General features: G+C 46.3%; 2 protein-coding genes across 2 annotated transcripts; one reads left to right on the top strand and one right to left on the bottom strand.

The window, feature by feature from the left end:
- The first annotated feature begins 29,227 nt into the window (after positions 1–29,227).
- LOC119302274 (solute carrier family 35 member F1-like) lies at positions 29,228–32,729 on the top strand. The gene is made up of 11 exons (XM_037579314.1): positions 29,228–29,430; positions 29,928–30,022; positions 30,411–30,468; positions 30,591–30,788; positions 30,926–31,002; positions 31,088–31,170; positions 31,422–31,473; positions 31,851–31,919; positions 32,005–32,091; positions 32,237–32,301; positions 32,415–32,729. Exons 1-11 carry the CDS (start codon positions 29,310–29,312, stop codon positions 32,572–32,574), a joined length of 1,065 nt encoding a protein of 354 aa, XP_037435211.1. The 5' UTR covers positions 29,228–29,309; the 3' UTR covers positions 32,575–32,729.
- Positions 32,730–32,920: 191 nt separating this feature from the next.
- Positions 32,921–35,092, bottom strand: LOC119302275 (dolichol-phosphate mannose synthase subunit 3-like). The gene is made up of 4 exons (XM_037579315.1): positions 34,811–35,092; positions 33,835–33,955; positions 33,638–33,745; positions 32,921–33,262 (listed from the first exon to the last, which is right to left on the bottom strand). The coding sequence occupies exons 2-4, from the start codon at positions 33,934–33,936 to the stop codon at positions 33,203–33,205; spliced, it is 270 nt and encodes an 89-aa protein (XP_037435212.1). The 5' UTR covers positions 33,937–33,955; positions 34,811–35,092; the 3' UTR covers positions 32,921–33,202.
- Between the last annotated feature and the right edge of the window lie 36,997 nt (positions 35,093–72,089).

Genomic DNA, 72,089 nt, shown 5'->3' with positions numbered 1-72,089 from the left:
AGTTCAAGGAATTTCAGAATGAGGTAGAGAATCAACGTGACCGAAAGATAAAATTCTTACGATCAGATCATGGGGGAGAATATTTAAGTCACGAATTTGGTACACACTTAAGGAAATGTGGAATCGTTTCACAACTCATGCCGCCTGGAACACCTCAGTGTAATGGTGTATCCGAACGTCGTAATCGCACTCTATTGGATATGGTGCGATCTATGATGTCACTCACTGATTTACCGCTATCTTTTTGGGGATACACTCTAGAGACAGCTACATTCACTTTAAATAGGGCACCGTCTAAATTCGTTGAGACGACACCGTATGAATTATGGTTTGGGAAGAAACCTAAGCCGTCGTTTCTAAAAGTTTGGGGATGCGATGCTTATGTCAAGAAACTTCAACCTGAAAAGCTTGAACCCAAGTTGGAAAAACGCGTCTTCATAGGATACCCTAAGGAAACCATTGGGTATACCTTCTACCTCAGATCTGAAGGCAAGATCTTTGTTGCCAAGAACGGGTCCTTTCTGGAGAAAGAGTTTCTCTCGAGAGAAGTAAGTGGGAGGAAAGTAGAACTCGATGAAGTACTGCCTCTTGAACCGGAAAGTAGCGCAGCTCAGGAAGATGTTCCTGTGGTGCCTGCACCGACTAGAGAGGAAGTTAATGATGATGATCAAGGTACTTCGGATCAAGTTGCTACTGAACTTCGAAGGTCCACAAGGACACGTTCCACACCAGAATGGTATGGCAACCCTGTCCTGGAAATCATGTTGTTAGACAATGGTGAACCTTCGAGCTATGAAGAAGCAATGGCGGGCCCAGATTCCAACAAATGGCTTGAAGCCATGCAATCCGAGATAGAATCCATGTATGAAAACAAAGTATGGACTTTGACAGACTTGCCCGATGATCGGCGAGCGATAGAGAATAAATGGATCTTTAAGAAGAAGACGGACGCGGATGGTAATGTTACCATCTATAAGGCTCGACTTGTCGCTAAGGGTTATCGACAAGTTCAAGGGGGTGACTACAATGAGACTTTCTCACCCGTAGCGAAGCTGAAGTCCGTTCGAATCATGTTAGCAATTGCCGCATACTATGATTATGAGATATGGAAAATGGTCGTCAAAACGGCATTCCTTAACGGCTTTCTTAAGGAAGAATTGTATATGATGCAGCCGGAAGGTTTTGTCGATCCTAAGAATGCTAACAAGGTATGCAAGCTCCAGTGCTCCATCTATGGGCTGGTGCAAGCATCTCGGAGTTGGAACATTCGCTTTAATGAAATGATTAAAGTGTTTGGGTTTATGCAGACTTATGGAGAAGCCTGCGTTTACGAGAAAGTGAGTGGAGCTCTGTAGCATTTCTCATATTATATGTGGATGACATACTTTTGATGGGAAATGATATAAAACTTTTGGACAGTATTAAGGCCTACTTGAATAAGTGTTTTTCAATGAAGGACCTTGGAGAAGCTGCTTACATATTAGGCATCAAGATCTATAGAGATAGATCGAGACGCCTCATAGGTCTTTCACAAAGCACATACCTTGATAAGATATTGAAGAAGTTCAATATGGATCAGTCCAAGAAGGGGTTCTTGCCTGTATTGCAAGGTGTGAAGCTCGAGCTCAGCTCAATGTCCGACCACGGCAGAAGATAGAGAAAAGATGAGTGTCGTCCCCTATGCCTCAGCCATAGGGTCTATCATGTATGTCATGCTGTGTACCAGACCTGATGTAAACCTTGCCGTAAGTTTGGTAGGAAGGTACCAAAGTAATCCCGGCATGGAACACTGGACAGTGGTCAAGAACATCCTAAAGTACCTGAAAAGGACTAAGGATATGTTTCTCGTATATGGAGGTGATGAGGAGCTCGTCGTAAAGGGTTACGTCGACGCTAGCTTCGACACAGATCTGGATGACTCAAAGTCACAAACCGGATACGTGTATATTTTGAATGGTGGGGCAGTAAGCTGGTGCAGTTGCAAGCAAAGCGTCGTGGCGGGATCTACATGTGAAGCGGAGTACATGGCAGCCTCGGAGGCAGCGCATGAAGCAATCTGGATGAAGGAGTTCATCACCGACCTAGGAGTCATACCCAATGCGTCGGGGCCGATCACTCTCTTCTGTGACAACACTAGAGCTATTGCCCTTGCCAAGGAGCCCAGGTTTCACAAGAAGACCAGGCACATCAAGCGTCGCTTCAACTCCATTCGTGAAAATGTTCAAGATGGAGACATAGATATTTGCAAAGTACATATGGATCTGAATGTCGCAGATCCGTTGACTAAACCTCTTCCGCGAGCAAAACATGATCAACACCAGAACTCTATGGGTGTTCGATTCATCACAATGTAACTAGATTATTGACTCTAGTGCAAGTGGGAGACTATTGGAAATATGCCCTAGAGGCAATAATAAAATGATTATTATTATATTTCCTTGTTCATGATAATTTTCTATTGTTCATGCTATAATTGTGTTATCCGGAAATCTTAATACATGTGTGAATACATAGACCATAACATGTCCCTAGTGAGCCTCTAGTTAACTAGCTCGTTGATCAATAGATAGTCACAGTTTCCTGACTATGGACATTGGATGTCATTGATAACGGGATCACATCATTAGGAGAATGATGTGATGGACAAGACCCAATCCTAAGCATAGCACAAGATCGTGTAGTTCATTTGCTAGAGCTTTTCCAATGTCAAGTATCATTTCCTTAGACCATGAGATCGTGTAACTCCCGGATGCCGTAGGAGTGCTTTGGGTGTACCAAACGTCACAACGTAACTGGGTGACTATAAAGGTATACTACAGGTATCCCTGAAAGTATCTGTTGGGTTGACACAGATAGAGATTGGGATTTGTCACTCCGTATGACGGAGAGGTATCTTTGGGCCCACTCGGTAATGCATCATCATAATGAGCTCAATGTGACCAAGTGTTTGGTCACGGGATCATGCATTATGGTACGAGTAAAGTGACTTGCCGGTAACGAGATTGAACGAGGTATTGGGATACCGACGATCGAATCTCGGGCAAGTAACGTACTGATTGACAAAGGGAATTGAATACGGGATTGATTGAATCCTCGACATCGTGGATCATCCGATGAGATCATCGAGGAACATGTGGGAGCCAACATGGGTATCCAGATCCCGCTGTTGGTTATTAACCGGAGAGTCGTCTTGGTCATGTCTGTGTGTCTCCCGAACCCGTAGGGTCTACACACGTAAGGTTCGGTGACGCTAGGGTTGTAGAGATATTAGTATGCGGTAACCCAAAAGTTGTTCAGAGTCTCGGATGAGATCCCGGACGTCACGAGGAGTTCCGGAATGGTCCGGAGGTGAAGATTTATATATAGGAAGTCCAGTTTTGGCCATCAGGAAAGTTTCGGGGGTAACAGGTATTGTACCGAGACCACCGAAAGGGTCCCGGGGGTCCACCGGGTGGGGCCTGAAGGAAATATGCCCTAGAGGCAATAATAATTTTATTATTTTATTTCCTTATATCATGAATAATGTTTATTATTCATGCTAGAATTGTATTATCCGGAAACATAACACTTGTGTGAATACATAGACAAACCAAACGTCACTAGTATGCCTCTACTTGACTAGCTCATTAATCAAAGATGGTTATGTTTCCTAACCATAGACATGTGTCGTAATTTGATTAACAGGATCACATTATTAGGAGAATGATGTGATTGACATGACCCATTCCATTAGCTTAGCACCCGATCGTTTAGTATGTTGCTATTGCTTTCTTCATGACTTATACATGTTCCTATGACTATGAGATTATGCAACTCCCGTTTGCCGGAGGAACACTTTGTGTGCTACCAAACGTCACAACGTAACTGGGTGATTATAAAGGAGCTCTACAGGTGTCTCCAAAGGTACATGTTGGGTTGGCGTATTTCGAGATTAGGATTTGTCTCTCCGATTGTCGGAGAGGTATCTCTGGGCCCTCTCGGTAATGCACATCACATAAGCCTTGCAAGCATTTCAACTAATGAGTTAGTTGCGAGATGATGTATTACGAAACGAGTAAAGAGACTTGCCGGTAACGAGATTGAACTAGGTATTGAGATACCGACGATCGAATCTCGGGCAAGTAAAATACCGATGACAAAGGGAACAACGTATGTTGTTATGCGGTCTGACCGATAAAGATCTTCGTAGAATATGTAGGAGCCAATATGAGCATCCAGGTTCCGCTATTTGTTATTGACCGGAGACGTGTCTCGGTCATGTCTACATTGTTCTCGAACCCGTAGGGTCCGCACGCTTAAGGTTTTGATGACAGTTATATTATGAGTTTATGAGTTTTGATGTACCGAAGTTAGTTCGGAGTCCCGGATGTGATCACGGACATAACGAGGAGTCTCGAAATGGTCGAGACATAAAGATTGATATATTAGACGGCTATATTCGGACACCGGAAGTGTTCCGGGTGATTTCGGAGAAAACCAGAGAGCCGGAGGGTTACCGGAACCCTACCGGGAGAAGTAATGGGCCATATGGGCCTTAGTGGAGAGAGAGAGGGGCAGCCAGGGTGGGCCGCGCGCCTCCTCCCCCCTGGTCCGAATTGGACTAGGAGAGGGGGGGCGGCGCCCCCCTTTCCTTCTCCCTCCCCACTTCCTTCCCCCTCCTAGTAGGAGTCCTACTCCTACTAGGAGGAGGACTCCTCCTGGCGCGCCAATAGGGGCCGACCGGCCTCCTCCCCTTGCTCCTTTATATACAGGGGCAGGGGGCGCCCCTAGACAGACAAGTTGATCCACGTGATCATATTCTTAGCCGTGTGCGGTGCCCCCTTCCACCATAATCCTCGATAAGCCGGAGGAACACTTTGTGTGCTACCAAACATCACAACGTAACTGGGTGATTATAAAGGAGCTCTACAGGTGTCTCCAAAGGTACATGTTGGGTTGGCGTATTTCGAGATTAGGATTTGTCACTCTGATTGTCGAAGAGGTATCTCTGGGCCCTCTCGGTAATGCACATCACTTAAGCCTTGCAAGCATTGCAACTAATGAGTTAGTTGCGGGATGATGTATTGCAGAACGAGTAAAGAGACTTGCCGGCAACGAGATTGAACTAGGTATGGGATACCGACGATCGAATCTCGGGCAAGTAACATACCGATGACAAAGGGAACAACGTATGTTGTTATGCGGTCTGATCGATAAAAGATCTTCGTAGAATATGTAGGAGCCAATATGAGCATCCAGGTTCCGCTATTGGTTATTGACCGGAGACGTGTCTCGGTCATGTCTACATTGTTCTCGAACCCTTAGGGTCCGCACGCTTAAGGTTACGATGACAGTTATATTATGATTTTATGCATTTTGATGTACCGAAGGTTGTTCGGAGTCCCGGATGTGATCACGGACATGACGAGGAGTCTTGAAATGGTCGAGACATAAAGATCGATATATTGGAAGCCTATGTTTGTGTTGGGTTACGTAGTAATTTCAAAAAATTTCCTACGCTCACGCAAGATCATGGTGATGCATAGCAACGAGAGGGGAGAGTATGATCTACGTACCCTTGTAGATCGACAACGGAAGCGTTTGGTTGATGTAGTCGTACATCTCCACGGCCCGACCGATCAAGCACCGAAACTACGGCACCTCCGAGTTCTAGCACACGTTCAGCTCGATGATGATCCCTGGACTCCGATCCAGCAAAGTGTCGGGGAAGAGTTCCGTCAGCACGACGGCGTGGTGACGATCTTGATGTACTACCGTCGCAGGGCTTCGCCTAAGCACCGCTGCAATATTATCAAGGACTATGGTGGAAGGGGGCACCGCACACAGCTAAGAATATGATCACGTGGATCAACTTGTGTTCATGGGGTGCCCCTTGCCTCAGTATATAAATGATGGAGGAGGAGGAGGCCGGCCAAGGCAATTGGTGCGGCCAGGATGTGGAGTCCTACTAGGACTCCAAGTCCTAGTAGAAATCCACCAAGAGGGGAGGAAGGGAGAAGGAAGTAGAGGAGAAGGAAAGGTGGCCGGCCCCCTTTTCCCTAGTCCAATTCGGACTAGAGGGGAGGGGGGCGCAGCAGCCCCTTGGCCCTTTTTCCTCTTCCCACTAAAGCCCATCAAGGCCCATTGCTTCTCCCGGTACTCCGAAAAATACCCGAATCACTCGGAACCTTTTCGATGTCCGAATATAGTCGTCCAATATATCTATCTTTACGTCTCGACCATTTCGAGACTCCTCGTCATTTCCCCGATCTCATCCGGGACTCCGAACTCCTTCGGTACATCAAAACTCATAAACTCATAATATAACTGTCATCGAAACCTTAAGCGTGCGGACCCTACGGGTTCGAGAACAATGTAGACATGACCGAGACACGTCTCCGGTCAATAACCAATAGCGGGACCTGGATGCCCATATTGGCTCCTACATATTCTACGAAGATCTTTATCGGTCAGACCACATAACAACATACGTTGTTCCCTTTGTCATCGGTATGTTACTTGCCCGAGATTCGATCGTCGGTATCTCAATACCTAGTTCAATCTCGTTACCGGCAAGTCTCTTTACTCGTTCCGTAATACATCATCCCGCAACTAACTCATTAGTTGCAATGCTTGCAAGGCTTCAGTGATGTGTATTACCGAGAGGGCCCAGAGATACCTCTCCGACAATCGGAGTGACAAATCCTAATCTCGAAATACGCCAACCCAACATGTACCTTTGGAGACACCTGTAGAGCACCTTTATAATCACCCAGTTACATTGTGACGTTTGGTAGCACACAAAGTGTTCCTCCGGCAAACGGGAGTTGCATAATCTCATAGTCATAGGAACATGTATAAGTCATGAAGAAAGCAATAGCAACATACTAAACGATCGGGTGCTAAGCTAATTGAATGGGTCATGTCAATCAGATCATTCAACTAATGATGTGATCCCGTTAATCAAATAACAACTCTTTGTCCATGGTTAGGAAACATAACCATCTTCGATTAACGAGCTAGTCAAGTAGAGGCATACTAGTGACACTCTATTTGTCTATGTATTCACACATGTATTATGTTTCCGGTTAATACAATTCTAGCATGAATAATAAACATTTATCATGATATAAGGAAATAAATAATAACTTTATTATTGCCTCTAGGGCATATTTCCTTCAGTCTCCCACTTGCACTAGAGTCAATAATCTAGATCACATCGTCATGTGATTTAACATCAATAGTTCACATCTTTATGTGATTGGTTCACATCTCCATGTGACTAACACCCAAAGGGTTTACTAGATTCAATAATCTAGTTCACATCGCTATGTGATTAAGACCCAAAAAGTGATCATGTTTTGCTTGTGAGAGAAGTTTAGTCAACGGGTCTGCCACATTCAGATCCGCATGTATTTTGCAAATTTCTATGTCAACAATGCTCTGCATGGAGCTACTTCTAGCTAATTTCTCCCACTTTCAATATGTATCCAGGTTGAGACTTAGAGTCATCTGGATCAGTGTCAAAACTTGCATCGACGTAACCCTTTACGACGAACCTTTTGTCACCTCCGTAATCGAGAAACATATCCTTATTCCAGTAAGGATAATTTTGACCGCTGTCCATTGATCTACTCCTAGATCACTATTGTACTCCCTTTCTTAACTCGGTGTATGGTATACAATAGATCTGGCACACAGCATGGCATACTTTATAGAACCTATGACTGAGGCATAGGGAATGACTTTCATTCTCTTTCGATCTTCTGCCGTGGTCGGGCTTTGAGTCTTACTCAACTTCACACCTTGTAACACAGGCAAGAACTCTTTCTTTGACTGCTCCATTTTGAACTACTTCAAAATCTTATCAAGGTTTGTACTTATTGAAAAAAACTTATCAAGCGTCTTGATCTATCTCTATAGATCTTGATGCTCAATATGTAAGCAGCTTCACCGAGGTCTTTCTTTGAAAAACTCCTTTCAAACACTCCTTTATGCTTTGCAGAATAATTCTACATTGTCTCTGATCAACAATATGTCATTCACATATACTTATCAGAAATGCTGTAGTGCTCCCACTCACTTTCTAGTAAATACAGGCTTCACCGCAAGTCTGTATAAAACTATATGCTTTGATCAACTTATCAAAGCGTATATTCCAACTCCAAGATGCTTACACCAGTCCATAGATGGATTGCTGGAGTTTGCATATTTTGTTAACACCTTTAGGATTGACAAAAACTTCTGGTTGCATCATATACAACTCTTCTTTAAGAAATCCATTAAGGATTGCAGTTTTGTTATCCATTTGCCAGATTTCATAAAATGCGGCAATTGCTAACATGATTCGGACAGATTTAAGCATAGATACGAGTGAGAAACTCTCATCGTAGTCAACACCTTGAACTTGTCGAAAACCTTTTGCGACAATTCTAGCTTTGTAGATAGTAACACTACTATCAGCGTCCGTATTCCTCTTGAAGATCCATTTATTCTCAATTGCTTGCCGATCATCAGGCAAGTCAACCAAAGTCCATACTTTGTTCTCATACATGGATCCCATCTCAGATTTCATGGCCTCAAGCCATTTTGCGGAATCTAGGCTCATCATCACTTCCTCATAGTTCGCAAGTTCGTCATGGTCTAGTAACATGACTTTCAGAACAGGATTACAGTATCACTCTGGTGCGGATCTCACTCTGGTTTACCTGCGAGATTCGGTAGTAACTTGATCTGAAGTTACATGATCATCATCATTAGCTTCCTCACTAATTGGTGTAGTAGTCACCGGAACAGATTTCTGTGATGAACTACTTTCCAATAAGGGAGAAGGTACAATTACCTTATCAACTTTTTTACTTTCCTCCCACTCACTTCTTTCGAGAGAAACTCCTTCTCTAGTAAGTTTCCGAATTTAGCAACAAAAGTCTTGCCTTCGGATCTGTGATAGAAGGTGTATCCAATAGTTTCCTTTGGATATCCTATGAAGATTTACTTCTCCGATTTGGGTTCGAGCTTATCATGTTGAAACTTTTTCACATAAGCATCGCAGTCCCAAACTTTAAGAAACGACAGCTTAGGTTTCTTGCCAAACCATAGTTCATATGGTGTCGTCTCAACGGATTTAGATGGTGCCCTATTTAACGTGAATGCAGCTGTCTCTAATGCATAACCCCAAAACGATAGTGGTAGATCGGTAAGAGACATCATAGATTGCACTATATCCAATAAAGTACGGTTATGACGTTCGGACACACCATTATGCTGTGGTGTTCCATGTGGCATGAGTTTGTGAAACTATTCCACATTGTTTTAATTGAAGACCAAACTCGTAACTCAAATATTTGTCTCCGCGATCAGATCGTAGAAACTTTATTTTCTTTGTCACGATGATTTTCCACTTCACTCTGAAATTCTTTGAACTTTTCAAATGTTTCAGACTTATGTTTCATCAAGTAGATATACCCATATCTGCTCAAATCATCTGTGAAGTTCAGAAAATAATGATACTTGCCGTGAGCCTTAACACTCATCGGACCGCATACATCAGTATGTATTATTTCCAGTAAGTCAGTTGCTCGCTCCGGAGAATGGAGTCTTAGTCATCTTGCCCATGAGGCATGGTTCGCAAGCATCAAGTGATTCCAAAATCCCATCAGCATGGAGTTTCTTCATGCGCTTTACACCAATATGACCTAAACGGCAGTGCTACAAATAAGTTGCACTATCATTATTAACTTTGCATCTTTTGGTTTCAATATTATGATTATGTGTATCACTACGATGGAGATCCAACGAACTATTTTCATTGGATGTGTAACCATATAAGGTTTTATTCATGTAAACAGAACAACAATTTATTCTCTTACTTAAATGAATAACCGTATTACAATAAACATGATCAAATCATATTCATGCTTAACGCAAACACCAAATAACACTTATTCAGGTTCAACACTAATCCCGAAAGTATAGGGAGTGTGCGATGATGATCATATCAATCTTGGAACCACTTCCAACACACATCGTCACTTCACCCTTAACTAGTCTCTGTTTATTCTGCAACTCCTGTTTCGAGTTACTAATCTTAGCAACTGAACTAGTATCAAATACTGAGGGGTTGCTATAAACACTAGTAAAGTACACATCAATAACATGTATATCAAATATACTTATGTTCACTTTGCCATCCTTCTTATCTGCCAATCACTTGGGGTAGTTCCGCTTCCAGTGACCAGTCCCTTTGCAGTAGAAACACTTAGTCTCAGGCTTAGGACCAGACTTGGACTTCTTCACTTGAGCAGCAACTTGCTTGTTGTTCTTCTTGAAGTTCCCCTTCTTCCCTCTGCCCTTTTCTTGAAACTAGTGGTCTTGTCTACCATCAACACTTGATGTTTTTCTCGATTTCTACCTTCGTCAATTTCCGCATTACGAAGAGCTTGGGAATCATTTCCGTTATCCCTTGCATATCATAGTTCATCACAAAGTTCTACTAACTTGGTGATGGTGACTAGAGAATTCTGTCAATCACTATCTTATCTGGAAGATTAACTCCCACTTGATTCAAGCGATTGTTGTACTCAGACAATCTGGGCACATGCTCACTAGTTGAGCGATTCTCCTCCATCTTTTAGCTATAGAACTTGTTGGAGACTACATATCTCTCAACTCGGGTATTTGCTTGAAATATTAACTTCAACTCCTGGAACATCTCATATGTTCCATGACGTTCAAAACGTCTTTGAAGTCCCGATTCTAAGCCATTAAGCATGGTGCACTAAACTATCAAGTAGTCATCATATTGAGCTAGCCAAACGTTCATAACGTCTGCATCTGCTCCTGCAATAGGTCCGTCACCTAGAGGTGCATCAAGGACATAATTCTTCTGTGCAGCAATGAGGATAAACCTCAGATCACAGATCCAATCCGCATCATTGCTACTAACATCTTTCAACACAATTTTCTCTAGGAACATATCAAAATAAACACAGGGAAGCAACAACGCGAGCTATTGATCTACAACATAATTTGCAAAATACTACCAGGACTAAGTTCATGATAAATTTAAGTTCAATTAATCATATTACTTAAGAACTCCCACTTAGATAGACATCCCTCTAATCCTCTAAGTGATTACGTGATCCAAATCAACTAAACCATGTCCGATCATCACGTGAGATGGAGTAGTTTCATTGGTGAACATCACTATGTTGATCATATCTACTATATGATTCACGCTCGACCTTTCAGTCTCCGTGTTCCGAGGCCATATCTGTATATGCTTGGCTCATCAATTATAACCTGAGTATTCCGCGTGTGCAACTATTTTGCACCCGTTGTATTTGAACGTAGAGCCTATCACACCCGATCATCACGTGGTGTCTCAGCACGAAGAACTTTCGCAACGGTGCATACTCAAGGAGAACACTTCTTGATAATTTAGTGAGAGATCATCTTATAATGCTACCATCAATCAAAGCAAGATAAGATGCATAAAAGATAAACATCACATGCAATCAATATAAGTGATATGATATGGCCATCATCATCTTGTGCTTGTGATCTCCATCTCCGAAGCACCGTCATGATCACCATCGTCACCGTCGCGACACTTTGATTTCCATCGTAGCATCATTGTCGTCTCGCCAATCTTATGCTTCCAAGACTATCGCTACCGCTTAGTGATAAAGTAAAGCATTACAGCGTGATTGCATTGCATACAATAAAGCGACAACCATATGGCTCCTGCCAGTTGCCGATAACTCGGTTACAAAACATGATCATCTCATACAATAAAATTTAGCATCATGTCTTGACCATATCACATCACAACATGCCCTGCAAAAACAAGTTAGATGTCCTCTACTTTGTTGTTGCATGTTTTACGTGGCTGCTACGGGCTTAAGCAAGAACCAATCTTACCTACGCATCAAAACCACAATGATAGTTTGTCAAGTTGGTGATGTTTTAACCTTTACAAGAACCGGGCGTAGCCACACTCGGTTCAACTAAAGTTGGAGAAACTGTCACCCGCAAGCCACCTATGTGCAAAGCACGTCGGGAGAACCGGTCTCGCGTAAGCGTACGTGTAATGTCGGTCCGGGCCGCTTCGTCCAACAATACCGCCGAACCAAAGTATGACATGCTGGTAAGCAGTATGACTTATATCACCCACAACTCACTTGTGTTCTACTCGTGCATATAACATCAACATATAAAACCTAGGCTCGGATGCCACTGTTGGGTTACGTAGTAATTTCAAAAAAATTCCTACACTCACGCAAGATCATGGTGATGCATAGCAACGAGAGGGGTGAGTATGATCTACGTACCCTTGTAGATCGACAACGGAAGCGTTTGGTTGATGTAGTCGTACGTCTCCACGGCCCGACCGATCAAGCACCGAAACTACGGCACCTCCGAGTTCTAGCACACGTTCAGCTCGATGACGATCCCCGGACTCCGATCCCGCAAAGTGTCGGGGAAGAGTTCCATTAGCATGATGGCGTGGTGACGATCTTGATGTACTACCGTCGCAGGGCTTCGCCTAAGCACCGCTACAATATTATCGAGGACTATGGTGGAAGGGGGCACCGCACACGGCTAAGAATATGATCACGTGGATCAACTTGTGTTCATGGAGTGCCCCTTGCCTCAGTATATAAAGGATGGAGGAGGAGGAGGCCGGCCAAGGCAATTGGTGCGGCCAGGATGTGGAGTCCTACTAGGACTCCAAGTCCTAGTAGGAGTCCACCAAGAGGGGAGGAAGGGAGAAGGAAGTAGAGGAGAAGGAAAGGGGCCGGCCCCCTTTTCCCTAGTCCAATTCGGACTAGGGGGGAGGGGGGCGCAGCAGCCCGTTGGCCCTTTTTCCTCTTCCCACTAAAGCCCATCAAGGCCCATTGCTTCTCCCGTAACTACCCGGTACTCCGAAAAATACCCGAATCACTCGGAACCTTTCCGATGTCCGAATATAGTCGTCCAATATATCGATCTTTACATCTCGACCATTTCAAGACTCCTCGTCATGTCCCCGATCTCATCCGGGACCCCAAACTCCTTCGGCACATCAAAACTCATAAACTCATAATATAACTGTCATTGAAACCTTAAGCGTGCGGACCCTACGGGTTCGAGAACAATGTAGACATGACCGAGACACGTCTCCGGTTAATAACCAATAGCGGGACCTGGATGCCCATATTGGCTCCTACATATTCTATGAAGATCTTTATCGGTCAGACCGCATAATAACATATGTTGTTCCCTTTGTCATCGGTATGTTACTTGCCCGAGATTCGATCGTCGGTATCTCAATACCTAGTTCAATCTCGTTACCGGCAAGTCTCTTTACTCGTTCCGTAATACATCATCCCGCAACTAACTCATTAGTTGCAATGCTTGCAAGGCTTCAGTGATGTGTATTACCAAGAGGGCCCAGAGATACCTCTCCGACAATCGGAGTGACAAATCCTAATCTTGAAATACGCCAACCCAACATGTACCTTTGGAGACACCTGTAGAGCACCTTTATAATCACCCAGTTATGTTGTGACGTTTGGTAGCACACAAAGTGTTCCTCCGGCAAACAGGAGTTGCATAATCTCATAGTCATAGGAACATGTATAAGTCATGAGGAAACCAATAGCAACATACTAAACGATCGGGTGCTAAGCTAATTGAATGGGTCATGTCAATCAGATCATTCAACTAATGATGTGATCCCGTTAATCAAATAACAACTCTTTGTCCATGGTTAGGAAACATAACCATCTTTGATTAACGAGCTAGTCAAGTAGAGGCATACTAGTGACACTCTGTTTGTCTATGTATTCACACATGTATTATGTTTCTCGTTAATACAATTCTAGCATGAATAATAAACATTTATCATGATATAAGGAAATAAATAATAACTTTATTATTGCCTCTAGGGCATATTTCCTTCAGTTTGGATATCGGAAGTGTTCCGGGTGAAATCGGGATTTTACCGGAGTACCGGGAGGTTACCAGACCCCCCCAGGAGGTATATGGGCCTTAGTGGGCCTTAGTGGAAGAAGAGAAGAGGCCGGCGCCCCCCTCCTTCTCTCTCTCTTTTCCCACCTCACAAATCCTATGCCAACTAGGAAAAGGGGGGAGTCCTACTCCGAAGTAGGACTCCTCCTGGCGTGCCTCTCCTGGCCGGCCGGCCCCCTCCCTTGAACCTTTATATACGGAGGCAGGGGCACCCCTAGAGACACAAGTTGATCCACGTGATCATATTCTTAGCCGTGTGCAGTGCCCCCTTCCACCATAGTCCTCGATAATATTGTAGCGGTGCTTAGGCGAAGCCCTGCGACGGTAGTACATCAAGATCGTCACCACACCGTCGTGCTGACGGAACTCTTCCCCGACACTTTGCTGGATCGGAGTCCGGGGATCGTCATCGTGCTGAACGTGTGCTAGAACTCGGAGGTGTCGTAGTTTCGGTGCTTGATCGGTCGGGCCGTGGAGACGTACGACTACATCAACCAAACGCTTCCGTTGTCAATCTACAAGGGTACGTAGATCACACTCTCCCCCTCTCGTTGCTATGCATCACCATGATCTTGCGTGTGCGTAGGAATTTTTTTGAAATTACTACGAAACCCAACAGTGGCATCCGAGCCTAGGTTTTATATGTTGATGTTATATGCACGAGTAGAACACAAGTGAGTTGTGGGCGATATAAGTCATACTGCTTACCAGTATGTCATACTTTGGTTCGGCAGTATTGTTGGACGAAGCGGCCCGGACCGACATTACGCGTACGCTTATGCGAGACCGGTTCTCCCGACGTGCTTTGCACATAGGTGGCTTGCGGGTGACAGTTTCTCCAACTTTAGTTGAACCGAGTGTGGCTACGCCCGGTCCTTGCGAAGGTTAAAACAACACCAACTTGACAAACTATCATTGTGGTTTTGATGCGTAGGTAAGATTGGTTCTTGCTTAAGCCCGTAGCAGCCACGTAAAACATGCAACAACAAAGTAGAGGACGTCTAACTTGTTTTTGCAGGGCATGTTGTGATGTGATATGGTCAAGACATGATGCTAAATTTTATTGTATGAGATGATCATGTTTTGTAACCGAGTTATCGGCAACTGGCAGGAGCCATATGGTTGTCGCTTTATTGTATGCAATGCAATCGCGCTGTAATGCTTTACTTTATCACTAAGTGGTAGAGATAGTCGTGGAAGCATAAGATTGGCGAGACGACAACGATGCTACAATGGAGATCAAGGTGTCGCGCCGGTGACGATGGTGATCATGACGGTGCTTCGGAGATGGAGATCACAAGCACAAGATGATGATGGCCATATCATATCACTTATATTGATTGCATGTGATGTTTATCTTTTATGCATCTTATCTTGCTTTGATTGACGGTAGCATTATAAGATGATCTCTCACTAAATTATCAAGAAGTGTTCTCCCTGAGTATGCACCGTTGTGAAAGTTCTTCGTGCTGAGACACCACGTGATGATCGGGTGTGATAGGCTCTACGTTCAAATACAACGGGTGCAAAACAGTTGCACACGCGGAATACTCAGGTTATACTTGACGAGCCAAGCATATACAGATATGGCCTCGGAACACGGAGACCGAAAGGTCGAGCGTGAATCATATAGTAGAGATGATCAACATAGTGATGTTCACCAATGAAACTACTCCATCTCACGTGATGATCGGACATGGTTTAGTTGATATGGATCACGTAATCACTTAGAGGATTAGAGGGATGTCTATCTAAGTGGGAGTTCTTTAAAGTAATATGGTTAATTGAACTTAAAATTATCATGAACTTAGTACCTGATAATATCTTGCTTGTTTATGTATGATTGTAGATAAATGGCCCGTGTTGTTGTTCCGTTGAATTTTAATGCGTTCCTTGAGAAAGCAAAGTTGAAAGATGATGGTAGCAATTACACGCACTGGGTCCGTAACTTGAGGATTATCCTCATTGCTGCACAGAAGAATTACGTCCTGGAAGCACCGCTGGGTGCCAGGCCTGCTGCTGGAGCAACACCAGATGTTGTGAACGTCTGGCAGAGCAAAGCTGATGACTACTCGATAGTTCAGTGTGCCATGCTTTACGGCTTAGAACTGGGACTTCAACGACGTTTTGAACGTCATGGAGCATATGAGATGTTCTAGGAGTTGAAGTTAATATTTCAAGCAAATGCCCGGATTGAGAGATATGAAGTCTCCAATAAGTTCTATAGCTGCAAGATGGAGGAGAACAGTTCTGTCAGTGAGCATATACTCAAAATGTCTGGGTATAATAATCACTTGATTCAAATGGGAGTTAATCTTCCAGATGATTGCGTCATTGACAGAATTCTCCAATCACTACCACCAAGCTACAAGAGCTTCGTGATGAACTATAATATGCAAGGGATGAATAAGACTATTCCCGAGCTCTTCGCAATGCTGAAAGCTGCGGAGGTAGAAATCAAAAAGGAGCATCAAGTGTTGATGGTCAACAAGACCACTAGTTTCAAGAAAAAGGGCAAAGGGAAGAAGAAGGGGAACTTCAAGAAGAACAGCAAGCAAGTTGCTGCTCAAGAGAAGAAACCCAAGTCTGGACCTAAGCCTGAAACTGAGTGCTTCTACTGCAAGCAGACTGGTCACTGGAAGCGGAACTGCCCCAAGTATTTGGCGGATAAGAAGGATGGCAAGGTGAACAAAGGTATATGTGATATACATGTTATTGATGTGTACCTTACTAATGCTCGCAGTAGCACCTGGGTATTTGATACTGGTTCTGTTGCTAATATTTGCAACTCGAAACAGGGACTACGGATTAAGCGAAGATTGGCTAAGGACGAGGTGACGATGCTCGTGGAAAACGGTTCCAAAGTCGATGTGATCGCAGTCGGCACGCTACCTCTACATCTACCTTCGGGATTAATATTAGACCTAAATAATTGTTATTTGGTGCCAGCGTTAAGCATGAACATTATATCTGGATCTTGTTTGATGCGAGACGGTTATTCATTTAAATCAGAGAATAATGGTTGTTCTATTTATATGAGTAATATCTTTTATGGTCATGCACCCTTGAAGAGTGGTCTATTCTTATTGAATCTCGATAGTAGTAACACGCATATTCATAATGTTGAACCCAAAAGATGCAGAGTTGATAATGATAGTGCAACTTATTTGTGGCACTGCCGTTTAGGTCATATCGGTGTAAAGCGCATGAAGAAACTCCATACTGATGGACTTTTGGAACCACTTGATTATGAATCACTTGGTACTTGCGAACCGTGCCTCATGGGCAAGATGACTAAAACATCGTTCTCCGGTACTATGGAGAGAGCAACAGATTTGTTGGAAATCATACATACAGATGTATGTGGTCCGATGAATGTTGAGGCTCGTGGCGGATATCGTTATTTTCTCACCTTCACAGATGACTTAAGCAGATATGGGTATATCTACTTAATGAAACATAAGTCTGAGACATTTGGAAAGTTCAAAGAATTTCAGAGTGAAGTTGAAAATCATCGTAACAAGAAAACTAAGTTTCTACGATCTTATCGTGGAGGAGAATATTTGAGTTACGAGTTTGGTGTACATTTGAAACAATGAGGAATAGTTTCGCAACTCACGCCACCCGGAACACCACAGCGTAATGGTGTGTCCGAACGTCGTAATCGTACTTTACTAGATATGGTGCGATCTATGATGTCTCTTACTGATTTACCACTATTGTTTTGGGGTTATGCTTTGGAGATGGCCGCATTCACGTTAAATAGGGCACCATCAAAATCCGTTGAGACGACGCCTTATGAACTATGGTTTGGCAAGAAACCAAAGTTGTCGTTTCTGAAAGTTTGGGGCTGCGATGCTTATGTGAAAAAGCTTCAATCTGATAAGCTCGAACCCAAATCGGAGAAATGTGTCTTCATAGGATATCCAAAGGAGACTATTGGATACACCTTCTATCATAGATCCGAAGGCAAGACTTTTGTTGCTAAGTTCGGAAACTTTCTAGAGAAGGAGTTTCTCTCGAAACAAGTGAGTGGGAGGAAAGAAGAACTTGACGAGGTAACTGTACCTGCTCCCTTATTGGAAAGTAGTGCATCACAGAAAATTGTTTCTGTGACACCTACACCAATTAGTGAGGAAGCTAATGATAATGATCATGAAACTTCAGAACAAGATACTACTGTACCTCGTAGATCAACCAGAGTAAGATCCGCACCAGAGTGGAACGGTAATCCTATTCTGGAAGTCATGCTACTAGATCATGATGAACCTACGAATTATGAAGAAGCGATGCTGAGCCCAGATTCCGCAAAATGGCTTGAAGCCATGAAATCTGAGATGGGATCCATGTATGAGAAGAAAGTATGGACTTTGGTTGACTTGCCCAATGATCGGCAAGCAATTGAGAATAAATGGATCTTCAAGAAGAAGACTGACACCGACGGTAATATTACTGTCTACAAAGCTCGACTTGTCACACAAAAGGGTTTCGGCAAGTTCAAGGGATTGACTACGATGAGACCTTCTCACCCATAGCGATGCTTAAGTCTGTCCGAATCATGTTAGCAATTGCCGCATTTTATGATTATGAAATTTGGCAGATGGATGTCAAAACTGCATTCCTGAATGGATTTTTGGAAAAAGAGTTGTATATGATGCAACCAGAAGGTTTTGTCGATCCAAAGGGAGCTAACAAAGTGTGCAAGCTCCAGCGATCCATTTATGGACTGGTGCAAGCCTCTCGGAGTTGGAATAAATGCTTTGATAGTATGATCAAAGCATTTGGTTTTATACAGACTTTTGGAGAAGCCTGTATTTACAAGAAAGTGAGTGGGAGCTCTGTACCATTTCTGATATTATATGTGGATGACATATTACTGATCGGAAATGATATAGAATTTCTGGATAGCATAAAGGGATACTTGAATAAGAGTTTTTCAATGAAAGACCTCGGTGAAGCTGCTTACATATTAGGCATAAAGATCTATAGAGATAGATCAAGACGTTTAATTGGACTTCCACAAAGCACATACCTTGACAAGATTTTGAAGAAGTTCAAAATGGATCAAGCAAAGAAAGGGTTCTTGCCTGTGTTACAAGGTGTGAAGTTGAGTCAGACTCAATGCCCGACCACTGTAGAAGATAGAGAGAAAATGAAAGATGTTCCCTATGGTTCGGCCATAGGCTCTATCATGTATGCAATGATGTGTACCAGACTTGATGTGTGCCTTGCTATAAGTCTAGCAGGGAGGTACCAAAGTAATCCAGGAGTGGATCACTGGACAGCGGTCAAGAACATCCTGAAGTACCTGAAAAGGACTAAGGATATGTTTCTCGTATATGGAGGTGACAAAGAGCTCATCGTAAACAGTTACGTTGATGCAAGCCTTGACACTGATCCGGACGATTCTAAATCGCAAACCGGATACGTGTTTACATTAAATGGTGGAGCTGTCAGTTGGTGCAGTTCTAAACAAAGCGTCGTGGCGGGATCTACGTGTGAAGCGGAATACATAGCTGCTTCGGAAGCAGCAAATGAAGGAGTCTGGATGAAGGAGTTCATATCCGATCTAGGTGTCATACCTAGTGCATCGGGTCCAATGAAAATCTTTTGTGACAATATTGGTGCAATTGCCTTGGCGAAGGAATCCAGATTTCACAAGAGAACCAAGCACATCAAGAGACGCTTCAATTCCATCTGGGATCTAGTCCAGGTGGGAGACATAGAGATTTGCAAGATACATACGGATCTGAATGTTGCAGACCTGTTGACTAAGCCTCTTCCACGAGCAAAACATGATCAGCGCCAAGGCTCCATGGGTGTTAGAATCATTACTGTGTAATCTAGATTATTGACTCTAGTGCAAGTGGGAGACTGAAGGAAATATGCCCTAGAGGCAATAATAAAGTTATTATTTATTTCCTTATATATCATGATAAAAGTTTATTATTCATGCTAGAATTGTATTAACCGGAAACATGATACATGTGTGAATACATAGACAAATAGAGTGTCACTAGTATGCCTCTACTAGACTAGCTTGTTAAACAAAGATGGTTATGTTTCCTAACCATGGACAAAGAGTTGTCATTTGATTAACAGGATCACATCATTAGTTGAATGATCTGATTGACATGACCCATTCCATTAGCTTAGCACCCGATCGTTTAGTATGTTGCTATTGCTTTCTTCAGGACTTATACATGTTCCTATGACTATGAGATTATGCAACTCCCGTTTGCCAGAGGAACACTTTGTGTGCTACCAAACGTCACAACGTAACTGGGTGATTATAAAGGAGCTCTACAGGTGTCTCCAAAGGTACATGTTGGGTTGGCGTATTTCGAGATTAGGATTTGTCACTCCGATTGTCGGAGAGGTATCTCTGGGCCCTCTCGGTAATGCACATCACATAAGCCTTGCAAGCATTGCAACTAATGAGTTAGTTGCGGGATGATGTATTACAGAACGAGTAAAGAGACTTGCCGGCAATGAGATTGAACTAGGTATGGGATACCGACGATCGAATCTCGGGCAAGTAACATACCGATGACAAAGGGAACAACGTATGTTGTTATGCGGTCTGACCGATAAAAGATCTTCGTAGAATATGTAGGAGCCAATATGAGCATCCAGGTTCCGCTATTGGTTATTGACCGGAGACGTGTCTCGGTCATGTCTACATTGTTCTCGAACCCGTAGGGTCCGCACGCTTAAGGTTACGATGACAGTTATATTATGAGTTTATGCATTTTGATGTACCGAAGGTTGTTAGGAGTCCCGGATGTGATCACGGACATGACGAGGAGTCTCTAAATGGTCGAGACATAAAGATCGATATATTGGAAGCCTATGTTTGGATATCGGAAGTGTTCCGGGTGAAATCGGGATTTTACCGGAGTACCGGGAGGTTACCGGAACCCCCCTGGGAGGTATATGGGCCTTAGTGGGCCTTAGTGGAAGAAGAGAAGAGGCAGCCAGGGCTGGGCCGCGCGCCCCTCCACCCCTAGTCCGAATAGGACAAGGAGAGAGGGGGCCGATGCCCCCCTCCTTCTCTCTCTCTTTTCCCACCTCACGAATCCTATTCCAACTAGGAAAAGGGGGGAGTCCTACTCCCAGAGTAGGACTCCTCCTGGCGCACCTCTCCTGGCCGGCCGGCCCCCCTCCCTTGAACCTTTATATACGGAGGCAGGGGCACCCCTAGAGACACAAGTTGATCCACGTGATCATATTCTTAGCCGTGTGCGGTGCTCCCTTCCACCATAGTCCTCGATAATATTGTAGCGGTGCTTAGGCGAAGCCCTGCGACGGTAGTACATCAAGATCGTCACCACACCGTCGTGCTGACGGAACTCTTCCCCGACACTTTGCTGGATCGAGTACGGGGATCGTCATCGAGCTGAACGTGTGCTAGAACTCAGAGGTGCCGTAGTTTCGGTGCTTGATCGGTCGGGCCGTGGAGACGTACGACTACATCAACCAAATGCTTCTGTTGTCAATCTACAAGGGTACGTAGATCACACTCTCCCCCTCTCGTTGCTATGCATCACCATGATCTTGCGTGTGCATAGGAAATTTTTTGAAATTACTACGAAACCCAACACGTTAAGCATGAACATTATATCTGGATCTTGTTTGATGCGAGACGGTTATTCATTTAAATCAAAGAATAATGGTTGTTCTATTTATATGAGTAATATCTTTTATGGTCATGCACCCTTCAAGAGTGTGTCTATTCTTATTAAATCTCGATAGTAGTGACACACATATTCATAATGTTGAAACCAAAAGATGCAGAGTTGATAATGATAGTGCAACTTATTTGTGGCACTACCGTTTGGGTCATATCGGTGTAAAGCGCATGAAGAAACTCCATACTAATGGGCTTTTGGAACCACTTGATTATGAATCACTTGGTACTTGCGAACCGTGCCTTATGGGTAAGATGACAAAAACACCGTTCTCCGGTACTATGGAGAGAGCAACAGATTTCTTGGAAATCATACATACAGATGTATGTGGTCCGATGAATGTTGAGGCTCGTGGTGGATATCGTTATTTTCTCACCTTCACAGATGACTTAAGCAGATATGGGTATATCTACTTAATGAAACATAACTCTGAAACATTTGAAAAGTTCAAAGAATTTTAGAGTGAAGTTGAAAATCATCGTAACAAGAAAATAAAATTCCTGCGATCTGATCGTGGAGGAGAATATTTGAGTTACGAGTTTGGTGTACATTTGAAACAATGCGGAATAGTTTCTCAACTCACACCACCCGGAACACCACAGCGTAATGGTGTGTCCGAACGTCGTAATCGTACTTTACTAGATATGGTGCGATCTATGATGTCTCTTACTGATTTACCGCTATCGTTTTGGGGTTATGCTCTAGAGACGGCCGCATTCACGTTAAATAGGGCACCATCAAAATCCGTTGAGACGACGCCTTATGAACTATGGTTTGGCAAGAAACCAAAGTTGTCGTTTCTGAAAGTTTGGGGTTGCGATGCTTATGTGAAAAAGCTTCAACCTGATAAGCTCGAACCCAAATCGGAGAAATGTGTCTTCATAGGATATCCAAAGGAAACTATTGGATACACCTTCTATCACAGATCCGAAGGCAAAACTTTTGTTGCTAAATTCGGAAACTTTCTAGAGAAGGAGTTTCTCTCGAAACAAGTGAGTGGGAGGAAAGTAGAACTTGATGAGGTAATTGTACCTGCTCCATTATTGGAAAGTAGTACATCACAAAAACCAGTTTCTGTGACACCTACACCAATTAGTGAGGAAGCTAATGATGATGATCATGAAGCTTCAGAACAAGATACTACTGAACCTCGTAGATCAACCAGAGTAAGATCCGCACCAGAGTGGTACGGTAATCCTGTTCTAGAAGTCATGCTACTAGATCATGATGAACCTACAAACTATGGAGAAGCGATGGTGAGCCCAGATTCCGCAAAATGGCTTGAAGCCATGAAATCTGAGATGGGATCCATGTATGAGAAGAAAGTATGGACTTTGGTTGACTTGCCCAATGATCGACAAGCAATTGAGAATAAATGGATCTTTAATAAGAAGACTGACGCTGACGGTAATGTTACTGTCTACAAAGCTCGACTTGTCGCAAAAGGTTTTCGACAAGTTCAAGGGATTGACTACGATGAGACCTTCTCACCCGTAGCGATGCTTAAGTCTGTCTGAATCATGTTAGCAATTGCCGCATTTTATGATTATGAAATTTGGCAGATGGATGTCAAAACTGCATTCCTGAATGGATTTCTACAAGAAGAGTTATATATGATGCAACCGGAAGGTTTTCTCGATCCAAAGGGAGCTAACAAAGTGTGCAAGCTCCAGCGATCCATTTATGGACTGGTGCAAGCCTCTCGGAGTTGGAATAAACGCTTTGATAGTGTGATCAAAGCATTTGATTTTGTACAGACTTTTGGAGAAGCCTGTACTTACAAGAAAGTGAGTGGGAGCTCTGTAGCATTTCTGATATTATATGTAGATGACATATTACTAATCGGAAATGATATAGAATTTCTGGATAGCATAAAGGGATACTTGAATAAGAGTTTTTCAATGAAAGACCTCAGTGAAGCTTCTTACATATTGGGCATTAAGATCTATAGACACAGATCAAGATGCTTAATTGGACTTTCACAAAGCACATATCTTGACAAAGTTTTGGAAAAGTTCAAAATGGATCAAGCAAAGAAAGGATTCTTGCCTGTGTTACAAGGTGTGAAATTGAGTAAGACTCAATGCCCGACCAATGCAGAAGATAGAGAGAAAATGAAAGATGTTCCCTATGCTTCAGCCATAGGCTCTATCATGTATGCAATGCTGTGTACCAGACCTGATGTGTGTCTTGCTATAAGTCTAGTAGGCAGGTACCAAAGTAATCCAGGAGTGGATCACTGGATAGCGGTCAAGAACATCCTGAAATACCTGAAGAGGACTAAGGATATGTTTCTCATATATGGAGGTGACAAAGAGCTCATCGTAAATAGTTACGTTGATGCAAGCTTTGACACTGATCCGGACGATTCTAAATCGCAAACCGGATACGTGTTTACATTAAACGGTGGAGCTGTCAGTTGGTGCAGTTCTAAACAAAGCGTTGTGGCAGGATCTACATGTGAAGCGGAGTACATAGCTGCTTCGGAAGCAGCAAACGAAGGAGTCTGGATGAAGGAGTTCATATCCGATCTAGGAGTCATACCTAGTGCATCGGGTCTAATGAAAATCTTTTGTGACAATACTGGTGCAATTGCCTTGGCAAAGGAATCCAGATTTCACAAGAGAACCAAGCACATCAAGAGACACTTCAATTCCATCCGGGATCTAGTCCAGGTGGGAGACATAGAGATTTTCAAGATACATACGGATCTGAATGTAGCAGACCCGTTGACTAAGCCTCTTCCACGAGCAAAACATGATCAGCACCAAAGCTCCATGGGTGTTAGAATCATTACTGTGTAATCCAGATTATTGACTCTAGTGCAAGTGGGAGACTGAAGGAACAATGCCCTAGAGGCAATAATAATGTTATTATTTTATTTCCTTATATCATGATAAATGTTTATTATTCATGCTAGAATTGTATTATCCAGAAACATAATACTTGTGTGAATACATAGACAAACCAAACGTCACTAGTATGCCTCTACTTGACTAGCTCATTAATCAAAGATGGTTATGTTTCCTAACCATAGACATGTGTTGTCATTTGATTAACGGGATCACATTATTAGGAGAATGATGTGATTGACATGACCCATTCCATTAGCTTAGCACCCGATCGTTTAGTATGTTGCTATTGCTTTCTTCATGACTTATACATGTTCCTATGACTATGAGATTATGCAACTCCCGTTTACCGGAGGAACACTTTGTGTGCTACCAAACGTCACAACGTAACTGGGTGATTATAAAGAAGCTCTACAGGTGTCTCCAAAGGTACATGTTGGGTTGGCGTATTTCGAGATTAGGATTTGTCACTCCGATTGTCGGAGAGGTATCTCTGGGCCCTCTCGGTAATGCACATCACATAAGCCTTGCAAGCATTTTAACTAATGAGTTAGTTGCGAGATGATGTATTACGAAACGAGTAAAGAGATTTGCTGGTAATGAGATTGAACTAGGTATTGAGATACCGACGATCGAATCTCGGGCAAGTAAAATACCGATGACAAAGGGAACAACGTATGTTGTTATGCGGTCTGACCGATAAAGATCTTCATAGAATATGTAGGAGCCAATATGAGCATCCAGGTTCCGCTATTGGTTATTGATCGGAGACGTGTCTCGGTCATGTCTACATTGTTCTCGAACCCGTAGGGTCCGCACACTTAAGGTTTCGATGACAGTTATATTATGAGTTTATGAGTTTTGATGTACCGAAGTTAGTTCGGAGTCCCGGATGTGAACACGGACATAACAAGGAGTCTCGAAATGGTCGAGACATAAAGATTGATATATTAGACGGCTATATTCGGACACCGGAAGTGTTCCGGGTGATTTCGAAGAAAACCGGAGAGCCGAAGGGTTACCGGAACCCTACCGGGAGAAGTAATGGGCCATATGGGCCTTAGTGGAGAGAGAGAGGGGCAGCCAGGGTGGGCCGCGCACCTCCTCCCCCCTGGTCCGAATTGGACTAGGAGAGGGGGGCGGCGCCCCCCTTTCCTTCTCCCTCCCCACTTCCTTCCCCCTCCTAGTAGGAGTCCTACTCCTACTAGGAGGATGACTCCTCCTGGCGCGCCAATAGGGGCCGGCCGGCCTCCTCCCCTTGCTCCTTTATATATGGGGGCAGGGGCACCCCTAGACAGACAAGTTGATCCACGTGATCATATTCTTAGCCGTGTGCGGTGCCCCCTTCCATCATAATCCTCGATAATATTGTAGCGGTGCTTAGGCGAAGCCCTGCGACGGTAGTACATCAAGATCGTCACCACGCCGTCGTGCTGACGGAACTCTACCCCGACACTTTGCTGGATCGGAGTCCGGGGATCGTCATCGAGCTGAACATGTGCTAAAACTCGAAGGTGTCGTAGTTTCGGTGCTTGATCGGTCGGGCCGTGAAGACGTACGACTACATCAACCGCGTTGTGCTAACGCTTCCGCTGTCGGTCTACAAGGGTACGTAGATCACACTCTCCTCTCTCGTTGCTATGCATCACCATGATCTTGCGTGTGCGTAGGAAAATTTTGAAATTACTACGTTCCCCAACAGGGCCACCTATCCCGGAGGGCCCCATGGGCTAAAGTGGGAGGGGAACCAGCCCCTGGTGGGCTGGTGCGCCCCCCATGGGCCTCCCCCTGCGCCTAGGGTTGGAAACCCTAGGGGTGGGGAGCGCTCCACTTGGCTTGGGGGGCAAGTCCCCCTTGCCCCCCCCTTGGAGATCCCATCTCCTAGGGCCGGCACCCCCCTAGGGGTCCTATATATAGTGGGGGGAGGGAGGGCAGCCGCACCAAGTCTCTGGCGTCTCCCTCTCCCCACGTAACACCTCTCTCTCTCTCGTTGGAGCTTGGCGAAGCCCTGCCGAGATCACCGCTGCTTCCACCACCACGCCGTCGTGCTGCTGGATCTCCATCAACCTCTCCTTCCCCTTGCTGGATCAAGAAGGAGGAGACGTCTTCCCTAACCGTACGTGTGTTGAACGCGGAGGTGTCGTCCGTTCGGCGCTCGGTCATCGGTGACGAGTACGACTCCATCAACCTCGTTCTCTTGAACGCTTCCGCTCGCGATCTACAAGGGTATGTAGATACACTCCCCTCTCCCTCGTTGCTAGATGACTCCATAGATTGATCTTGGTGATGCGTAGAAAATTTTAAAATTCTGCTACGTTCCCCAACAAGTAGTTGTATGGAGAGTACTGCACGCCGGCGAAGGTGGGCGAGGGCGTGCGCTGGGCCGGGTGATCATGGGGGAAGGTGATGTTGGGTTGAACCCACCGTGTGCGTCCCCGTCGGCGTAGCCCAGCGACGGCGTGCATCCCCAGGGTTGCGACGACGACGAGAAGCCGACCGAAAAACCGACGCTTTGCTGGCTCCAGGGCGCGTACTGGGCATGCCCCCCGGGAGGATTCATCATCCCCACGCGAGCCGCCTCGGCTTGTTCGACCGCAGCCGCAGCCGCGAGCGTCGTGTTGTCCCTGGCCTTCTTGGCGTTGGCCCTGTTCCGCCGGTCGGTGGTGACGGCCTCCCGACGCTGGACTTCCGCCCTCCAGTCGGCGTTGGACATGCCCGACGGCTTGGACGGCGGCGCCCTCAGCTTCCTTTGTTTCGGCTGGGCGGCGGCGGTCGCAACCGTCACGGCGTGGGGGATCACGTATTTCTTCGGCGGCATGGTTGCCGGCGAGGGGAGAAGGAGGAAGATTGGCGGGAGGAATGGAGAAAATGAGAGGGAAGCCGGGGAGGAAGCGGGAAGAAACGGCGGGAAAAGGCTCTCCTCTCGCCGACAGAGAGGCCCCACGCCCCTTTTCGCTTGTGCCGGCGCCCCCAAGCGCCCTAGCGCGCCGGGTTCGGCTCGGATGCGCCGGCTGTTATTTCGGCCCAACCCAGCAAAAAACTAAGTCCTGTAGACGCGACTGGGCCGATTTTCGCCTGTCAGCGCTAAAAATTTGTCTGAGGATGGTTTGTTGGGAGCGCGGCTGGAGATGCTCTTAGCTAGCACAAGCAGCTTTGTTGTTTAGCCATCAGAGAGTGAATTTTGTGCTCCTGGGCTAGCTTGCACTCTTTAGTTAGATTAGGAAATTTGGAAAAACATATTTTTCAAGTTCCAAAAAATCCTGAAACAAAGCGTGACGACATGCACCTGCAAGTTTTTGTGAGAAAATATAATTTACTTCGTGTATTCTTCTATGCCCTCCTCAACTATATCACTTTTTGTGACCGCAAGATGATCTGCAAAAAAAATGTTGTACTACTGAAATTTAGTCGTATGAAATATATATATATATATATCATAAAATTACCTCGGATGAAGAAAACTTATTCTGCACCCTGGGTGATGAATAGTAACACTAAGATCGCGCTATTCGTCATCCTGGGTGAGGAATTATTATTCTTCACCCCCTTTATTTTACCATCAATGCACCGTACTTTTACATTCCGTAAAAGAACCATAAAAAAATATATAATCGCCGTTAAAATATATTTTGTGTTATGTAAAATTACAAGCGTAAAAATATAGTCTAAAATACACATAAACTGCAAATTTTCTTGTTTTATGACCTATATTTTTATTTTCTTATGTCAAATTTTACGTAGTGAATCAATAAGAATATAATTATTTGAATTCCACACGTAATTTAATTATGAAATGATCGTAAGATAACTCGGGTGAAGAAAACTTATTCTGCATCCTGGGTGATGAATCGCGCTATTCGTCACCCTGGGTGAGAAATTGTTATTCTTCACCCATTTTATTTTACCATCAATGCACCGTAATTTTACGTTCCGTAAGTTTTGTCTTATTTCCGACGCAAAAAAGGACCGTAAGAAAATATATAATCGCCGTTAAAAAATATTTTATGTTATGTAAAATTACAAACGTAAAAACATAGTTTAAAATACACATAAACTGCAAATTTTCTTGTTTTATGACCTATATTTTTATTTTCTTATGTCAAATTTTACGTAGTGAATCAATAAGAATGTAACTATTTGAATTCCACACATAATTTAATTATGAAATGATCGTAAGATTACCTCGGGTGAAGAAAACTTATTCTCCACCCTGGATGATGAATAGCACTATATATATACTACTCTTTTCAAGAGAATTTAAAATATATGCAAATTTTCAAGAGAATTACTACTACATACTACTCCTTCGTCTCATAATATAAAAGCCTTTTTTACACTAACTAGTACTTCCTCTGTTTCTAAATATTTATCTTTTCAAATATTTCAAATAAACTGCCACATACAGATGTATATAGACATATTTTAAAATGTAGATTCACTCATTTTACTTCATATCTACTAGTTATTTATTGAAATCTCTAGAAATACAAATATTTAGGAGCGGAGGGAGTAGATGATTTTGCACGAACTCTGCTAGAAAGAGCTGCATTTCCGTGGGAACAAAACCAAAAAAACCGGCGGCTTTGTGCCACAGGCAGCGCATAGGGCCCACGAGACAGAGACGCTAACCAAGTCGCCCGTGTTGTTTAACATTAGCAAGCAGCTTTGTTGTTTAAGCCATCAGCCTGCTATACGACACGAGTGGGCGGACGGCGACGTTGGCGAAGAAGACGAGAGCAGGGCAGGCACCCAGCAACCAGCTAGCTAGCCGGCAATGGCGCTGCCGGCGCCGAGGTGGCTCCGGCGGGAGGTGCTCGTGGGGCTCGCGCTCGGGCAGTTCGTCTCGCTGCTTATCACCTCCACCGGCTTCTCCTCCTCCGAGCTCGCCCGCCGAGGTACGTGCGCGTTGCCGGACGGCTACTCCGCCGTCTACTCCGCAATGCCATTTTGCCTGGTCTACTTATGGATTATCTTGGTATTTGACATTAGTTAGGACCTAGCTTGACAGGGAATTGCCTCTGTCACCATTCATAATTTCGTGACAACATCTACTCCCTTTGTTCACTTTTGTAAGACGTTTAAGACAGCTGAAATTGAACTGTTTTAGGTGTTGTCTTAAAAGCATAAAACGTTTTACAAAAGTGAACGGAGGGAGTACTGAATTCTAGCACACCACTCTGAAAGAAACTCTGAACAAAAGGAAAAATTATTGGTTCCAGTTCTCATGTGTTTAGGCCAAAAAGGAAAAATTGTAGTGCAACACGAGCATTTATTTGGCTTATCGCTTATTCTCGTTTGCTTCTGTTCTCTGCTACCCTCTGTGAGCAAAAATGGAAGATGGTTAAACTGCGAGTGGAGGCTTGCAGTGTTATGATCATGCCTGCTTTTTCAGGCGTCAATGCGCCGACGTCGCAGTCCCTGCTGAACTACATCCTCCTCGCGCTTGTCTACGGAGGAATTATGATTTACAAACGGCAACTTCTGACGGTACGTATGGTGCCGCCTTTTACTGTCCAAAAGAGATGCTTCGATGCTAACTTGGTTCAGATTTTAATCCTGACAAGTGAATAACAGCCATAATTTGCTATACCCAGTTCTTATGCTCTAGTAAAATGAAATCTCCAAAAACCCAACTGGATTTTTCCTGATTTTCTGCGTGTGCGATGCGCGTTTAGTGCATCTTATCCCCCCTGTTGCCCAGGACAGGGATAGCTATGCATATTCTGATTCTGCTGCTCTTCACAAGTTGTTCATGCTGTTCCTTCATCACCAAGTTGTCCATGCGGCGAGACGCAACGACGCAAAAAATCGTGAATGTTCCTATCAGCAAAATCCCTGAAAACGAACGTTTTCTTCCACATTCTGTTTTCTGCAGGTGAAATGGTACTACTACTTGATCCTCAGCATCGTCGACGTGGAGGCTAACTACATCGGTACGACCAACGCAGCTACCGTTACTGAAATCAATGATATCTCAGTTCATCTAGTTTTTCATCACAATGGGTAATCAAGGCGCTGAAATTGGCTTTGCTTTTTAACTGTTCATTCATAAAAGTCGTGAAGGCTTACCAGTACACGTCCCTGACGAGCGTGATGCTCCTGGACTGCTGGGCGATCCCCTGCGTCCTCTTCCTCACCTGGATCTTCCTCAAGACGAAGTACGGGCTGAGGAAGCTGTTCGGCGTCGGGATCTGTGTGGCTGGCGTCGTGCTGGTGGTCTTCTCCGATGTGCACGCCTCTGAACGAAAATCAAGTAAGAACAATAATATCATATGGGAGTCTTCAGTCCTCACACAACTATCACAATTGAGGGGATTACGCCGCTGGTAGCTTACAGCTCCAACTCATGTAAATAGTTCTAACATTACATGATCTTGGAATGTCCTGCAGAAGGACCCAGCCCCTTGAAAGGTGATATGCTTGTCATCGCCGGGGCCACGCTTTACGCCGTCAGCAATGTCACCGAGGTATCAACAAAACGTCATCTGTCAGCCCAAGTGTATGTACATGGGTGGAAAATACATTGAAGGTTTGGTTTCTACAACATTTCAGGAGTATATTGTCAAGAAAAGCAGCAGGATTGAGGTGATGGCGATGCTAGGTGTTTTTGGAGCAATTATAAGTGGCATACAGATGTATCCTTTGGCTTATTGCAATCATGAACTGTACTTTCTTCGGTGGCGCTTCAACTTAATTTGACAGATAAGAGAAGAAACTGTATTTTGTTGGCAGTCAAGACACATCGAACTACATATATTGATGTGAGGACCAAGGAAGTAGTGAAACCGGAAAGTTTTAGGCTATAAACCTTACCGTTTTGTTGAACTTTCTGTTACCTAATATGCATTTTGGAAATTGGAATGCTACACCCTTGACATTACAACAGAAGCATACTTGAGCGGGAAGAACTTAGATCGACGGAATGGAATGCCAGCGCAGTGAGTCTCCTGAGCTTTAGTCATTCCAATTTGGGGTCATCAAACTGAACCAACCACAGTCATAGACAATTACAGGATTTCTTTTTTAGGGACAATTATTGTTTCTTTGTCTGAACTTTAGATTCTAACTAATAGTAGAGCACAGAGAAAATGAAGTATGAACTTGTTGGAATGTTGTTGGGCCATACAAAACCTTCCAAATCTTATCAGAGGTTGAATGTTAAGCATCTGTCATCCAACTGAAAACTTTGCTATATCCAAACTTCCAGTGATGCCAGCAAATTTCAAGGCATTGCAGCATGCTATTAGAGATTCACCACGCCGATAATATGTAATCAAAATTATAGTTGTGACACTGACCTTCTGTATCCTTTCAGGTGCTCCCTTTTATTGGATTTGCACTAGCAATGTTCCTGTTCTACTCCACAGTGCCTATTATCCTGAAGGTAGATCACTATTCTCTTGTGGTCAAATTCATGACTGTCCTGAAATATTTTTGCTAGAGTTCAGTTCATATTTGATTTGTTTCAGATATGTGGCGCAACCATGCTGAACCTATCACTTCTGACCTCCGACATGTGGGCCGTTCTAATCCGTATCTTTGCTTACCATGAGAAGGTTTGTGCACACCCAATTCTATCTTGGGACAGGGGATTTTTTTTTCAGATTCCTTCTTAAAATTGATTTGTTTACTGTGGAATTCACGCGTTTCAAACAAGGCCCTAACTGAACTGATGGGAGCAAAAAATTTGGGCATCTGCAGGTCGATTGGATGTACTTTGTTGCTTTTGCTGGCACTGCAATTGGTCTCATCATCTACTCATACAAGTACTGTTTTCTTCAGCTGATGCCCCCCCGTAAACATTCATGATAGCTACTACCTGCATCTACCCTGACAGTGTCACAAGCTCACAACTGACCACTAGAACTATTGCAAGCAGGGGCTCCAGGGAGGCTGCCGAGGACACTGCACAGGTCGCAGGCGCAACTGACGAGGAGGCAGCGACAGAGAACCGCACGGCAGAGCGAGTTCCTGGTGCTGGAGAAGATGATGGACCAGACTCAAACAAGTCCCCGTCGGAAGCAGCTACCTCAAGGTAGCAGGTGACGGTCTGCTGCCAACTTGGCATGTGACTGAACATGTATAAAATAGGATTATGAGTTTTCACAGGTTCACTGCACAGGGTGTATACTGGTTCATTCTACAATTGTTATGTAAACATGGAGCAATAATGGTATTGGTAAAGGTTTTGTGATCTTTTGCTAATCATGAGTTGAGAACTTTGTCAAATTTGAAAAACTCAAGAAGTCATTCCAGATTTAGCAAATGAAGGATATCTGAACTGGACAGCAAATTCCGCATGCTGGGACTGAACCATCAAACTAGCTCGCAATTCGAAGCATCACCAAAGATGATACTGCACAGAAAAAATTGATACACATCCAGTGATGAAAACCAGATTGTTAAATAGCAAACATGTCTGAACATTGATGGATTTGTTAACAAACCATTAATTAGCTATTTAGCTATTCTCACACTGTTTTCCTGACATAACTAATATCCTGACAAACCATCCACTGAACTAACAAAATGTAGAACTGTAACACGCCACTCACAAAGACTGCATTAGTAACAAATATCTAGACACAGTGAAATGTCATAATTTTTTCTATACGGTATCCAGGAAGCTTCAAACTGGTCACGAAACATAAATCATTGGTATTGACCTCAATCAGAGCTCACATCAACACCTCTTTTTGATAGGAAATCCTTTGCCTCCATGATATCCTGCATAGTTGGTCGAGCTCAAAGAATTATAAATGGGAAGAAAAAACATGTGATGTACAGAAAACTTCAAAGTTTCAAGATCAGGTGGCTTGGTTTTCTTTGTAGTGACCATTATGAAAATTCATACAATGATACACATAAGGTACAAATAAACTTATGAAGTTTTCAGAGTTTGCCTTGTTTCCTTTCTGCATAATACCTTGAATCTCGTTATGCCAGCAGAAAACCAAGAGAAAAGATAATAGACAATGCACAGGTGTGGAACTAAAACAGGAAATAACAAAGGATGCAAGTTCTAGAGACTACTAGCTTTCAAAATGGAAATAAGACTGCAGACAAAAAGGAAAATTAGGCTGCTAGGACTACGTCAGCTACCTGCTGTAGTAATACCGCTTCTTGAGGGCAGGTTGGGAAGAACATGAGCCCATATCCAACCATAAAAAGGCCATAACATCCAAGCGCCACTACCAAGTAGATGGGAAGCTACAACAACAAAAGCCACAAGCAAACATCATAATTAAAAGGAGCATGTCTTCATGACATTAGGAGTGAAAAATTTTAATGTCACTCACCAACCAAGTAAAACTGCGAGGGACTGTCGAGGTTTCAAGGAGCGCAACCCAGACGGCGGAGATTGCCGCCAGCACCGCGATGATCTTGAATATGTGCTTCATCTAAAAATATAGCGCTCGTCTGCCATTAATCAAAAGAGCGAATGAGAACTAGCACGGCCAGTTTACGTCCTGATTTCCTAGAGCAGGCAGTAGGCCGTCAGGTAAACTGTAGCAGCATCTATTATATCTTCATATTTTGCCTACTGGCTGAACAGAGACTCTGACTTGTGTTACTGGAACATGTACAATACAGTTTCTAGGAAATATTTTTGATTAAGTTCCGAGCTAATTAATTAGATATATACCACCCGTACAGTACATAATTACATTGGATTATACATAAAGAAACTATACGCTGTAGCTATCTAGCAGAAATTCAATACATGTCTTGGGGCCTCTTTGATTCGTAGGATTTTAAAAATGTAGGAATAGGAAAAGTATAGGGTTGGAGTGGCATGCCCACTTGAATCCTATAGGATTAGCAATGAGTGTTTGATGTCACAGAAAAAACAAAGGAATTGTAAAAAGAGGTTGAAGTGGATGTTAGGTTTCCTATGAAATGTAGTACAAAATATTCCATAGGAAAAATTCCTATGGAATCTAATCCTATGAATCAAAGGACCAACATAGGAAAAAATCCTAAGGATTTCAATCCTCTAGAAATCCTATAAAATTCCTTTGAATCAAAGAAGCCCCAAGATTGTAAATCTAACACAGAAACAATTTTATGTGCTGCCCACTAGAACAGGATCATGAATCCAGCAACAATTGAGCACCAATGTTACTCCCTCTAGCTACAACCAGATCGAGAAATCGTACAGAAGCACTAATTCCATCAGAGGCAAAAGTACAGACGCTAGTACACCAGACGGATCCATCCAACCCAAGTTAACCAAGAATCAAGAGGAGACGGGGAAGGAGGGAGATCGCTTACGGGGCTGACGCCTGTGGACTGTGGCGGTGCTGACGGCGAGGAGCGAGATCTCGTCGACCTTGGCGTGGAAGACGGCGAGCTGCGACGAGGAGCCGAGGTTGAGGCGTCGGAGCTGGTTCGCGGGCGGAGGCGAGGGCGACTCCGAACCCGCGCTGGATCCGCGTGTGGCTGCCCGGCTCGTACAGCGCTGGCGTCTCCCCGCGGCCGGCGACCGATGTGCAGAGGTGGTTGTCCGGGACGGGGCGACGGCGGCGAGGCCTTCTGGGCTCTGCTCGCTGCTGGGCCGGGCCTGCGTGAGACGGATGCTATCTGAGCCCACGGGCTCAGACCGCTGCGGAGTCGTCCGGATTGAGCCCCTATTCTCTGTATTGTAGAAACACAGATTGAAAGAGGTAGGGTAGAAGCACTTGCTGTAACTTTGGGTTATAACAATAGTTTCGCTATAGATAGCCAAGGGAGGAGTGGAGGCATTGGTATTTTTTGAAACAACCCAATAAAAATGGAGATTTTGGGTTACTCTGTTTACCATATTGATTGCTCGATCCAAGAACCCGGAAAAGATCCGTGGCGTCTTACTTGTGTGTACGGGGAAGCGCAAACTCATATGAGACACCAAACGTGGACAGTGCTGAAAAATATTAGTAGCCTAAGCGCCCTGCCATGGCTTTGCATCGGTGATTTTAATGAGGTCCTACATCCGGATGAACACGAAGGGGTGGGACAACGCAGCAACGCCCAGATTCAGGGTTTTCGAGACACTATTGACGTGTGCATGTTGATGGATTTGGGGTATAGAGGCCGCTTCTGGACTTTCGAGAAGAGAGTGGCCGGCGGCACTTTTACCCGTGTCAGATTGGATAGGGCCCTGGGGTCGGCGGAGTGGAGTGCTCAGTTTCCACTAGCAAGCTTGTCCCATCTAATAGCTGCAACATCGGACCATTGCCCTATTTTCTTGGAGATAAACGACAGTAATACGCCTCCGGGACGAAAAGATTTTCGGTATGAGACCATGTGGGAAACTCACGAGAATTGGCAGGAAACCATCATGGAAAAATGGAGCTCCAAACATTCGGGACACACCGTCGCGGAGATTAGACGCAAACTGGCTGACCTAGCTACAGATCTGTCAAGATGGAACCGGGATACTTTTCGCAGCGTGCGGAAGGAAATACGAGCACTAAAGGTAGAGTTGGACCGCTTGCGTGGAGACCCATCGCGGACTGGACCTTCACATGTGGAAATAAAAATTAATGACAAACTGGTGGAGCTATACCACCGGGAGGAGTTGATGTGGCGACAAAGGTCCAGGATCGAGTGGCTTGCTGCGGGAGATAAGAACACACGGTTTTTTCATCTTCGAGCCAGTATCCGACGCAAAAATAATATGGTTAAGGCTTTGGCATGTTCATTGGGAGTGCTCATCGATGATCCAGGAGAGCTAAGAGAGATGGTTAAGGACTTTTACCAAACTTTGTACACATCAGAAGGAGTCACTGGGCTACAGGAAGTTATGGCGCATGTCCCTGTTAAGGTGACGGCAGGTATGAATGAGACTCTTTGTGCTCCGTACACGAACGAAGAGGTAAAGATGGCTCTTTTCCAAATGTTTCCAACGAAGTCACCAGGACCGGATGGGTTCCCGACTCATTTTTACCAGAGACACTGGCCCATATGCAGAGAGGAGATCACGAGAGCGGTCCTCAGAATTGTTAGAGGGGAGGAAAGTGCGGAGAGTATTAATGATACTATTTTGGTGCTAATACCAAAGGTAATGAACCCAACTCTGCTATCTCAGTTTCGTCCAATAAGCTTGTGCAATGTCCTATACAAGATTGCTTCAAAGGTGGTGGCGAACAGACTAAAGCAAATACTCCCTGACATCATCTCTGAGGAACAATCAGCGTTCGTCCCGGGAAGGCTAATTACAGACAATATCATATGTGCATATGAGTGTCTACATTTTATGAAGCGGTCTAGAGCAAAGACTAATAGCACATGTGCTCTCAAGCTGGATATGATGAAAGCATATGATCGTTTGGAATGGCCATATTTGAGGGCTATTATGGCCAAGCTGGGAATTGCACAGACATGGATTGACATAGTGATGAATATGGTATCTTCTGTTTCTTTCTCAGTTCTTTTCAATGGAGAGAAATTAGAGCAGTTCAAGCCTACAAGAGGCATTCGACAGGGAGACCCTATCTCCCCTTACCTGTTTTTGATTGCAGCGGAGGGCCTTTCGTGCCTTTTAAAATCTTGCTCTCAGTCATCAGTGCTTGGAGGAATCAAGGTGGCACCAACGGCCCCGGCCGTAAACCACCTCTTGTTTGCAGATGACAGCCTGCTGTTTTTTAAAGCAAGTGTTGAGGGTGCGGAAGCGGTGTCAAACCTATTGAATTCTTATTGTGGAGCCTCGGGTCAGCGAATAAACAATGATAAGTTCACAATCTTCTTTAGTAGAGGATGTCCGCAGACTACTCGTGACAGTGTGAAACTAGCTGTCCAAGTCCATAAAGAATCGTTAAGTGACAAATATTTGGGGATGCCAACAGATGTGGGTCACTTAAAGAATGGCACTTTCAAATATCTTCGAGACCGTGTATGGGAGAAGGTCAAGGGGTGGATGGAGAAGCTCCTTTCTGCAGCGGGGAAGGAAGTTTTAATCAAATCTGTTGCTCAGGCAATCCCGGTTTACTCTATGGCCTGCTTCAGGTTACCAAGGGGGCTTTGTGAAAACATTACATCCACCATAAGGCAGTTCTGGTGGGGCAGTAAGCAAGGCAAGAGAAAACCAGCGTGGGTATCATGGGAGATCATGACAAGACCTAAATACATGGGAGGCTTGGGGTTCCGCGATCTCGAGATCTTTAATCTTGCTTTACTGGCGAGGCAAGCATGGAGAGTGATAAACAATCCGAACACACTTAGCTCTTTAATCCTGAAGGCCGCATATTTTCCTAACACAGGGCTGCTTGAGGCCGAGCTGGGTGCGCACCCTTCACAGATTTGGCGTGCTATTATTGATGGAAGAGATATAATGAAGCAAGGAGTCATAAGGAGGATCGGGACGGGAGAGAGCACGATGATCTGGGAACACAATTGGATCCCGCGGCAGGAATTTCTGAGGCCTATAACCTCGTTGGTTGGCAATCCTCCCACCCGAGTGCATGAGCTGATCGACCAAACAACGTCTACATGGAGAGTGGATCTGGTTGGCACGGTGTTTATTCCCATTGATGCGGAAGCCATACTCAAGATTCCCTTATGTACAAGGTGTTGGGGAACGTTGCAGAAAACAAAAAATTTCCTACGGTTTCACCAAGATCCATCTATGAGTTCATCTAGCAACGAGTGATTGGATTGCATCTACATACCTTTGTAGATCACGCGTGGAAGCGTTCAAAGAACGGGGATGAGGAAGTCGTACTCGACGTGATCCAAATCACCGGAGATCCTAGCGTCGAACGGACGGCACCTCCGTGTTCAACACACGTACGGTCAGCATGATGTCTCCTCCTTCTCGATCCAGCAAGGGGGAGGAGAGGTTGATGAAGATCCAGCAGCACGACGGCGTGGTGGTGGATGCAGGGCGTCACCGCAGCAGGGCTTCGCCGTTATACTGCGAGAGGGAGAGGTGTAGCAGGGGAGAGGGAGGCGCCAAGACACAAGGGTGCGACTGCCCCTCCCTCCCCCCCTTTATATAGGCCCCCTAGGGGGGCGCCGGCCCTAGAAGATGGGAACTCCTAGGGGGGCGGCGGCCAAGGGGTGGAGTGCCCCCCAAGCCAGGTGGGGCGCCCCCCCACCCTAGGGTTCCCAACCCTAGGCGCATGGGGTGGGCCAAGGGGGGCGCACCAGCCCACTATGGGCTGGTTCCCCTCCCCACTTTGGCCCATAGGGCCCTCCGAGATGGGTGGCCCCACCCGGTGGACCCTCGGGACCCTTCCGGTGGTCCCGGTACAATACCGGTGACCCCAAAACTCTCCCGATGGCCGAAACTGCACTTCCTATATATAATTCTTCACCTCCGGACCATTCCGGAACTCCTCGTGACGTCCAGGATCTCATCCGGGACTCCGAACAACTTTCGGGTTACTGCATATTCATATCTCTACAACCCTAGCGTCACCGAACCTTAAGTGTGTAGACCCTACGGGTTCGGGAGACATGTAGACATGACCGAGACGGCTCTCTGGTCAATAACCAACAGCAGGATCTAGATACCCATGTTGGCTCCCACATGCTCCTCTATGATCTCATCGGATGAACCACGATGTCGAGGATTCAAGCAACCCCGTATACAATTCCCTTTGTCAATCGGTATGTTACTTGCCCGAGATTCGATCGTCGGTATCCCAATACCTCGTTCAATCTCGTTACCGGCAAGTCACTTTACTCGTACCGTAATGCATGATCCCGTGACCAGACACTTGGTCACTTTGAGCTCATTATGATGATGCATTACCGAGTGGGCCCAGAGATACCTCTCCGTCATACGGAGTGACAAATCCCAGTCTTGATCCGTGTCAACCCAACAGACACTTTCGGAGATACCCATAGTATACCTTTATAGTCACCCAGTTACGTGGTGACGTTTGGTACACCCAGAGCACTCCTACGGTATCCGGGAGTTACACGATCTCATGGTCTAAGGAAAAGATACTTGACATTGGAAAAACTCTAGCAAACGAACTATACAATCTTGTGCTATGTTTAGGATTGGGTCTTGTCCATCACATCATTCTCCTAATGATGTGACCCCGTTATCAATGACATCCCCATGTCCATAGCCAGGAAACCATGACTATCTGTTGATCAACGAGCTAGTCAACTAGAGGCTCACTAGGGACACATTGTGGTCTATGTATTCACACATGTATTATGATTTCCGGATAATACAATTAAAGCATGAACAATAGACAATTATCATGAACAAGGAAATATAATAATCATTTTATTATTGCCTCTAGGGCATATTTCCAACAGTCTCCCACTTGCATTAGAGTCAATCATCTAGTTACATTGTGATGAATCGAACACCCATGGAATTCTGGTGTTGATCATGTTTTGCTCTAGGGAGAGGTTTAGTCAATGGATCTGCTACATTCAGGTCCGTATGTACTTTACAAATCTCTATGTCTGCATTTTGAACACTTTCATGAATGGAGTTGAAGCGACGCTTGATATGCCTGGTCTTCCTGTGAAACCTGGGCTCCTTGGCAAGGGCAATAGCTACAGTGTTGTCATAGAAGAGAGTCATCGGGCCCGACGCATTGGGTATGACTCCTAGGTCGGTAATGAACTCCTTCACCCAGACTGCTTCGTGTGCTGCCTCCGAGGCTGCCATGTACTCCGCTTCACATGTAGATCCCGCCACAACGCTTTGCTTGCAACTGCACCAGCTTACTGCCCCACCATTCAAAATATACACGTATGTGGTTTGTGACTTAGAGTCATCCAGATCTGTGTCAAAGCTAGCGTCGATGTAACCCTTTACGACGAGCTCTTCGTCACCTCCATAAACGAGAAACATTTCCTTAGTCCTTTTCAGGTACTTCAGGATATTCTTGACCGTTGTCCAGTGTTCCTTGCCGGGATTACTTTGGTACCTACCTACCAAACTTACGGCAAGGTTTACATCAGGTCTGGTACACAGGATGGCATACATAATAGAACCTATGGCTGAGGCATAGGGGATGACACTCATCTCTTCTATTTCTTCTGCCGTGGTCGGACATTGAGCCGAGCTCAATTTCACACCTTGCAACACAGGCAAGAACCCCTTCTTAGACTGATCCATATTGAACTTCTTCAATATCTTATCTAGGTATGTGCTTTGTGAAAGACCTATGAGGCGTCTTGATCTATCTCTATAGATCTTGATGCCTAATATATAAGCAGCTTCTCCAAGGTCCTTCATTGAAAAACTCTTATTCAAGTAGGCCTTAATGCTGTCCAAAAGCTCTATATCATTTCCCATCAAAAGTATGTCATCTACATATAATATGAGAAATGCTACAGAGTGTTGGAAATATGCCCTAGAGGCAATAATAAATTGGTTATTATTATATTTCCTTGTTCATGATAATCGTTTATTATCCATGCTAGAATTGTATTGATAGGAAACTCAGATACATGTGTGGATACATAGACAACACCATGTCCCTAGTAAGCCTCTAGTTGACTAGCTTGTTGATCAATAGATGGTTACGGTTTCCTGACCATGGACATTGGATGTCGTTGATAACGGGATCACATCATTGGGAGAATGATGTGATGGACAAGACCCAATCCTAAGCCTAGCACAAAGATCGTGTAGTTTGTATGCTAAAGCTTTTCTAATGTCAAGTATCATTTCCTTAGACCATGAGATTGTGCAACTCCCGGATACCGTAGGAATACTTTGGGTGTGCCAAACTTCACAACGTAACTGGGTGGCTATAAAGGTACACTACAGGTATCTCCGAAAGTGTCTGTTGGGTTGGCACGAATCGAGACTGGGATTTGTCACTCCGTGTGATGGAGAGGTATCTCTGGGCCCACTCGGTAGGACATCATCATAATGTGCACAATGTGATCAAGGAGTTGATCACGGGATGATGTGTTACGGAACGAGTAAAGAGGCTTGCCGGTAACGAGATTGAACAAGGTATCGGGATACCAACGATCGAATCTCAGGCAAGTACAATACCGCTAGACAAAGGGAATTGAATACGGGATTGATCGAATCCTTGACATCATGGTTCATCCGATGAGATCATCATGGAACATGTGGGAGCCAGCATGGGTATCCAGATCCTGCTGCTGGTTATTGACCGGAGAGTCATCTCGGTCATGTCTGCATGTCTCCCGAACCCGTAGGGTATACACACTTAAGGTTCGATGACGCTAGGGTTATAGGGAATAGATATACGTGGTTACTGAATGTTGTTCGGAGTCCCGGATGAGATCCCGGACGTCACGAGGAGTTCCGGAATGGTCTGGAGGTAAAGATTTATATATGGGAAGTCCTGTTTTTGTCACCGGAAAAGTTTCGGGTTTTATCGGTAACGTACCGGGACCACCTGGAGGGTCCCGGGGGTCCACCAAGTGGGGCCACCAGCCCCGGAGGCTTGCATGGGCCAAGAGTGAGAAGGGATCAGCCCCTGAGTGGGCTGGTGCGCCTCCCACAAGGCCCAAGGCGCATCTAGGAGGAGAAGGGGGAAACCCTAGGCACAGATGGGCCTAAGGCCCACCCTAGGGCGCGCCCCCTCTCCCCCTCTTGGCCGCCCCCCTCCATCCCATCTAGGCTGCCGCCCCCTAGGGGTGGGAACCCTAGAGGGGGCGCACCCTCCTCCCCTTCTCCTATAAATAGTGGGGGTTTTGGGCTACCCAAGACACACGATTTGATCTCTCCCTGGCGCAGCCCTACCTCTCTCCTCCTCGTCTCTTGCGGTGCTTGGCGAAGCCTTGCTGGAGTACCACGCTCCTCCACCACCACCACGCCGTTGTGCTGCTACTGGATGGAGTCTTCCTCAACCTCTCCCTCTCTCCTTGCTGGATCAAGGCATGGGAGACGTCACCGGGCTGTACGTGTGTTGAACGCGGAGGTGCCGTCCGTTCGGCACTAGGATCTCCGGTGATTTGGATCATGACGAGTACGACTCCTTCAACCCGTTCTCTTGAACGCTTCCGCATAGCGATCTACAAGGGTATGTAGATGCACTCTCCTTCCCCTCGTTGCTGGTTTCTCCATAGATAGATCTTGGTGACACGTAGGAAAATTTTGAATTTCTGCTACGTTCCCCAATAGTGGCATCATGAGCTAGGTCTATGCGTAGTTTCTATGCACGAGTAGAACACAAAGCAGTTGTGGGCGTTGATTTTGTCAATTTACTTGCCGTTACTAGTCTTATCTTGATTCGGCGGCATCGTGGGATGAAGCGGCCCGGACCGACCTTACACGTACTCTTACGTGAGACTGGTTCCACCGACTGACATGCACTAGTTGCATAAGGTGGCTAGCGGGTGACTGTCTCTCCCACTTTAGTCGGATTGGATTCGATGAAAAGGGTCCTTATGAAGGGTAAATAGAAATTGGCATATCACGTTGTGGTTTTAGCGTAGGTAAGAAACGTTCTTGCTAGAAACCTATAGCAGCCACATAAAAACTTGCAACAACAATTAGAGGGCGTCTAACTTGTTTTTGCAGCAAGTGTTTTGTGATGTGATATGGCCAAAGGATGTGATGAATGATATATATGTGATGTATGAGATCATGTTCTTGTAATAGGAATCACGACTTGCATGTCGATGAGTATGACAACCGGCAGGAGCCATAGGAGTTGTCTTTATTTTTTGTATGACCTGCGTGTCATTGAGAAACGCCATGTAAATTACTTTACTTTATTGCTAAACGTGTTAGCCATAGTAGTAGAAGTAATAGTTGGCGAGCAACTTCATGGAGACACGATGATGGAGATCATGGTGTCATGCCGGTGACAACGATGATCATGGAGCCCCGAAGATGGAGAGCAAAAGGAGCAAAAATGATATTGGCCATATCATGTCACTTTTTGATTGCATGTGATGTTTATCTTGTTTATACATCTTATTTGCTTAGAACGACGGTAGTAAATAAGATGATCCCTCATTAAAATTTCAAGAAAGTGTTCCCCCTAACTGTGCACCGTTGCAAAAGTTCGTCGTTTCGAAGCAGCACGTGATGATCGGGTGTGATAGATTCTTACATTCACATACAACGGGTGTAAGCCAGATTTACACACGCGAAACACTTAGGTTGACTTGACGAGCCTAGCATGTACAGACATGGCCTCGTAACACAAGAGACCGAAAGGTCGAGCATGAGTCGTATGGTAGATACGATCAACATGAAGATGTTCACCGATGATGACTAGTCCGTCTCACGTGATGATCGGACATGGCCTAGTTGACTCGGACCATGTAATCACTTAGATGACTAGAGGGATGTCTATCTGAGTGGGAGTTCATAAGATGAACTTAATTATCCTGAACATAGTCAAAAGGTCTTCGCAAATTATGTCGTAGCTCGCGCTTCAGTTCTACTATTTAGATATGTTCTTAGAGAAAATTTAGTTGAAAGATGATAGTAGCAATTATGCGGACTAGGTCCGTAAACTGAGGATTGTCCTCATTGCTTCATAGAAGGCTTATGTCCTTAATGCACCGCTCAGTGTGCTGAACCTCGAACGTCGTCTGTGGATGTTGCGAACATCTGACATACACATTTTGAGAACTACGTGATAGTTCAGTTAAACGATTTAGAGTTGAGGCACCAAAGACGTTTTGAAACATCGCGAAACATATGAGATGTTTCGAGGGCTGAAATTGGGATTTCAGGCTCGTGCCCACGTCAAGAGGTATAAGACCTCCGAAGATTTCTTAGCCTGCAAACTAAGGGAGAAAAGCTCAATTGTTGAGCTTGTGCTCAGATTGTCTGAGTACAACAATCATTTGAATCGAGTGGGAGTTGATCTTCCAGATGGGATAGTGATATTTCTCCGAAGTCATTACCACCAAGCTGCTAGAGCTTCGTGATGAACTATAATATATCAGGGACATATATGATGATCCTTGAGATATTCGCGATGTTTGACACCACAAAAGTAGAAATCAAGAAGGAGCATCAATTGTTGATGGTTAGTGAAACCACTAGTTTCAAGAAGGGCAAGGGCAAGAAGGGATACTTCATGAAACGGCAATTCAGCTGCTGCTCTAGTGGAGAAACCCAAGGTTGAACCCAAACCCGAGACTGAGTGCTTCTGTAATAAGGGGAACAGCCACTGGAGCAGAATTACCCTAGATACTTGGTAAATGAGAAGGCTGGCAAGGTCGATAGAAGTATATTGGATGTACATTGTGTTAATGTGTACTTTACTAGTACTCCTAGTAGCACCATGGTATTAGATACCGGTTCGGTTGCTAAATGTTAGTAAACTCGAAATAAAAGGCTGCGGAGTAAACGGAGACTAGCTAAAGGTGAGCTGGCAATATGTGTTGGAAGTTTTTCCAAGCTTGATGTGATCAAGCATCGCACGCTCCCTCTACCATCGAGATTGGTGTTTGCGTTGAGCATATACATGATTGGATTATGTCTATCGCAATACGTTTATTCATTTAAGGAGAGTAATGGTTACTCTGTTTATTTGAATAATACCTTCAATGGTCTTGCACCTAAAATGAATGGTTTGTTGAATCTCGATCGTAGTGATACACATGTTCATGCCAAAAGATATAAGATAGTAATGATAGTACCACCTACTTGTGGCACTGCCACATAAGTCATATCGGTATAAAACGCATGAAGAAGCTCCATGTTGATGGATCTTTGGGCTCACTCATTTTGAAGAGTTTGAGACATGCGAACCATGTCTATTGGTGTATATGCATGAAGAAACTCCATGCAAATGGACCGTTTGGACTCACTTGGTTTTGAATCACTTGAGACATGCAAATCATACCACATGGGCAAGATGACTAAAAGCCTCATTTTCGGTAAAATGGAACTAGAAAGCAACTTGCTGGAAGTAATACATTTTGATGTGTGCAGTCCAATGAGTGCTGAGGCGTGCAGTGGATATCGTTATGTTCTTACTTCATACATGATTTGAGTAGATGTTGAGTATATTTACTTGATGAATCACGAGTCTAAATTATTGAAAGGTTCAAGTAATTTCAGGGTAAAGTTGAAAGATCGTCGTGACAAGAGGATAAAAGATCTATGATATGATCATAGAGATGAATATCTGAATTACGAGTTTGGCACAGAATTAAGACATTGTGGAAATTGTTTCACAACTAATATAGCCTGGAACACCATAGTGTGATGGTGTGTCCGAACATCATAACTGCACCCTATTGGATATGATGCATACCATGATGTCTCTTATCAAATTACCACGATAGTTTATGGGTTAGGCATTAGAGACAACCACATTCACTTTAAATAGGGCACCACGTAATTCCAATGAGATGACACCGTATGAACTATGGTTTAGAGAAACCTAAGCTGTCATTTCTTAAAAGTTTGGGGCTGCGACGCTTATGTGAAAAAGTTTCAGGCTGATAAGCTTGAACCCAAAGCGGATAAATGCATCTTCATAGGACACCCAAAACAGTTGGGTATACCTCCTATCTCAGATCCAAAAGCAATAAGGGATTGTTTCTAGAATCGGGTCCTTTCTCGAGGAAAAGTTTCTCTCAAAAGAATTGAGTGGGAGGATGGTGGAGACTTGACGAGGTTATTGAACCATCTCTTCAACTAGTGTGTGGCAGGGCACATGGAGTTGTATCTATGGCACCTACATCAATTGAAGTAGAAGCTTATGATAGTGATCATGAAACTTCAGATCAAGTCACTACCAAACCTTGTGGGATGACAAGGATGCGTACTACTTCAGAGTGATACGTGATCCTGTCTTGGAAGTCATGTTGCTAGACAACAATGAACCTACGAGCTATGGAGAAGCGATGGTGGGCCCGGATTCCGATAAATGGCTCGAGGCCATAAAATCCGAGAGAGGATCCATGTATGAAAAACAAAGTGTAGACTTGGCAGAACGGCTCGATGGTCGTAAGGCTGTTGAGTACAGATGGATTTTAAAAGGAAGATGGACAATGATGGTAAGTATCACCATTAAGAAAGCTTGACTTCTCGTTAAGATTTTTTCCGACAAGTTCAAGGAGTTGACTATGATGAGACTTTCTCACTCATAGCGATGCTAAGAGTCTGTTGGAATTATATTAGTGATTACTGCATTATTTATGAAATCTTGCAGATAGGATGTCAAAACATTGTTTCCTCGACGACTTTCTTGAGGAAAGGTTGTATGTGATACAACCGGAAGGTTTTGTCAATCCTGAAAGATGCTAATAAGTATGCAAAGCTCCAGCAATCCTTCTAAGGACTGGAGTAAGCATCTCGGAGTTGGAATGTATGCTTTGATGAGATTATCAAAGTTTTTGGGTGTATACAAAGTTTATGAGAAACTTGTATTTCCAAAGAAGTGAGTGGGGGCACTATAGAATTTCTGATGAGTATATGTTGTTGACACATTGTGGATCAGAAATGACGTAGAATTTCTGGAAAGCATATAGGGTTATTTGGAAAGTGTTTTTCAATGGAAAGCCTGGATTTAGCTACTTGAACATTGAGCATCAAGATCTATAAGGATAGATCAAAACACTTAATGGTACTTTCAAATGAGCACATACCTTGACATGATCTTGAAGGTGTTCAAGATGGATCAGTCAAAGAAGGAGTTCTTGCCTGAGTTGTAAGGTATGAAGTTAAGACTTAAAGCTCGACCACGGCAGAAGAAAGAGAAAGGACGAATGTCGTCCCCTATGCTTTTGTCATAGGCTCTATACAGTATGCCATGCTGAGTACCGCACTTGTGCCTTGCCACATGTCTGGCAAGAGGGTACAAAGGTGATCCAGGAGTGGATCACTAGATGGCGGTCAAAATTGTCCTTGGAGTAATAAGGACATGTTTCTTGATTATGGAGGTGATAAAGAGTTCGGTGTAAAGGGTTACATCTATGTAAGCTTTAACACCTATCCGAATGACTCTGAGTAGCAAACCGGATACGTATAGTGGAGCAACCATTTGGAATAGCTCCAAGTGGAGCGTGGAAGCAGCATTTATAATATGACCTAGAGATTTGCGAAGTACATACGGATCTGAATGCCGCAGACCCGTTGACTGAAACCTCTCTCACAAGCATAACATGATCAAACCCAGAACTCTTGGGTCTTAGTCACATGGGGATGTGACCTTGAGTGTTAATCACATATCGATGTGAACTAGATTATTGACTCTAGTGCAAGTGGGAGACTGTTGGAAATATGCCCTAGAGGCAATAATAAATTGGTTATTATTATATTTCCTTGTTCATGATAATCGTTTATTATCCATGCTAGAATTGTATTGATAGGAAACTCAGATACATGTGTGGATACATAGACAACACCATGTCCCTAGTAAGCCTCTAGTTGACTAGCTCGTTGATCAATAGATGGTTACGGTTTCCTGACCATGGACATTGGATGTCGTTGATAACGGGATCACATCATTGGGAGAATGATGTGATGGACAAGACCCAATCCTAAGCCTAGCACAAAGATCGTGTAGTTCGTATGCTAAAGCTTTTCTAATGTCAACTATCATTTCCTTAGACCATGAGATTGTGCAACTCCCAGATACCGTAGGAATACTTTGGGTGTGCCAAACTTCACAACGTAACTGGGTGGCTATAAAGGTACACTACAGGTATCTCCGAAAGTGTCTGTTGGGTTGGCACGAATCGAGAATGGGATTTGTCACTCCGTGTGACGGAGGGGTATCTCTGGGCCCACTCGGTAGGACATCATCATAATGTGCACAATGTGATCAAGGAGTTGATCACGGGATGATGTGTTACGGAACGAGTAAAGAGACTTGCCGGTAGCGAGATTGAACAAGGTATCGGGATACCAACGATCGAATCTCAGGCAAGTACAATACCGCTAGACAAAGGGAATTGAATACGGGATTGATTGAATCCTTGACATCGTGGTTCATCCGATGATATCATCATGGAACATGTGGGAGCCAACATGGGTATCCAGATCCCGCTGTTGGTTATTGACCGGAGAGTCATCTCGGTCATGTCTGCATGTCTCCTGAACCCGTAGGGTCTACACACTTAAGGTTCGATGACGCTAGGGTTATAGGGAATAGATATACGTGGTTACTGAATGTTGTTCGGAGTCCCAGATGAGATCCAGGACGTCACGAGGAGTTCCGGAATGGTCCGGAGGTAAAGATTTTTATATGGGAAGTCCTGTTTTTGTCACCGGAAAAGTTTTGGGTTTTATCGGTAACGTACCGGGACCACCGGGAGGGTCCCGGGGGTCCACCAAGTGGGGCCACTAGCCCCGGAGGCTTGCATGAGCCAAGAGTGGGAAGGGACCGGCCCCTGAGTGGGCTGGTGCGCCTCCCACAAGGCCCAAGGCGCAGCTAGGAGGAGAAGGGGGAAACCCTAGGCGCAGATGGGCCTAAGGCCCACCCTAGGGCGCGCCCCCCTCTCCCCCTCTTAGCCGCCCCCCTCCATCCCATCTAGGGCTGCCGCCCCCCTAGGGGTGGGAACCCTAGAGGGGGCGCACCCTCCTCCCCTTCTCCTATAAATAGTGGGGGTTTTGGGCTGCCCAAGGCACACGATTTGATCTCTCCCTGGCGCAGCCCTACCTCTCTCCTCCTCGTCTCTTGCGGTGCTTGGCGAAGCCCTGCTGGAGTACCACGCTCCTCCACCACCACCACGCCGTTGTGCTGCTACTAGATGGAGTCTTCCTCAACCTCTCCCTCTCTCCTTGCTGGATCAAGGCATGGGAGACGTCACCGGGTTGTACGTGTGTTGAACGCGGAGGTGCCATCCGTTCGGCACTAGGATCTCCGGTGATTTGGATCACGACGAGTACGACTCCTTCAACCCGTTCTCTTGAACGCTTCCGCATAGCGATCTACAAGGATATGTAGATGCACTCTCCTTCCCCTCGTTGCTGGTTTCTCCATAGATAGATCTTGGTGACACGTAGGAAAATTTTGAATTTCTGCTACGTTCCCCAACACAGAGCTCCCACTCACTTTTTTGTAAACGCAGGCTTCTCCATAAGTCTGCATAAACCCAAACGCTTTGATCATCTCATCAAAGCGAATGTTCCAACTCCGAGATGCTTGCACCAGCCCATAAATCGAGCGTTGGAGCTTGCACACCTTGTCAGCATTCTTAGGACCGACAAAACCTTCCGGCTGCATCATATACAATTCTTCCTTGAGGAAACCATTAAGGAATGCCGTTTTGACGTCCATTTGCCATATCTCATAATCATAGAATGCGACAATTGCTAACATGATTCAGACGGACTTCAGCTTCGCTACGGGTGAGAAAGTCTCATCGTAGTCAACCCCTTGAACTTGTCGATAACCCTTAGCGACAAGCCGAGCCTTATAGATGGTCACATTACCATCCGCGTCTGTCTTCTTCTTAAAGATCCATTTATTTTCTATGGCTCGCCGATCATCGGGCAAGTCAGTCAAAGTCCATACTTCATTTTCATACATGGATCCTATCTCGGATTTCATGGCTTCCAGCCATTTGTCGGAATCCGGGCCCGCCATCGCTTCTTCATAGTTTTAAGGTTCACCGTTGTCTAACAACATGATTTCCAAGACAGGGTTACCGTACCACTCTGGTGCGGAACGTGTCCTTGTGGACCTTCGAAGTTCAGTAGGAGCTTGATCAGAAGTATCTTGATCATCATCATTAACTTCCTCTCTAATTGGTGCAGGCACCACAGGAACATTTTCCTGAGTTGCGCCACTTTCCGGTTCAAGAGGTAATACTTCATCAAGTTCTACTTTCCTCCCACTTACTTCTTTCGAGAGAAACTCCTTCTCTAGAAAGGATCCATTCTTGGCAACAAGGATCTTGCCTTCGGATCTGAGGTAGAAGGTATACCCAATAGTTTCTTTAGGGTATCCTATGAAGACGCATTTTTCCGACTTGGGTTCGAGCTTTTCAGGTTGAAGTTTCTTGACATAAGCATCGCATCCCCAAACTTTTAGAAAAGACAGCTTAGGCTTCTTCCCAAACCATAATTCATACGGTGTCGTCTCAACGGATTTCGACGGAGCCCTATTTAAAGTGAATGCGGCAGTCTCTAAAGCATAGCCCCAAAATGACAGCGGTAAATCGGTAAGAGACATCATAGATCACACCATATCCAATAGAGTGCGATTACGACGTTCGGACACACCATTACGCTGAGGTGTTCCAGGCGGCATGAGTTGTGAAACTATTCCACATTTTCTTAAGTGTGTACCAAATTCGTGACTCAAGTATTCTCCTCCACGATCTGATCGCAAAAACTTGATTTTTCTGTCACATTGATTCTCAACCTCACTCTGAAATTCCTTGAACTTTTCAAAGGTTTTAGACTTGTGTTTCATTAAGTAGATATACCCATATCTACTCAAGTCATCAGTGAGGGTGAGAACATAACGATAGCCACCACGAGCCTCAACACTCATCGGACCGCACATATCAGTATGTATGATTTCCAATAGGTTGGTTGCTCGCTCCATTGTTCCTGAGAACGGAGTCTTGGTCATCTTACCCATGAGGCATGGTTCGCACGTGTCAAATGATTCATAATCAAGAGACTCCAAAAGTCCATCTGCATGGAGCTTCTTCATGCGTTTGACACCTATGTGACCAAGGCGGCAGTGCCACAAGTATGTGGGACTATCATTATCAACCTTACATCTTTTGGTATTTACACTATGAATATGTGTAGCATTATGCTCGAGATTCATTAAGAATAAACCATTCACCATAGGAGCATGACCATAAAACATATCTCTCATATAAATAGAACAACCATTATTCTCGGATTTAAATGAGTAGCCATCTCGAATTAAACGAGATCCTGACAGAATGTTCATGCTCAAACTTGGCACCAAATAACAATTATTGAGGTTCAAAACTAATCCCGTGGGTAAATGTAGAGGCAGCGTGCCGACGGCGATCACATCGACCTTGGAACCATTCCCGACGCGCATCGTCACCTCGTCCTTCGCCAGTCTCCGTTTATTTTGTAGCTCCTGCTTTGAGTTACAAATGTGAGCAACTGCACCGGTATCAAATACCCAGGAGCTACTACGAGTGCTGGTAAGGTACACATCAATTACATGTATATCACATATACCTTTCGTTTTGCCGGCCTTCTTGTCCGCTAAGTATTTGGGGCAGTTCCGCTTCCAGTAACCACTTCCCTTGCAATAAAAACACTCAGTCTCGGGCTTGGGTCCATTCTTTGGCTTCTTCCCGGCAGCTTGCTTACCGGGCGCGGCAACTCCCTTGCCGTCCTTCTTGAAGTTCTTCTTACCCTTGCCTTTCTTGAACTTAGTGGTTTTATTCACCATCAACACTTGATGGTCCTTTTTGACTTCTACCTCTGCTGATTTCAGCATTGCAAATACTTCAGGAATGGTCTTTTCCATCCCCTGCATATTGAAGTTCATCACAAAGCTCTTGTAGCTTGGTGGAAGCGACTGGAGGATTCTGTCAATGGCCGCGTCATCCGGGAGATTAACTCCCGGCTGAGTCAAGCGGTTATGTAACCCAGACATAGTGAGTATGTGCTCACTGACAGAACTATTTTCCTCCATCTTACAGCTGAAGAACTTGTCGGAGACTTCATATCTCTCGACCCAGGCATGAGCTTGGAAAACCATTTTCAGCTCTTCGAACATCTCATATGCTCCGTGTCGCTCAAAACGCTTTTGGAGCCCCGGTTCTAAACTGTAAAGCATGCCGCACTGAACGAGGGAGTAATCATCAGCACGTGTCTGCCAAGCGTTCATAACGTCTTGGTTCTGTGGGACGGGTGCGTCACCTAGCGGTGCTAGTAGGACATAATCTTTCTTGGCAGCTATGAGGATGATCCTCAGGTTCCGGACCCAGTCCGTATAGTTGCTGCCATCGTCTTTCAGCTTGGTTTTTTCTAGGAACGCGTTGAAGTTGAGGACAACATTGGACATTTGATCTACAAGACATATTGTAAAGATTTTAGACTAAGTTCATGATAATTAAGTTCATCTAATCAAATTATGTAATGAACTCCCACTTAGATAGACATCCCTCCAGTCATCTAAGTATAACATGATCCGAGTTAACTAGGCCATGTCCGATCATCACGTGAGACAGACTAGTCAACATCGGTGAACATCTTCATGTTGATCGTATCTTCTATATGACTCATGCTCGACCTTTCGGTCTTCTGTGTTCCGAGGCCATGTCTGTACATGCTAGGCTCGTCAAGTCAACCTAAGTGTTTGCATGTGTAAATCTGTCTTACACCCGTTGTATGTGAACGTTGGAATCTATCACACCCGATCATCACGTTGTGCTTCGAAACAACGAACTGTCGCAACGGTGCACAGTTAGGGGGAACACTTTCTTGAAATTATTATGAGGGATCATCTTATTTACTACCGCCGTTCTAAGTAAACAAGATGCAAAAACATGATAAACATCACATGCAATCAAATAATAATAGTGACATGATATGGCCAATATCACATAGCTCCTTTGATCTCCATCTTAGGGCTCCATGATCATCTTGTCACCGGCATGACACCATGATCTCCATCATCATGATCTCCATCATCGTGTCTCCATGAAGTTGCTCACCAACTATTACTTCTATTACTATGGCTAACGTGTTTAGCAATAAAGTAAAGTAATTTACATGGCGTTTCTCAATGACACGCAGGTCATACAAAAAATAAAGACAACTCCTATGGCTCCTGCCGGTTGTCATACTCATCGACATGCAAGTCGTGATTCCTATTACAAGAACATGATCTCATACATCACATATATATCATTCATCATTCATCACAACTTTGGCCATATCACATCACAAATCACTTGCTGCAAAAACAAGTTAGACGTCCTCTAATTGTTGTTGCAAGTTTTACGTGGCTGCAAAAGGGTTCTAGCAAGAACGTTTTCTTACCTACGTAATAGCCACAACGTGATTTGTCAACTTCTATTTACCCTTCATAAGGACCCTTTTCATCGAATCCTCTCCAACTAAAGTGGGAGAGATAGACACCCGCTAGCCACCTTATGCAACTAGTGCATGTCAGTCGGTGGAACCAGTCTCACGTAAGCGTACGTGTAAGGTCGGTCCGGACCGCTTCATCCCACAATACCGCTGAAGCAAGATAAGACTAGTAGCGGCAAGAAAGTTGACAACATCGATGGCCACAACAAATTGTGTTCTACTCGTGCAAGGAGAACTACGCATAGACCTAGCTCATGATGGCACTGTTGGGGAACGTTGCAGAAAACAAAAATTTTCCTACGGTTTCACCAAGATCCATCTATGAGTTCATCTAGCAACGAGTGATTGGATTGCATCTACATACCTTTGTAGATCACGCGCGGAAGCGTTCAAGGAACGGGGATGAGGAAGTCGTACTCGACGTGATCCAAATCACCGGAGATCCTAGCGCCGAACGGACGGCACCTCCGTGTTCAACACACGTACGGTCAGCGTGACGTCTCCTCCTTCTTGATTCAGCAAGGGGGGAGGAGAGGTTGATGAAGACCCAGCAGCACGACGGCGTGGTGGTGGATGCAGGGCGTCTCTGCAGCAGGGCTTCGCCGTTATACTGCGAGAGGGAGAGGTGTAGCAGGGGAGAGGGAGGCGCCAAGACACAAGGGTGCGGCTGCCCCTCCCTCCCCCTTTATATAGGCCCCCTAGGGGAGGCGCCGGCCCTAGGAGATGGGAACTCCTAGGGGGGGCGGCCAAGGGGTGGAGTGCCCCCCAAGCTAGGTGGGGCGCCCCCCCACCCTATGGTTCCCAACCCTAGGCGCATGGGGTGGGCCAAGGGGGGCGCACCAACCCACTATGGGCTGGTTCCCCTCCCCACTTTTGCCCATGGGGCCCTCCGGGATGGGTGGCCCCACCCGGTGGACCCCCGGGACCCTTCCGGTGGTCCCGGTACAATACCGGTGACCCCAAAACTCTCCCGATGGCCGAAACTGCACTTCCTATATATAATTCTTCACCTTCGGACCATTCCGGAACTCCTCGTGACGTCCAGGATCTCATCCGGGACTCCGAACAAATTTCGGGTTACTGCATATTCATATCTCTACAACCCTAGCGTCACCGAACCTTAAGTGTGTAGACCCTACGGGTTCGGGAGACATGTAGACATGACCGAGACGGCTCTCTGGTCAATAACCAACAGCGGGATCTGGATACCCATGTTGGCTCCCACATGCTCCTCGATGATCTCATCGGATGAACCACGATGTCGAGGATTCAAGCAACCCCGTATACAATTCCCTTTGTCAATTGGTACGTTACTTGCCCGAGATTCGATCGTCAGTATCCCAATACCTCGTTCAATCTCGTTACCGGCAAGTCACTTTACTCGTACCGTAATGCTTGATCCCGTGACCAGACACTTGGTCACTTTGAGCTCATTATGATGATGCATTACCCAGTGGGCCCAGAGATACCTCTCCGTCATACGGAGTGACAAATCCCAGTCTTGATCCGTGTCAACCCAACAGACACTTTTGGAGATATCCGTAGTATACCTTTATAGTCACCCAATTACGTTGTGACGTTTGGTACACCCAGAGCACTCCTACGGTATCCAGGAGTTACACGATCTCATGGTCTAAGGAAAAGATACTTGACAATGGAAAAACTCTAGCAAACGAACTATACGATCTTGTGCTATGTTTAGGATTGGGTCTTGTCCATCACATCATTCTGCTAATGATGTGATCCCGTTATCAATGACATCCCCATGTCCATAGCCAGGAAACCATAACTATCTGTTGATCAACGAGCTAGTCAACTAGAGGCTCACTAGGGACACATTGTGGTCTATGTATTCACACATGTATTATTTCCGGATAATACAATTAAAGCATGAACAATAGACAATTATCATGAACAAGGAAATATAATAATCATTTTATTATTGCCTCTAGGGCATATTTCCAACACAAGGAGAGTTGACGACTTCTGGGCTTGGAGCCGAGAAAAGAGAGGGATTTTCACTGTCTGCTCTGCATATCGCATGATCCAAAATACGAAGCTCAGTCGAGAGAACTGGCTGTATGGTACCGAGGGCCCGTCCAGCACCGAGGAGAGCAGCAGCTGGTCATCTCTCTGGCACACACAGGTTCCTAACAAGATTCGGGTGTTTCTGTGGCGTTTGGCAAGGGAGTCTATACCCACGTATGATATGCTGCACCACCGCAATATGGCTACATCACCGGCGTGCCAGATGTGCGGAGCGGCGGACTCCTGGAGGCATGCCTTACTTGATTGCACGATGGCGAGAAGTACCTGGGCCTTGGCACCTGACTCCTTGGTGGCGCAGATGAGCACCTGCGACTACCCAAGCGCCAAAGCATGGCTGTTCACTATGGCAAATTCGTTATCACATGCGGACTTCACAAGGCTCGGTGTCACTTTGTGGGCGATTTGGAGCTCCAGGAGAAAGTTGATTAATGAAGGGGTGCACCAAACACCTTACTCAACTAATGCATTCGTGGTTTCTTTCATCAAAGATCTCCAGGTCCTAGCTCAACCACATGGAAGCCCTAAAGCTAACCAGCCGCGCTTGAGCCAGTGGGTGCCACCCCGGGAGGGAACCTGCAAGATCAACGTCGACGCTGCGTTGATGACAAACAGACCGATCGGCGCGGTTTCAGCGGTGTGTAGGGACCGGCATGGAGTATTCTTGGGCGCGTCCACGATTACCTTCCAGGGTTTGGACGATCCCACGACGCTTGAGGCCTTGGCAGTTCGGGAGTCACTCGCTTTAGCGGACGACCTCTACGAGCACATGATCTCGGTGGCCTCGGACTGCAAAAATGTTATTGATGACATCAGACAGGGGAGTGCAGCGGCCTATGGTGCTATCATTAGGGAGATTGTAGATCGTTTCAAGTTTTTTGCTATTTGTTCTTTTAGCCATGAATTTAGGAGCTCGAATGTCGAGGCTCACAATTTAGCGAAGTATGCCCTCTCACTTGGGGTCGGCCGCCGTGTGTGGTTAGGCAATCCGGGTGATCTTTCTTTCGTCCATGTAAACATTGTGACGAGTTAAATAAAAGCTTCGCGAGATTGTCTCAAAAAAAAAGGAAAAGAAAAAAAACTTATTTAGTTCGGACAGGAAAACTCGTAACCCTCCCCAGTCCCCCAAATTCCGCCGCCATTGGGTCGTGGATCGATCGGCCGGACCGCATGGCCGCCGCCGCCGCCTTCCTCGGGGTCCGCGAGGGCGGCGCCGTCCCGAGCTCCGTCCTGCTCGACCTCTACGGCCGCATCGGCCCTGCCCGCAACGCCACCACCGCCACGTCCACGACGAGCACCGGCCATCCCATCGCGGTGACCCTCTGCGGCGCGCGCCCGCCGGTCCTCTCGCACTTCTCCGTCGATCCGCGGCGTGCCCGGAGCCCGACGGCCTGTCCCTGGCGCCCAAGGTCGTCAGCACGGACGCCGACCTCGTCCTCCTCCGCGTCCCCATCAGCCCCTATGGCCAGAACAACCCGATGTTCAGCGACTACTTCGTGTACAGGGCGCGCCCCCGGCGCCCCACGCTGGACCTGCTCCCCAAGTCCGCTCCCCATTACTTCGGGGATGCGGAGATCGCCGTGGTGAGCTGCGCCGGCGAGTACGCCGTGGCCGCCCTCGATCCCGTGGGCATGTGCTCCTTCAAGCTCCACCTGTACCGCTCGGGCCCGACGGCGAGCCGGGAAGCTGGACCTCCAGGTGGGCGGACGTGGAACAGATGCTGAGGGACGCGACCCCTCTCTCGTCGGAGAAGCTCACGTACCACCGGACGACCAAGGTGATCACGCTGGGCGGCGCCAAGGGCACGGTCGGCTGGATCGATCTCTGGCGAGGCATCCTCCTATGCGACGTGCTCGACGAGAGCCCCACCCCCACGCTCCGCGACATGCAGCTGCCATTGCCCCTCAAGGGCGACTGGAGGACATTTTTCCTCGAATGCTGCGCCTACTACTTACGTGACATCGCCGTCAACGAGCGGAAGGACGCCATCAAGTATGTCGAGGTGAAGAGTGTTAGACTACTGTATTCTGTACGTAATAACATGCTAATTATACCTTTTCCCACTGAAAAGGTATAATTAGCATGTTATTACGGTTTTTTCCCCAAAACCCTAAAAGCTCTGGCGGCGCCCAAGGCGATTAGGGTTTTGGAGTGAAATCAAGATTTCGCCCGGGGATTCGTCGCCGGTGCGAAGCGAGACGAGAGCGAAGGAGGGCGCGCTGATGGCGGGCCGTGGCGCCGCAGGGAGTGATCTCGAGGCGGGCGCTGGTGCGAGGAAGAAACTGGAGGAGGCCCTGGGAAAGCTCGATATATCTGAAGAAGAGGCGACTCCTCTGGTTCTTGACGACTGGATCGAGGGAGGACCGGCGAAGTGGCTGTTGGCAAGGAAGGTACTGCACCGGAACCAGTTTCATATCCAGACTATCACCAACGCTCTTCGGCCGGCGTGGGGGAACCCGCGTGGTTTGCAATTCCGATCTGCAGGAATCAACGTGTTTGTGGCTGAGTTTGAAAACCAGCGAGATAGGGATCGTGTTTGGGGAGGATCGCCATGGCACATCAACAAGAATGCTGTGGTGCTAGCTGAGTTTGATGAGTGTATGAGGCCGGATGAAGTTAGGTTTGACCGGCTGCAAGTTTGGGCTAGGGTCATAAACTTACCCTACAATTTGAGGGATGAGGCATGGTGGAATCCAATAGCCAAGCAGATGGATAAGGATGCGCAACTGGTGAAGTTTGATCACAATGGCGGATATCTGCGGGCGCGGGTTTCCATTGAGGTAGCAAAACCGATCAGGAGGTGGATCCTGATAGACTCTGCTAGGAGAAAGAAGGTGGACATGTACGATATTCAGTACGAACAACTACCGTACTTTTGTTTCTCCTGCGGCAAATTGGGGCATTCAGATCTATATTGCCCTACCCGGGCTCACGTGATGAGAACGGGTGAGGGAGTCCTGGATTAGGGGGTGTCCGGATGGCCGGACTATACCTTCAGCCGGACTCCTGGGCTATGAAGATACAAGATTGAAGACTTCATCTCATGTTCGGGAGGGACTTTCCTTGGCGTGGAAGGCAAGCTTGGCGATACGGATATGTAGATCTCCTATCATTGTAACCAACTTTGTGTAACCCTAACCCTCTCCGGTGTCTATATAAACCGGAGGGTTTTAGTCCGTAGGACAACATACAGAACAACAATCATACCATAGGCTAGCTTCTAGGGTTTAGCCTCTTCGATCTCGTGGTAGATCTACTCTTGTACTACCCATATCATCAATATTAATCAAGCAGGACGTAGGGTTTTACCTCCATCAAGAGGGCCCGAACCTGGGTAAAACTTCGTGTCCCTTGCCTCCTGTTACCATCCGACCTAGACGCATAGTTCGGGACCCCCTACCCGAGATCCGTCGGTTTTGACACCGACATTGGTGCTTTCATTGAGAGTTCCTCTGTGTCGTCGCCATCAGGAAGGATGCCTCGCCCCATCTTTAAAGATGGCACCGTTGCTAGGGGAGCTTTGGCTGTCGGCCAAACCCTCCGGCTAGGTGGTTTTCTTATGACCACCTGTTCGGCTTCTGCGCCGACGATGACCTCTCGAGCCATCGAAAACAATCTTCATATCAGCTCGGAACTTGCCGAGCAGTTAGATCCAATGGAGCTCTCCTCCATAAACGAGCTCTTGGATTGCATCGCCGCCCTAGGAGTCGCTGCGGATTATGACCAGATTGGGCCTAAACCCGATCTGAGAGAGATTAACTCTCCCCAAGTCACCCATCATGTTTCCGTGGTAGAGGGACAGTGCGGTAACCCTTCATCTACCTTAAGGACTATCTACGTCCGGATTCCCGATCCCTCCAAGCCAGATACCCGCGGAGGGGAGGATGTCACTCAAGACCTGAACTTAGAGTCAGGCGACGAGCTGGATTCATTGGATAACATCCAGGAATCCAAATTTTCGAGTTCGGAAATTCCTCGGCCTTTGAGTGATTGGGTGAGGCTCCAAATTTAATTCCACCCACCCACCCGAACATAAGCGATCTATCCCAAATCAGGCAAGAGCCCGATGAAACAGTACATCATTACTGGGCCAGATTCCTCCTGGTTAGGAACAGGATAAGGGACTGCCGCGAGGAAGACGCAATCTCAATCTTCTGCAATAATTGCACGGACAAGGGAATCCTCAACGCCATAAGTCGCGGTGATATTACACGCTTCGCTGACTTAGCGTCCATTGTACGAAAGTACTGTGCGATGGAAAGCGCCTGGAAAACCGAAATAAAATTTTGGGACGATCCGGCCCTGAATATAAACCCAGTCCGAAATAAAAGGGTGCATCATCGCCAGACACCCGGGTCAAACACCAAAAAGCAAAAACCCTCTACAGGGCATGGAACCGCACTGCAAGGATGGCTTAATGGACCCTGTACAATTCACAATATAGAGGACGCCACATCAACTCACAGCCTTAGAGCATGTTGGATACTCCGGCAGGTGGCCAAAATTGGCGAAGATCTCCTAATTCCGGAGGCCACAGAAAGCCACCCTAGAGACACCAATACGGTATTAACAGTCTTCGAGACTTTCGCATCAAATAATATGCGAAAAAGTACACTCCGCAGCCTTGCGGAAGTCTACCAAGTAGCAATAATAAACCCATGGAGTGACACGGCTATTACCTTTAACGCCAGTGATGAACCTAAATTCCGAACAGCCCTAGCACCAGCCGCATTGGTCCTCAGTCCAATAATGGACGGCTTTCGTCTTACCAAGGTACTCATGGACGGCGGCAGCAGATTGAACCTCATTTATGAGGAAACCCTTCAAAAAATGGAAATAGACTGGAACCGCATTGAGCGAAGCAGCACAACCTTTAGAGGAATAATCCCCAGTCAGGAAGCACGCTGTACAGGAAAAATCACACTAGATGTGGTGTTTGGTACCCCGGATAATTACAGGTCCGAAGAGGTCACCTTCCATGTGGCTCCGTTCAGCAGCGGTTATCACGCTCTGCTAGGGCGGGAAGCGTTTACAATCTTCCAAGCAATACCCCATTACGGGTACATGAAGCTCAAGATGCCCAGGCCTAACGGGATCATCACTCTCGCTAGTGATCCGGACATAGCACTCCGCGCCGAAAACAAGACAGCTGCACTGGCCCTCGAGGCACTATCTGAAGCCCTAGCGGCTGAGGAATTGACCGCGTTGCACTCCATGGTGAATAGGGACGATGTGGTACTCGACAAAAGATCCAAGTCCACCTCCTTTAAACCGGAGGACGAAATAGTCAAATTCCAGGTCCATCCAACGGACCCCAATAAAATATCTTCCATCGGGGCACAGTTAAACCCCAATATAGACGCCGCACTGCGAGAGTTCCTATGAGAGAACTGGGACATTTTCGCCTGGCACCCTTTAGACATGCCAGGAATCCAACGCAGGCTGGCCGAGCACAGCTTAAATATCCTAAAAGGATTCAAACCTGTCAAACAAGCTCTTCGGCGTTTTTCCGAACCTAAGAGACAGGCCATGGGAGAGGAGCTAGCAAAGCTATTGGAGGCCGGATTCATCAGAGATATAAAACATCCGGACTGGCTAGCAAACCTGGTGATGGTACCAAAGAAGGACAAATCCTGGCGCCTGTGCGTTGATTTTAAAGACCTTAACAAGGCTTGCCCAAAGGATCCCTTCCCCCTCCCCCGCATCGATCAAATTATCGACGCTACCGCAAGACACGATTCGTTGTGCTTCCTCGACGCATATTCCGGCTACCATCAAATCAAGATGGCAGAATCAGACCAAGCCGCAACGGCATTTATCACACCATACGGCCCATTCTGCTTCAACACAATGCCCTTCGGGCTCAAAAACGCCAGCGCAAGATATCAGTGCATGATTCAGACATGTCTGGCAAACCAGATCGGCAAAATAGTGGAGGCATATGTAGATGATGTGGTCATCAAAACAAGACATGTCGAATCTCTAGTAGACGACTTGAGGCTCACATTTGATAACCTCTGAACATACGACATCAAGCTCAACCCGGAAAAATGCGTTTTCGGCGTCCCAGCCGGAAAGCTCTTGGGCTTCATTGTATCCGGTAGAGGAATTGAAGCAAATCCAGCCAAGATCCGAGCTCTGTCACAATTGGATATCCCAAAGGACCTCAAACAAATACAAAAGTTAACCGGATGCGTGGCGGCTCTAAGCCGCTTTATCTCCCGCTTGGGAGAAAAGGACCTACCCCTTTACCGCCTCCTTCGGCGCACCGAACACTTCGAATGGACGGATGCAGCCACGGTCGGACTCGACAAAATAAAAGCCATATTGGCAACAAACCCAGTCCTGGCCGCGCCAACCATTGGCGAACCAATGCTATTGTACATTGCAGCAACACATCAGGTTGTAAGCGCAGTGCTCGTCATCGAATGAGAAACGGACGGACACAAATTCCCCCTTCAAAAGCCGGTCTATTATGTGTCCACTGTCCTCACTCCGTGCAAATCACAGTACCCGCATTATCAAAAGATTGCTTACGCGGTATTCATGGCATCCCGGAAGCTACGAACTACTTTCAAGAGTGTTCAATAACAGTAGCCTCGGAAGTACCACTTAACGATATTATAAACAACCGTGATGCAACGGGCCGGATTGCAAAATGGGTCATTGAGCTCCTCCCGTTCGACATAACTTATAAGCCACGACCAGTCATCAAGTCGCAAGTTTTGGCCGACTTCGTCGCAGAATGGACGGAGGCCGAACTCCCTAAAGAGTATGGCACATATTCAAATTGGATCATGCATTTTGACGGCTCCAAGATGTTGGCCGGACTAGGGGCTGGCGTTGTTTTGACGTCCCCCAGAGGAGACACAGTTCAATACATACTCCAGATTATGTACACAGACTCCAACAATGCAGCCGAATATGAGGCCCTTTTACATGGTCTCCGGATGGCAGTATCCATGGGCATTTAACGCCTAGAGGTGCGCGGGGACTCGAACCTCGCAATATCCCAAATAAATGGAGACTTCGATGCCAAGGATCCAAAAATGGCAGCTTACCGCAATGCCGTCCTAAAAATGTCAGCTCGGTTCGAAGGGCTTGAATTTCACCATATAGTCCGGGAAAATAATCAGGCGGCAGATGTCCTGGCATGCATCGGCGCAAAACGCAATGTAGTCCCCCCCAACATTTTCTTGGAAAGGTTGTTCAAGTCATCCGTAGTATGGGAAGGGGAGCTGAACAATAACAGCCCGGACCCAACCGCACCGCCCGACACCGAACATTCTAACACAGTCGGAGGCTCTGCCAATGAAATAACACCTTCAGCCCACGTAATAATGGCCGTCATCGCCCCGTGGACAGAACCATTCCTCGCCTACCTTACTAGGCAGGAACTCCCCGAGGACCAAAATGAGGCACGCTGCATAGTGCGGCGATCCAAAGCCTACAAAGTCCACGAGGGAGAGCTTTATATGAAAAGCACTACCGGAGTCCTTCAAAGGTGCATCTCCGAAGAGGAAGGGCGGAACCTCCTGGCTGAAATTCTTGCCGGACTCGGCGGTCATCACGCTGCAGCTCGGTCCCTTGTAAGCAAGGCCTTCCGTACAGACTTTTATTGGCCGACTGCCCGGGCAGACGTCCAGGACTTAGTCCAGCGATGCGTCGGTTGCCAGCTCTTTGCAAACCAAAGCCATATGCCACCCACCGCCCTCCAAACTATCCCCATCACTTGGCCCTTCGCGGTCTGGGGGCTTGACATGGTTGGACCCCTTAAAGGCGGAACCCACAAGCAAAAATAGTTACTGGTCATGGTGGATAAGTTCACCAAATGGATAGAAGCCAAGCCTGTTAAGACGGTCGAATCCGGACCGGTGATAGACTTTATATCCGGGGTTGTACACCGTTACGGCGTCCCCCACAGCATCATCGTTGATAATGGCAAGAACTTTACGGCCGACGAGGTAAAACTCTGGTGCAAAAACATGGGCATCAAGCTCGATTATGCTTCCGTCTATCACCCACAAACTAACAGCCAGGTCGAACATGCAAATGGTCTTATCATGAGCGGCATCAAACCCAGATTAGTGCGGTCCCTCAAGGAATCTAACATGCACTGGGTAGAGGAGCTCGACTCCGTACTCTGGGGGCTGCGGACCACGTCGAATCGCACCACCGGATACACACCATTCTTTATGGTGTACGGCACAGAGGCAGTTTTGCGTTGCGACATAATTCCTGACTCACCTCGAGTGCGCATGTACGAAGGAAGAGAAGCTGAGCTCGATCGGCAGGACAGTTTGGACGCATTGGAGGAGGAGAGTGACGTGGCAAAAGCCCGTTCCGCATTCTATCAACAGCAGGCTCGAAGATACCAAAGCAGAGAAGTACGGGCCAAAAATTACAACGTTGGCGAATTAGTTCTACGCCTGCCGGACAAGAAAAAGGACAAACTCAAGCCCAAGTGGGAAGGTCCCTTCATAATTGACCAAGTCCTGACTGGTGGAGCGTACCGCCTGCGATATGCATCAGATAACCGACTCGAGCCGAACCCATGGAACGCAGCCCGTCTCCGAAGATTCTATGCCTAGCGCCGGACTCTGTGTTCGTCTCCTTCCTCTGTCCATTTTTTATATACTGTCTATCTTACATTTCTCTCCTTCTCCCCTTCCTTTCTCTTATAGCCTTTAAAGGCTCATCAAATGACGTGCTATTCGCACTCATTAAACCTGGGGGCTTCTTTTAACAGAACCTTATTTATACGGGCTTCATGCCCAACACATGTGTTACACTTCTGCATGTACCTTTTATTTCACCATTATATGCATCGATATGACTTAAGCTGGGTTGCCTGGCTCCTGTGCTTACCCCTACGTTCCCGATTATTCGGCTAGGCGGTAAAGGGAGCACCTCTGCTATTGTTACTGGCGGATCAGCCGGATGTGTACCTCAGACTGGATGAAGCCGAAAGCTAGCGTTCTTAAGGGAATATTCGGTCGGTGACCTAAAAGATGATTTTTTTCACTTCTTTATTTATGCGCCCCCAGATGCTTTTTTCCGCGTCTTTTTCGCAGAATGGTCATGCACTTTAGGGCATGCCTCCCAGGGAAAGGAACCCCTAACGGAACTATTCTCCCTGGAAGATGTTTCTTACTAACCATGTAATATAACATAACTAGTTGGGCACTTGTCTGTTCACGCACTAATGACCCCTACGCCTGGTCTCCATGCATTCGCCAGTTCTTATATAACCGCATGGGAATTCGGACACACTCCGGACCATCACGTCCCGAGTCTGAAGCGAAAAGGTCAGCCATGAAAAACGATCTACAATCCGGCTAGAAGGCATTATAAATGTCAATTAAATTACATAGTCATTCTGACTGATTGTATTCCTCTTCAATACCATCTAACAGGCTGTCTAATTTACAGTCCTGCCGGGAATACTTTGTGGCCAATTCTACTTGGCCGTATACTAAGCTTACAGGGATCTCCTTCCCATCGGGCCCCATAGGACCGACCTCGGCCATGTGGTTGGGGTCAGCCTTTGTGTACCGCGTCTTCACCATGGCCCAGGCCTCCCTAGCACCTTGACGGCAGGCCGATATCTTCCACAATCGGAAGTGCCGCCGTGGTCCCTTTAGCTTCTTCGCAAGCTCTCCAAGACCTTCGGGCATGGAGATGGATGGCCACAAGGCCTGGGCGACGCCTTGCATCGCCTGCCGAACTCGCTCGAGCAGTTGCGAGAGCTCGGGAAGAAGGTCACCCGTAGAACCGGGCATCTCCTCTGCAGGACGACCTGTTAGCACACCTACAGACATTACTCTGTTAGTCGACTTCCCCGCCGAACTTTTTTTTCAAAGGTTCGTTCAAGCACTTACTAAATATGCCGCGCCGAAGCCGCTGATTCTCCTTAACGGAGTCTGACAGCTGGGCACGAACATCTTTCAGGTCGACGCCCAGCTTGGTGTTGGCATCTTGGAGATCGTTCTTCTCCCGCCTCACCTTTGTCAGCACCTTCTCCCCAGCCTTCAGCTGGCGTAGGAGTTGCTGCCTTTCTGGACTCAATCCGGCGCCATCTGCAATTTCATTTGTCAGATTCGCACCCATGCCGTGCTTCGCAAAATACTTTTCTTTAGAAGTTTATATTACCAGAGGGGGTCTCCTTGGGCTCCCCTGCCACGGCTAGTGCGGCCTCAAGTTGGGCTTTGCACTCTTCCAGCTCCTGGGACAGTAGGGAATTCTTTTCTGTACGAACCTGCATAACATATGATCCTTAAATCAGTTATTCTAACTGTTTCAAGTCTCGGGGGCTACTGGTATATATATATAATTACCAAAAATTTCTTACCCGTATGTCTTTTACATATTGCTCCGTGGCTCTCGCTAGACCATTTTGAGCGGCACGGAGGTACGCATCTCCCGAATTGAAGGCATCTAATGCCTCTCGGGAGAAACAAGCATCGCGAAGAATTGTCCGGCGACGCCTGTGGTTCATGGCACTCTCCACCTCAGAGTTGGTGGCAGACAACCTATCCACATCCTCCGTCGGAGGAGCGTCCGGTGCGCGCCTTGTGTTCGCCTCCGCCTCCGGACCAGGCTTTGGAGCCTGGCTGGTGGAGGCGCGATTGGCAGCCTCTCCGGATATAGTCCGGCGAGGTCTCTTTGTACTAAAGAGAGCACGAGTTTTAACATGCCTTGAAGGTATAACACCTGGGATAAGGGGGCGTGCCATACCTTTGCGCTGACGTCTCGGTCCGGACTGCACCTCTTTTCTGCCCACGGGGCCCTGCGGCCCCTCGTTGGCTTGTCGCCGCAGGTTCGGCCTCCCGTCTCAAAAACCTCCCCTGCAAACCTCGGTTGTAATCAGGAAACTGAAAACACGAGAGGGCGGACCCCTATTCGGGGTACTGGGACTTCGATCTCAGTTACCTGGGAGGCCGGGATTATCCCTGGGTAATCTACCGTAATGGCCACCAAGGCATTGTCCTTGCTCAATTGATGGAACACTCCATCAATCAGCTCCACAGATAAGTCCGGATCCTCTTGAGAGGCCGGGTCGAGGGACCGTCCTGGGTCCTCGGGTTGTGGAGGAGGGCTGTTTATTTCTTTAACAGCCTGGCGCAGTTCATGCGTTAAAGTCGTTAGACTGAATAGTTAACAATGGGAATATAAAATGGATGGGCAAGTAAACCACTTACCCAGCTTGGGGGATTGTACATAGAAAATCCACCCTGTGGGTTGACGCGGAGAAATTCCTCCTCTTCTCCCTTGTACAAAGCGGACAAGGTCTTTGTTAGGGCCGCAGCCGAATCCGGTCCCTTACGGCCGTAGCGGGTGGCGTCGTCCTCCCCGTTGAAATCCCACATGGGGTGGCCTCTGTACTGTAGCGGCTGCACCCCTCGCATGATGCATGCGGCCATGACCCTGATCATGGTCAGTCCGGAATGAGCTAACAATCTTATCCGGCTCATCAGGTAACGGACGTCCTTGTCACTTTCCCTCTGAGGGCTCCGTGGACACCAACTTAGGCGCTTCTTTAGTGGAGCACTATCAAACTCAGGGAGGCCGATCCGGACAGGATCCGGCAGCGGGACGTCCTCTATGTAAAACCATTCCGAAGGCCAGTCCTCGGACACCTTCTTTGGGGTTCCGGATAGATATCCGGTCCCGGCGATGCGCCACACTTCGGCTCCGCCCACTTGATATGTCGACCCCTTCTAAGAGCGGGGCACAAGGCAGAATAGCTCTTTCCACAGCCCGAAATGAGCCTCAACACCCAAAAACAGCTCACAGAGGGCTACGAAGCCCGCGATATGCAATACGGAGGCAGGCGTAAGATTGTGTAGCTGGAGGCCATAGAACTCCAGGAGCCCCCGGAGAAACGGATGGATTGGAAATCCGAGCCCTCTTATTAAATAAGGGACGAGGCATACCTGCTCTCCTTTGGAGGGATTAGGGGCACTCTCCGCTTGCTCTCCGCCATTATAGATGGCAAGGCCGGCTCGAACCGGGACCATATAGGCCGGGGGGAGAAATCCCTTGGTCTGGAGCGTCACGAGCTCGCTATGCGGGATGGAGCATCTCTCCCAATATCCAGGCTGAGGGCTGGAAGGGCGAAAGGAGGAGTTCTGACGGCTAGCCATGGTGGTATGGACCTTTGTCGGATGCGCTCTGATGAACACTCGCGAAGGGGGGAAGGTGTGGTTTGGATCTAAATCCTCGTCCCCTTAAATGGGCGGCTCATTTACGCGGCTAGGGGTGTGGATGTAAAAACACATAGACTTTTCATATTTGTTTTGACACGTGGGAGACTGCCATTATTGGGCGTAGAAGCCGAGGAGCGCAACATTTACAAGAAATCGGACTTTATTCGACAGGTACAACGGAATTTGAAGGAGAACCCGCCTTCCAATGCCGAAGACAATTTGCGCGCCGGACTCATCGTCATTGAAGCCTGGTTCGGGGGCTACTGAGGGAGTCCTGGATTAGGGGGTGTCTGAATGGCCGGACTATACCTTCAGCCGGACTCCTGGGCTATGAAGATACAAGATTGAAGACTTCGTCCCGTGTCCGGGAGGGACTTTCCTTGGCGTGGAAGGCAAGCTTGGCGATACGGATATGTAGATCTCCTACCATTGTAACCGACTTTGTGTAACCCTAACCCTCTCCGATGTCTATATAAACCAGAGGGTTTTAGTCCATAGGACAAGTTACAGAACAACAATCATACCATAGGCTAGCTTCTAGGGTTTAGCCTCTTCGATCTCGTGGTAGATCTACTCTTGTACTACCCATATCATTAATATTAATCAAGCAGGATGTAGGGTTTTACCTCCATCAAGAGGGCCCGAACCTGGGTAAAACTTCGTGTCCCTTGCCTCCTATTACCATCCGGCCTAGACGCACAGTTCGGGACCCCCTACCCGAGATCCGCCGGTTTTGACACCGACAACGGGAACTTGCCGTTTGGCCCTTCGCTTCGTGCACTGGATGAATTCAAGAAGCAGGGGGTCCAATGATAACTCCTCTAAGGATCCGAGAGCAGGTGCTCAAAGCAAGGCAACCACCAAGAATTCAAGCACCAACAAGGATTCGGGAGAGGAAGTGGTGTCTCCGCATAAGAACAAGCAACAGTCAAAACACAAAGAGGCTCCTATGCAGGTTTGTAGGCCATTGGCTAAAACTTTACTTCTTACTAATGGAGGAACAACGGCGGATGGGGCAGGTACAAGCTTGAGCAAAGATGATACAACCTCAGCTAGCAATGAAATTGAGAGCGAGGGACTGTTCCGTGAACCGAAGAAAAAGAAACCCACTCCAGAAAACTCGGCAGAGACCACGGTGCGGTCCTGCCAGGAGCAATGATCTGTTTGAGCTGGAACTGCCGGGGGCTTGGGAACCCCGAGGCAGTTCGTGAACTTCGCAGTATTGTGAAGTCGGAAGGACCCACTCTTCTCTTTGTAATGGAAACGAAAATCAAAGCAAAAAGAGTTGAGAATTTGAAGCACTCTCTAGGTTTCAGTGGGTGTTTTGCTGTAGACAGTGCCGGCCTTAGCGGCGGTATTGGTCTTTTTTGGTCCCGAGATGTATCTGTCGAGTTAAAAAACTATAGCCAGAATCACATTGATGTGGTTGTCAAGAGTAATATTCAGGATTTGACTTGGCATTTCACTGGTTTTTACGGAGCTCCGCGAGCAGAAGATAGGCATCATTCCTGGCGGTTCTTTCCTACACTTCATACGTTAGCACATGCTGCATGGTTGAGCATGGGAGACTACAATGAAACATTATACCCCTATGAGCACTTTAGTAGATCAGCGAGATCTGAAAATCAGATGCGTGCTTTTTGGGAGGTGATAGATGAGATCTCTTTCCAAGACTTGGGCTGGTCCGGTACAGCCTATACTTGGGATAATCACCAAGATGGAGGAGCAAACACCAAGGCTAGACTCGATCGCGCTTTTGCAAATGAAGCTTTCAGGCAGCTCTTTCATCATATACATGTCAGGCATATTCCCTCGATAGAGTCTGACCATTGTTTCGTATTTGCGGAGATTAAGGAGAGCTTGCCAACGTGAACACGGAAACAGAAGCAATTTAGATACGAGAACGTTTGGCAGACTCATGCAGATTATGACCGGTTGGTAAGTGATACCTGGTGGGGCATACACCGCACACCAGGGCTCCGAGGCGTAGCGTCCGCGTTGAGTACCTTGCAGGCAACGCTGGAACCCTGGGGCTCCAAGGAGTTTGGCAGCCTGACATGCTCTGTCAGGCAGTTGCAGAAGCGTCTGGATCATCTTCGTTGCCGGTACATTGGTACTAGTCCGACGGAGGAGGAGAAAACTATTGTCAAGAATCTAAAGGAGGCCTTGCATCAGGAAGAAATCTGGCTTCGACAACGGTCCCTGTTCCATGGCTTCGGGATGGTGACCGAAGCACTTCCTACTTTCAAGCTCAAGCAGCCCAACGCAAACGAATGAATAGGATACCGGGGCAAAGACGTGCCGATGGATCTACTTGTGCTTCTGAAAGTGAGGACAAGGAAGAGGTACAAAACTTTTATCAGAATTTGTATCGCTCCCAGGGTTGGGGAGACTCCATTTTTCTATTATCGCATGTACCGGAGAGAGTCACCCCAGCCATGAATGATGAGTTGACTACATGGGAGAGGAGGTTAAGGTCGTGATGTTTCAGATGGTGCCCTCCAAAGCTCCTGGTGTGGATGGTTTTACTGCAGGGTTTTACCAGCATCACTGGGATTTGCTAGGTAACGAGGTGACCTTGGCAGTTTTGGATTTTCTTAATGGAGGGGAACTACTGACAGGCCTGAATGACACGACGATAACACTGATACCTAAGGTACATCACCCCCAATCGATCACACAATATCGTCCGATTGCCTTGTGCCCGGTGCTTTACAAGATTGCAGCCAAGGCTATAACGAACCGGCTACGAAGCTTGATGGATTTGATAATCAGTGAGGAGCAAAGTGCTTCGTTCCCGGACGTCTTATTACAGACAATGTACTTGTGGCTTATGAAAGTATCCATACGATGAAAAGGAGAAAGAAGGGAAAGAACTTCTCTTGCGCGGTTAAGCTTGATATGATGAAAGCTTACGACCGTGTCGAGTGGCGTTATCTCGAGGCAATATTGTTACGTTTGGGTTTCAGTATGGGCTTTGTCAGACTAAATGAAGTGTGTTTCCTCTATCCGGTTTTCTGTATGAATCAATGGGGAATTACTTCCTTATTTTACAACCACGAGAGGTTTTCGTCAAGGAGATCCAGTGTCACCATATCTTTTTCTACTGTGTGCCGAAGGCTTTTCCTCATTGTTGAAACACTACAATGGGGGAACCATTGATAGGGGACTACGGGTGAGCTATAGATCACCGTGGGTAACCCATTTGCTTTTTGCAGATGATAGTCTCATCTTCATCAATGCAAGCAACCCAAGTGCTCTCTGGTTAAATGACATCTTGAGGATTTATGAGGAGGCCTCGGGTCAGTGTATCAGTAAGGAAAAAAGTGCTATATATTTCAGTTCAAATACTCCCACAGATCTGAGGCAACTTTTGAAGACAACCTTGAACATCCAGGTTGAGGCGTTTGATGAGAAGTATTTGGGTCTCCCTACTACTGTGGGCCGGATTACGAGTGGGACATTTGATCACATCAGTGAGAGAGCCAGGGCCAGAATGCAGGGATGGTCGGAAAAATTACTCGCTTGTGCAGGCCGTGAGACCTTGTTGAAATCAGTGGTTCAAGCAATTCCGACCTATCCAATGAGTACTTTTCTGTTAACCAAAAAAGTTTGTAAGAGTTTGATGGCTCCTATGGCCAAATATTTCTGGAGTAGTTCTCTTGACAAAAGATCATTGCATTGGGTGTCTTGGAAGGAGCTTGCAATGCCCAAGTGCAAAGGCGGTATGGGTTTCAAAGACCCACACATATTCAATCCTTCCATGTTGGGGAAGCATGGATGGCGTTTTCCCACGAACCCTAACTCCCTTTGTGCAAGAGTATTGAAGGGACAGTACTTTCCTGACACGGATTTTATGCATGCAGCCTTACCCAAGTTGGCTTCGGCCACTTGGAAAGCTATTATAGCAGGAAGAGAAGCCCTTCGAACCGGCTTGATCTCCCATGTTGGAGATGGCACTACTATTGATGTATGGAATGATAAATGGATTCCAGGTACTATATCTATGTCACCTATCTCAAGACCACCGAACACTGCTGTCCAAAGGGTGGAAGATCTCATTGATACATCAAACTGGACTTGGAAGCATGAGGTGGTCCGGGAGACTTTCATTGCCCCGGATGCTGAGGCCATTCTTAATATTCCTATTCGGCAAGGGGGGGGTGATTACCTTGCTTGGGAATTCGAAAGATCAGGCAACTACACTGTGAAGTCGGCGTACCGTGCTCTTGTGACTCAGAATGAGCGTTTGGCTCTAGATGAAGGGACGGCTACCGGTACCTCCAATGATGAACAACAGATGTGGAAAGCCTTGTGGAAACTGAATGTTATCCCAAAAGTGAGAGTTTTTTGGTGGAGAGTTCTTCGTGGGATTCTTCCAGATGAAGCTACT

Source organism: Triticum dicoccoides, chromosome 5A (assembly GCF_002162155.2).
Source record: "Triticum dicoccoides isolate Atlit2015 ecotype Zavitan chromosome 5A, WEW_v2.0, whole genome shotgun sequence".
NCBI classification, from domain to species: Eukaryota; Viridiplantae; Streptophyta; class Magnoliopsida; order Poales; family Poaceae; genus Triticum; species Triticum dicoccoides.
The sequence above is the reverse complement of the archived record's forward strand: the minus strand, read 5'-3'. Positions and strand labels throughout refer to the sequence as shown.

What these genes read in the sequence shown, in the direction of transcription:
- LOC119302274 (XM_037579314.1), top strand. Translation starts at nt 29,310, where the DNA reads ATGGCGCTGCCGGCGCCGAGGTGGCTCCGGCGGGAGGTGCTCGTGGGG. An exon ending in CGCCTCTGAACGAAAATCAA is followed by an intron (nt 30,789 to 30,925) that starts GTAAGAACAATA and finishes AATGTCCTGCAG; the next exon opens with AAGGACCCAGCCCCTTGAAA. An exon ending in CCGTCAGCAATGTCACCGAG is followed by an intron (nt 31,003 to 31,087) that starts GTATCAACAAAA and finishes ACAACATTTCAG; the next exon opens with GAGTATATTGTCAAGAAAAG.
- LOC119302275 (XM_037579315.1), bottom strand. Translation starts at nt 33,936, where the DNA reads ATGAAGCACATATTCAAGATCATCGCGGTGCTGGCGGCAATCTCCGCC. An exon ending in CTCGCAGTTTTACTTGGTTG is followed by an intron (nt 33,746 to 33,834) that starts GTGAGTGACATT and finishes TTGTTGTTGTAG; the next exon opens with CTTCCCATCTACTTGGTAGT. An exon ending in AAGCGGTATTACTACAGCAG is followed by an intron (nt 33,263 to 33,637) that starts GTAGCTGACGTA and finishes CCAACTATGCAG; the next exon opens with GATATCATGGAGGCAAAGGA.